At 30.7% G+C, this 72089-nt stretch overlaps 5 protein-coding genes and 2 long non-coding RNA genes across 9 annotated transcripts; 4 read left to right on the forward strand and 3 right to left on the reverse strand.

Moving 5' to 3' along the window:
• Positions 1-11078: 11078 nt before the first annotated feature.
• On the forward strand, positions 11079-13068 carry LOC100780943 (uncharacterized). The gene is made up of 3 exons (XM_003536152.5): positions 11079-11887; positions 11992-12184; positions 12274-13068. The coding sequence occupies exons 1-3, from the start codon at positions 11459-11461 to the stop codon at positions 12813-12815; spliced, it is 1164 nt and encodes a 387-aa protein (XP_003536200.1). The 5' UTR covers positions 11079-11458; the 3' UTR covers positions 12816-13068.
• An 8575-nt stretch (positions 13069-21643) lies between these two features.
• On the forward strand, positions 21644-30323 carry LOC121172890 (uncharacterized). Its single transcript, XR_005886666.1, has 3 exons — positions 21644-22629; positions 27103-27182; positions 29891-30323. It is a non-coding gene; the product is annotated as an uncharacterized lncRNA (long non-coding RNA).
• On the reverse strand, positions 22377-23487 carry LOC121172891 (uncharacterized). Its single transcript, XR_005886667.1, has 2 exons — positions 22982-23487; positions 22377-22683 (listed from the first exon to the last, which is right to left on the reverse strand). It is a non-coding gene; the product is annotated as an uncharacterized lncRNA (long non-coding RNA).
• On the forward strand, positions 28198-29490 carry LOC100782566 (protein EXORDIUM-like 5). Its single transcript, XM_003536155.4, has one exon. It carries the CDS (start codon positions 28213-28215, stop codon positions 29365-29367), a length of 1155 nt encoding a protein of 384 aa, XP_003536203.2. The 5' UTR covers positions 28198-28212; the 3' UTR covers positions 29368-29490.
• A 4067-nt stretch (positions 30324-34390) lies between the features above and the next one.
• On the reverse strand, positions 34391-37429 carry LOC100782027 (3-ketoacyl-CoA synthase 11). The gene is made up of 2 exons (XM_003536154.5): positions 36226-37429; positions 34391-35500 (listed from the first exon to the last, which is right to left on the reverse strand). Exons 1-2 carry the CDS (start codon positions 36994-36996, stop codon positions 34718-34720), a joined length of 1554 nt encoding a protein of 517 aa, XP_003536202.1. The 5' UTR covers positions 36997-37429; the 3' UTR covers positions 34391-34717.
• Positions 37430-47802: 10373 nt separating this feature from the next.
• On the reverse strand, positions 47803-53790 carry LOC100783638 (U-box domain-containing protein 44). 3 transcript variants are annotated; one of them, XM_003536157.5, is made up of 4 exons: positions 53616-53790; positions 51010-52348; positions 50315-50633; positions 47803-49662 (listed from the first exon to the last, which is right to left on the reverse strand). In XM_003536157.5, the coding sequence occupies exons 2-4, from the start codon at positions 52240-52242 to the stop codon at positions 48170-48172; spliced, it is 3045 nt and encodes a 1014-aa protein (XP_003536205.1). In that variant the 5' UTR covers positions 52243-52348; positions 53616-53790; the 3' UTR covers positions 47803-48169. The 3 variants fall into 3 exon arrangements, with proteins under 3 accessions (XP_003536205.1, XP_006589259.1, XP_006589258.1); XM_006589196.4 differs by having other exon boundaries at positions 53612-53790; XM_006589195.4 differs by lacking the exon at positions 53616-53790 and adding an exon at positions 53488-53588.
• Positions 53791-68071: 14281 nt separating this feature from the next.
• Positions 68072-69750, forward strand: LOC100784173 (CBL-interacting serine/threonine-protein kinase 4). Its single transcript, XM_003536158.5, has one exon. The coding sequence runs from the start codon at positions 68192-68194 to the stop codon at positions 69503-69505; it is 1314 nt and encodes a 437-aa protein (XP_003536206.1). The 5' UTR covers positions 68072-68191; the 3' UTR covers positions 69506-69750.
• The last annotated feature ends 2339 nt before the right edge of the window (positions 69751-72089 follow it).

The following is a 72089-nucleotide window of genomic DNA, read 5'->3' on the forward strand; positions in this document are numbered from 1 at the left end:
GGACTGTTTAAAAAAATTGGTCCGTTACCCACGCAGACCGCGGGCCCCATGAGCTAATTCACGGACCAGGACCCATTTACCTACCCCTATTAATAGCATCCACTGAAATTAAGCAACAAGATATCAGAGGCAATCCAAAATTAAATATTACAAAAATAAAACGAATCTTAAAACTATAGCTTTGTTTGTACTTTTCATATTTATCATCATGTAAATTATATTAGATGTGTGACAATCATATAATTTGGCACATAAATTACTTATCACGTGATTTTCATATGGCAAAATGTCATTTGTATTATTTTAAAAACATTAATAGTACTTTAATAAAAAAAAATGTTAACAGTACTGAAAAAATTTGTAACTCTCGATTCGAGTTATCATAAAATTCAAATTTTGATTTTTTTTCCTTCATTAATTTTGGTCTGGTTAGTTTTTCTTAATTTCTAATCTCTTCTTCATCAACTTCCATCTTTATCTTACAAACATTTTTTTTTGTTAAAACTACTATTAAGGATAAGGAGTGAAGATGAAAATAGAACCATGTATTTTATTATAATTATCTAAATTTGAATAAGGTATAAGAATCTCTAAGACATGTTTTCTAATATAGCTTAGTGTGTGTTTGAAAACCAGTTGAATTCAATGTCAACGACTTTTAGATGAAACTTATAAGTTGTTTTTAACTTTTTGCATTAGAACATTTAATTTTTTTGTTTAACGTGATTTTAATGTTAATTCAAATACATTCATTAAACAAATTTAATTTAATTGGTTAAATAGAGTGTGTAAGTATTGTAACTTTTTGATATTATCTTCTATCCTTAGGGATAAAACCATAACACATCCTTAGTAGTTAACATAGCTCTAACTTAACAACTTCTATAAACTCTACTAATATCAAGAACAAGGTTTCAAATTTCTTTAGTATCAACCTTTTGCCAAGCCTAAAGGGTAGCAATATCCAAGCTAAACTGGGATTTTTCACTATTGCACAATGTGTCAACTACAATGAAGCAAAGCAAATTATTTCAGGAATATTGCACTCTTTCATTCCTTTTGGGATACCTCATCCTTAATTGGGTAAAATCTACTCAATCTTTTGTTGTTGTAATTGACAAATTGACATTGTGTAATAGTAAAAACATATCATGCATGTCATACACCAACTCCAAAGAAATATGAGACATTGTCGTTAATATTAGTACAATATGCAAAGATTATTGAATAAAAATATCCATGTGTAGGAATTAATTGTTGTAAAATGTGTTTTAGAGGTTCTGATGCCTGGTTTGGATATGGGTCATCCATTTGTCGTCGTCAAAGTACGACACATATTTAGACTTTCATCTTTGCTTCTAATTGTTGATAGCAATTTTAAGGATATTTTACGATCATTTTGATAAGATGAATGTAAGAGTGAATGAACAAGATATTAATGGTTACAAAAACTAAAAACAAGACCCAAAACAATTATTAGGATGAAAAAAATGAAATATAAGTTTTGTAAATATTTAAACTGAAAGATTATAAATTTTTTGAGTCTAAAAACATTTTTAAAATAACACATAATATGTTTTCATATGACTACCAGTACCACATTATGCTAGTAATCCATTAGAAAAGTTACATAACTGTCATATTATTGCTTAGTGAAGTTCACTTGACCACAGAAACAAAAAAATATTGATGGGAAATTAAACAAAAACCAGTCAAGAAATTTTTAGAAGAGTAAAACTCGTGTATAATATGAATTTAAGAAATAAAATGATATTAAAAAAATAAATTTAAAATTAATCTACCAGTAACGTTATTCTTTATGTATTTTTAAACATTACAGTTTGAAACGTCAAACCCGAAGTCGGAGTTTGAATGAATCAATACTCAATAGCACATATTGCTTGCACCAAATGAAATCTTAAATAAAAGAAAAAATATTTCATTTTTTATAAATTTGAAATTCAGTCAAAGTAATGTAGAAGTCAATCGAGCTTTAAATAATTGAAACAAGTAAAGGAGAAGAAAAAAAAAAGAGTGAGATAGAAGGAAGACATTATTTTTTAATTTCAGTTTTAGGTTTAAAATTTTGAAAAGGGGATGAGAGGATGGAAATTTCTCTATTTTATATTTATGTCTCTTTTAATATTAGAAAGATATGTATTGAGAACCAATAAACCTAGCTAGTTAGTCAGTTGTTGTAAATTGTTAAGATGGATCTGAGAAGGTTCAAATATACTTTCAAATCCAAATGACTTAAAAATTATATAAGATGATTTTAAATATTTATTTTATAACTTATAATTTTATTTTATTTTTATATATTAAAAAATATGATGATGACACTTGGATAATTATTATCCATTATTGACATCACCTAGAATTATATAACTGTATTTATCTTTATTTATCATTATCAATAAAGAAATATGAAATTTATATTTTTTTAAAAAAATCTATGCTACACTACTCCTAATATTCTACCATTAAAACAATAAGAAAAATTTCAAAAAATATAAAATAAGACTTAATATTTCTTCATTCACTGATAATAGGTGAATATGAATACACTTAATTAAGTAATCTTATAATTGTCATTTATTTATATTTTAAAATTATATATTATACGCTAGATTGAATATATTTAATGATGTATTAAATTGGTTTGAAATTTTATAAAAAAAAAAAACTTGTAACCTTCTTGATTTATTTAATAAGAATTTTTAATTAGTTGTATTTTTTAATATACAGACAAAGCCATTAAAAAAGTAATTTTACCAAGAATTATTCTTAGAATAATTATATATATATATATATATATATATATATATATATATATATATATTATTTATTCTTATAACATGTGGTTAGTGTCCATCATTAAGATTATGTTTGAGAAAATTAATTAAAAAAAAACTAGTTAAAAACTAAATAATGAGCCGTGAATATCAATTATTAAGTGGTTTAGTGATTGTATTGAATTATAAGTATTAATTTAATAAATTATTAGTTAAAGTAATTGATAAATGTGGGCAAAATATATAAATATTTCATTAAATTTGAACATATTAGATGCACATCTCCTTTGTATTTAATGTCTACACGAACACCTATTATTTTGAAATTTCAGCTACACTAGTATCATTTTTTAAATAATGGTGTTAATTTGGTTTACCCAAAATAGTCATGTATTAGTAATATGATCCTTTAAGAGAATTTTTATGATAAAAAAATTCATGCCTTCTCCACATCAACAGTTTAAATCATACATTTTAGAGGTTATTCATGCTTTTTTTGGTTTTTGTTTGATTCTTGTTGTCCAAATCAATTTCTTCATATTCTTGTTTGATTTCTGCATGTGCTCATGAGTTATTGGTCATGGGTCGTGGGTTTAATTTGCTTTTATATTCAAGGTTTTACAGTTTGACACAACATGGTTGGTGCATTTTTTGGGTTAAAGGTTTCTATTGTAGGTTGTTGGGTGTTGTTGTTCATTGTTTCCCAAATTCAAAATGTTATATCATTTTGGTGTTTCAAAACATGTGCGAGAGTCGCAAAATGAGGGATTTCAGAATTATGAAGGATAACTATGATCTTTCACAAACATACTAACAATATTAATTAACGGATTTAGTCAGAGATGCAAAAAAAAATGTGTAATATATTCAAATTTGAAAGAGTATTTGTATAATTTGCTCTAATTTTTTTTTAGATATGATAAATATAAAATGATATAAATAAAAATATTTATATGGTATTTTTATATAAATTTTAATTAATAAATGATAAAACAAAATTTTGAATGTTAATAAATGAAAAAAAACTAAAAATATTTTTCAAACATACTCTACCATCTAAAGAAAAAATAATGTGTACATTAATAGTATAAAAGAATGTTATGCTATTATTTAATTTTAAATTATTATGTATAACAAATTATTAACTTTAAAAGTCACACCTTTTTAATTCATCGATTGTATAAAGTATAAACTTTTAGCACAATAGCTCATGGAAACTATACTCTAATCTAAACTGAAAAAAAAAACTCTAATATAAACTATAATACGTTCACGATAATTTATAGTAGCGCAACACTAAAAGGCTACGAATGAAAACTTTCAACTTGCTTAGTTAGATAACCGGAAAATTTACAACACTTTTTATTTTGGCACTAGCATTACTTTGGGGTCTAGTAAAAAAAAGCATTATTTTGGGGATTTGTATAAGGATTTGACACCTCATATGAAAAAATATACAAATTCAAGGCCCCACTATATCAAGAATTAATTTATAGGACTGCTTCAATTGTAATGTCTATATGGATAATGACACTCAGCTACAGCAATTTGTTTCCTCCACCCTTTCCTCTTCACTTATCTTTTTCTAGGCCAATACAAGGCTAGTCTTTTCCAATCAACAGTTTCATGTATGATGTTCAGCAAGGCCACTAAGAAATATTAGGTAAGATTTATTATATATAATGTGTTTTATTCCATAAGGTAACTAGCATAGAAGGTTGGGAAATAACAAAATGTGTGTTTTGAAAATTGAAATTGATGCAAGCCCAAAAATAATGTAAAAAGGTGAAGCATTTCAATCCATTTTTTTTACTGATATTTAATTATAGCAAAATAATTTGTCTGTTATAATAAGGACAATTATTTATGCTTTATCCCCGGAAGATTTATCTTTTAAAGTTGGACCTAAGGTAGTTTTACAACAATTTCTCACAATATAATGAACCAATGTGAATGATTGCTTTTCATGTTTAAAAAAAAATGAACCAATGTGATTTAATTTTCAATTATTTAGCCTAACGAAAGAGAATAATTTCTAAAATGCGGAAGCGTTTAGTACAGAAAACGTTTTTTCACATCAGAGAATCATTGAATTCTCGTAATCATGCCTCTTTGATAATCATGTTTTTTTGGAACGAATAAAACTTAATAAAAAATAATATGATATTTTTCTATAATAAAAAAAATTAAATTCCATCATATTCTCACATCTTTTATGAGAGAGTTTTTATGAAAAACTTGTTAAAAACATCTCTAGAAAATATTGTTGTCCAAAAATATTAGAATGTATTTGGTTTGCATTTTCATTTTCTGTTTTCATCTTTTGAAAATTGTTTTTATTTTTAAAAGATTAAAATTCTGAAAATATGTTTGGTTTGACTTCTTATTTTCTGCTTTCAAGAAATAAAAACACTGAAAATGCGTTTTCAAAAGGAAATATATTTTTAGATTTGTTTAAAATTATATTATTTGTCACCGCGTTTTCATTTTACCCAAAATAAGGTTCCTAGTTTCAATTGAAAACGATATTGTATTGTTTCCAGTTTTTGGTTCGTTTGAGAAAATATTTTCACTGCAAATATTTTCAAAAATTTAACCAAACACATTTTCATCACCATTTTCTATTTCGAGTGAAAATGAAAATAGAAAACAGTCAAACCAAACACTCCGTTATTTTCTATATAAAAAAATGGATAACAAACATGAGAAACTAAGGGTCCATTTGGGGTGTTTGCAAGTTTTTGGTTTTTGAGTTTCAAATGTAATTTTCAAAACAAAACGTGTTTGATGAAAATAGAGAAAATAAGTTTTATAACATTTTTATACTCATTTTCAGAACCAAGAAAAAATATTTTGTGAATTTGATTTTTAGTTTAAAAAAACATACATTTCCCCCAATTTGACAATAACACTTTTTTTGCCACCACCGCTACCACCATCACAATCATTGGCACTACTATCATCACCATTGTCACCACCACTTATACCACCTTCGTCATTGTCGCAATTACATCATTGTCACCATCGTTATCACAGCTATAACTGGTTGCCACCACCATCACCATCACCACCACTATTATTTGTCATCATCATCAACCTCATTGTCACCACTGAAATCATTAATATTGTTACCACCACCACTAATACCGCTTCCGTCACCACTACCACCACCGTCGCTAATGTAATATCTAAAAACTAATCCAATAATTATTTAGATAAAGATTATCTAAATATATCTTGTAGTAAGGGAAAAGATGGATTAAATTATTTTAATATATTAGATTGTTATATTTTTTTTTTTGAAAAGATGTTAATGTAATAATATATTAGATTGATTAAAGATAATAATAAGTAAAGATAATAAAAATATGAGATAAAGGAAAGTTGATTAAACAAATTTTAAAAGATATAATTTTAAATTACATACAATGATTATATAAAAATAAATAGTTCTTTTTCTTAGAATCACAAACATAAACAATAACCTGTCTTGGTACTAGTGATAAGGAAGACAATGAGACATTATTGTATGAAGTATGAGCTCGTATGTCTTTTAAAGAATATGAGATCCACACTAGTTTCAAGAACCAAAAATAATGAGTTTAGTGATTCTGGAAATCACTAAGTTGTATCTATTGTATTTATTTGAATGTATTGTTATCGTCTATTTAAATATTTTATTTATTCAGAACGTCATGAATTATTATTATTTTAATGTGATTTTTTTATTGGAGTTTATATATACCTATATAATCTTATTTTAAATTCATAGAAGATATCATGATTGATTTTTTTGGATTACCGCGCCGACTGAAAAGAATATTATTTACCAACACTCTAGGTTTGTTTTATTTACTAAAATTATCATCTCATTAGAAGTGTTGTTTTCAAGGTACCAGAGAGAAGCCGCTAGAATTGAGGAAGCTTGAAGACTTAGTTACCTTTAAATACGTTTTTAACTTTGTTAGTACTCAGAATAATATGTCAAATGTGACTGATTTGACTGATTACATTATACTTTTAATGTTAATTATTTTTAGATGTTCATATTTGAGAATAATATTTTTTTTTACTTATGTAAAGACTTATTTATTTGACTTTATTTTATTATACATAAGATACTTTCAAACTAATATAATTTTGAGATTTTATATTCTTTTTAGTATGAGTTGTTATTTTAATGAAAGACGTTACAACCAACTTCACCACCAACATCATTGCTATCACCACATTGTCACTGCCACCACCATTTGTATCACTACTACCATTGACGTCACCTCCACCGCCATCGTTACCGCCACTACCATTATGACCAACATTGATATCTTTATTGTTGTTGTTGCTAATATCACCATCATCATTATCATTGTGTCACCATCACACAAAAACACTCTTAAACTTATTTTAATACAATATCAAAATTTTAAAATGAGTTTATTTGAAACTAATATTTTAAAGACCGGTTTAGAAGTTTGTTTGAAACTAAAATTAAAAATTGATTATTATTTTTAAAATTTTTGAAATTAAAAATTAATAAACACCACAAACAAGTCCTAAGATCCCCCATCCAAAATTTTCTAGAAAACTAAAAATTTCTCCCCTAAATACCTCCATATTGTAATGAACCACTGTTAGAATTGTGATAGGGAGATGTACTCTCGTTTAATATCTAATTATACTTCGAACATTACTTTTTTTGTATTGAAGATACATGTAAAGAAAAAAAAAAGTATGTTTTAATTAAAATTTGACAAAATTGTATTTTTGGTCCGCCAGTTTATTTCCAGTTTCGGATTTGGTCCTCCAGTAATTTAATTCATGAGTTGGGTCCTCCTATTTTGTAAAATCGTGCAATGTTGGTCCCCCACGTCACAATTGGACGTTGACCGTTAGCAAGTGATATTGACTGTCACGTGTCATGTTCTTATTGGATGATAACTGTCATATATTATGCTCTGATTGGTTAATGAAAACAACAATGCATTTCATCTTTCATGGAGTTGACATCCAATCAGAACATGACACATAACAATTATTATCCAATAAGAACGTGGCACGTGACAGTCAACACACTTGTTAACGGTCAACGTCCAATTGTGACTTGAATGATTAACATTGTACGATTTTACAAAATAGGAAGACCCAATTCATGAATTAAATTACTGGGGGACCAAATCCGAAACTGGAGATAAATTGGCGGATCAAAAATATAATTTTGCCAAATTTTAAATAATGTTTTTGTGTGGTAGCTTACAACAAAAAAAGAGAAACAAATTTTAAAAAAAATCAACCTTCAAATATGAGCAACTTTTAGTAAGATATTTTTCTTGTCTATAAACTCCGGTAAATGCTAATTACTGTTCTAAAGATACTAATTAAGTGGCCAGAAGTGAATAATTTTTATTAAAAAATATTATTAGTACACTTTATCATAATTTCTAATGAAATATTTATTTTTCATTCTTTTAAGCCTTGCCAAACATGACCGAGATACACTTACACAGTTCCATTGTTCATATTTTTTAGATTGCTCATACCAAGCAAACTTATAAATCATGCCTACTTCTCCTTCTTAATTAGCTGGCTTCTTCCTTCTCTTTAACCCTTAAATTTGATTTGTTATTTTGGCAAGGTTAATGAAAAGTAAGGTGTACATGATGCTTAAGGATAGGCTTCTAGGGAATAAGAATCAAGTACCAAACAACAAAACTCATGTTGATCTTATAAATTATGAAGGTAGGACCTCCTTAATGAAATTCTTTAAACTTCTCACCTAACAAAAGGGAGCGACTTTTCCTCAAGTCACACAAAAGCAAACCCCTAGTATAATTAAAGCACTTGCATCTATAAAGCTAATAACAATCCCGTGTTCCCTAAAGATTTAGAGTGGCAATGATGGCCTTTTTTTCAAAAGAAATTTCAATAGACATCATCAAAAGAAGTTCACTAAAGCAGCATCAATAGTCTAGCTAAAATTAAAGTTCTAAGATGGAAATTAAACCCCCATAGTGTTTAATGACAAATACAGTAATCCATTGAACATGATTGTGTTTCCCTAATTGCAAACCTTTGCCTTTTTGGCATCTTAATCATACAAGAGCAAAAAAGATACTTTATTTTAATAATAAACAATCCAAATGAAAACACTTAACAAGTTTGATGTTTTGAGATTAAAAAAAAAAGACTTCGGGTGAAAACTCTATTGAGGTTGCTACTTTTTTTTGTTTTAAAAAATAGTGTCATTTCTCGGCCTAATAGTTCTTTATTTATTTCAACATTCATAGTAAATCGTCCATCAATTTTATGAATGTCATGAAAATATCTATGTTGAAAGAAAAAGAACATTTAGTTTTACAGATTCAGCGATATGTTAAACTTCGTGGGCCGGGATCACTTATTTTCTTCTAATTTGGAGAAAATATATTCCTTATAATTACACAAGTATATTTTATTTAAATAAAATTTGAAAAGTACAAATCAACAGAAAAATGTTTAAAACTATAAAATAATTATTTGAAGAAAGAAGGAGCAAAATTTGTAAAATTCTGAAAAAATGAATTAGGAGTAAATTGCATTCTACTACCTCTAATATTTACTTTTATATGACATCAAACTTTGACATGACCAAAATAAATATATCTATGAGTATTTACCTGAATTCATCCTAACTTTGATAATTAATATCCGTCTTGATCAAATACGAATATAGATATAGATATTATCCAACTCTTTAAAACATGGATGAAGATGAGTATGCAACTATTCGCTTAGCTGAACTGATTGCATAGATTTCTCATAGATTTATGTTAAGAAGAAATAATAAATAAACCCTTACATAAGGTGCTTGATGATCAATGATAGATAATCTGATAACTAATGCAGCTTCGGAATGTTGCCTGGTATGCTTTGTCTTTGGATTACATGAACACATCTTTCTGTGCAGTGTACGCTATGGCAACTGCTTCCAACTTACGGATGTGATTCCCAGCTACTCTAAAGTTTTCCCATTCATATCGGTTATCCGCTTTTGGGAAGAGCAAACCAAATTCTTTCGATAAATTATTGTAGGATTTAAGGATCTGTATTGTGTTTTGTTTATATTGTAGTTATTGCCAATCATGGAACTTAGGTTCTTTACCATATTCAAAATAATTTCATTTTGTATGCATAACTTATAAAGAAATTTTGTTTTAAAACAAACTTATAAAGAAATTATCATGAAAATTAAAGCATTAAAAAACTTATTTTATCATACATAATATGCCATGATTGGATGATATACGATTGATATATCACTTATTTTCTCTTATAATTTTTTTATTAGTTATTTTCTTTATAAGAGTCTTAAACCATGGTATAATTTTCAAAAAAGAAAAAATGGTGAGTAGTGAAACAAGTTTGTATTAATTTAGTTAATTAATAATTGAGTAAATTAATTTTAATCGTTTAACTTGGTCAGTATTATACTAGTTTAGTTAATTTTTATCCAAAATTAAAATTTACTTGTATGATTGAATCCTATTAAGCTAAGTAGCAAAAATAAAGAATCATATTATGTTAAATTTATTTTTGTGTGTGTAAATTACATGTATTTTTTTAAAGATAATATTGTATGCTAATCTTTACCCCTTTTGAAAAAGATTAGACTGAAAATAGCTATAGAAATTAAAAAAAAAAAAGCATAAAAATGAACAGAAATGTTTTTCTATTTTTGATCTATAAATTTAAGAAAATTTCCAAAGCACAAAATAAATACTCAGTCACATGTTTTTTGTTTTTTAAAAATTAGAATGCAAGAAAACCTTTGTCTTTCCACATGTTTCCAATTTCCAAACGCCTTGATCCACCATAATACCATGGTCTTCGTACACTCCTCACGAAAAAATTCCCATATCTGGTTTCACATCACAGGTTTCAAATTTCCTCCACCTTTTCAATTTAAAATTTCAAAAACAACAATAAAAATGGCACGTAATAGCGTAATGCATAATCGCCACGATCGCTCTGCACTGTGGGTGGTTTTCAATAACCCCAGAACACGAGGGGCATCTACCCGATATTCGACGTAGTGGCAAGGGCACTATCGTAAATTCCCCCCTTACAAAAACCCAATGCGTACAGCGCACGATAATCTTCTCCGACACGCGTCGCCAACCCAAGTGCTCCGTGACTGCCTTGGGTGCCCAAATCACCCACGCCACGTCGGATCCCACGTGGCAGAAACAGCCATGTCAGCAACTCTGCCTCTTCGCTATAAATACCAATCCCACCCACTCCTTACACCTAATCCAAAACGCTAAACAGCGAAAATTAAACAACAACAAAAAAAAAGCTCTTCCATCCGAAACCGTAACTCACTGCCGGCGACGAGGATCTCGCCGGGGAAATGAACATTCCGGCGAAACTCTTTTCTCTTTCTTTGAGCAATGCACGTCTCTCATACCATCGTCGCCATGTTTTTCACGAAAGCCTTGACCTCGAAACGTTTTTCACCTCCTCTTTCTCCTCTACTCGCGTAGTAGTCTAGAAGTTATTCGATCCTTCTTCCCTCAAAATGGAACTTACATGATAGAGTAGTTGTAGTTGAAGTCGTTAGAAAGAGACACAGGTTTTGAGCGGATTTTTTTTCTCTTGCGATTTCCCCCCCTCTTTTTTTGTCAGTCATGCCTCCGATGAAGATCCAACCAATCGACGTCGATTCACAGAAGCTCGCGGTGATCCGAAACGACGCCGTTAAGCCGGTGCTGAAGTCGCGCCTGAAGAGGCTCTTCGTGTTCGACCGTCAGTTCTCGAATGTGCTCAAGACTTCTTCGACTTCCTCGTCCGAGAAACCAGCCGCCGGCGAGGCTCCCCAGTCGAACACCAAAGACGGAGCGGCGGAGTTTGAACCGAGCTCCGTTTGCTTAGACAAAATGGTGCAGAGTTTCATCGAAGAGAGTAACGAGAAGCCCGCACCGGCCACCGCGAAATGCGGTCGCAACCGCTGCAACTGCTTCAACGGCAACAACAATGACAGCTCCGACGAGGAACTCGACATCTTCGGCGACTCAGTTTCCTCTGGCTCCTTCTGCGACGCCAGTGACGCACTCAAGGTAACTAACTAGCTCAAAAACCTAACTAGCTATAGTTCACGATGTTCTCAGCATCGAAAAAGCTTTAATAATTTCAATTCCGTACTTTTTTTTTGTTTTTGCAGAGCTTGATTCCTTGCGCGAGTGTTATGGAGAGAAACCTCTTAGCTGACACATCGAAGATCGTTGACAAGAACAGCAAGGTTTATAAGCGGAAAGACGATTTGAGAAAGATCGTCACCGAAAGCCTTTCCTCTCTCGGTTACGATTCCTCCATTTGCACTTCGAAATGGGACAAAACCCCAACCTGCCCTGCCGGTATTCCTTTTTCTTTTATTTTCCCCAAGTTTTCTGAATAAATATTTTGAGGATTTTTTTTTAATTATTTGTGGTTTTGATTAATTCAGGTGAATATGAATACATCGATGTGGTTGTGGAAGGTGAGAGGTTGATAATTGATATCGATTTCCGATCGGAGTTCGAGATAGCTCGATCGACGGGAACCTACAAGGCGATCCTTCAGTCTCTGCCGTTCATTTTCGTTGGAAAATCGGATCGACTCTGCCAGATCGTCGCCGCCGTGTCGGAGGCGGCGAAGCAGAGCTTGAAGAAGAAGGGGATGCACGTTCCGCCGTGGAGGAAGGCGGAGTACATTCTGGCCAAGTGGTTATCCAGCTCCTGCACCAGGGCGAATCCGCCATCGTCCTCCGCCGTCAATGACTCGACGGAGAACTTGATCGACGGCCGGGAGAGTGAGTGTGGTGAATTGGAACTGATCTTCGGCGAAAAAGCATCGTCGCCGAAGCCGGAGACTTTTCCCGGCGGTGAGAACAGCTTGCCATCGGTTGTGATGCCGACGTGGCAGCCACCGGCGGTGAGGGTGAGGAGTGTTGAGAGAGGTGCGAAGGTGGTCACCGGATTAGCCTCTCTTCTCAGGGACAAGCCATAGAAAAAAAATTTTGCACTTTTTTTTTCTTTTTCTTTTTAAAAAAAATGGTAATTAAAATATAACAAAAAATATTTGGATAAGAGCAAGACTTTTTTCTTTCTTTCAATTTTACTTCTTTTCTTTCTTTTAATTTTACTTTTTTTTTTCGGTCTCCCGGGGGACTATGATGTAAGAAGCAACAATAGATGAGGTACTTGTAATAAAATATCAGGAGATAAGAGTAAATATTTGCAGAATCAATTTAGAAGTAAAATACAATGTTTATTTGAAGTTAAAAAAAAAATGCTAAGTGCTTGAGCATACATTCATGCATTAGGGCATCATAAACATTTCTCTATCATTGTTATATTATGAGGAAAAATATTTGTTTAATTTTTGGTTGGAATTATTATGTGCATAGGTGACATACATAATTTTTTGTTATTTCTTAAGACAAAAATAGTTTCTTTGTGCTATAAAAGGAAAAGGATTTCTTAACACCCCAGTTTTTGCGTCTGTACAATACAGTAATACTGTACTGTCTTTGTATTGTGTAATATCAACTGTGGTTGGGTTGTTGATCTCTGAAAGGGAAAGCAGAGATAGATGAGTTGCAACATTTCGGTCCCTTGAAGGGAGACAACGGGGTGAAGCTTTTCTTTCTTAATTTTTTCGCATCCTTTCGTGAAATCAGTTTAATAGGAGTACTGTACTACTAGAATAGATTAATAGAATCTTTATTTATATTTATATATCTTATCCTTTAATTTTTTTAAGCAATTTTATCACTTAAATACGAACACAGTTCTGAGAATTTTATTTTACTTTCACTATTTTTTTGACAGAATTTTACTTTCATTATAGAAAGCAGGGAATGAGAAAACTGAGAATAGTTTAGCGGTATTGGTGACGCCAGCAAACGACGCAGAAGGAAGGTTCGTGCCATCTTGAAATAAACGAAAACAGGAAATCCGTGACCAACAACCGAGAACAAAATAATAATTAATATTTACCAGAAAACTCAATATTATTATGAAAATAAGGAAATATTATTTAAAATATTTATTCTGCTAATGTTTATTCAATCTGTGCACCCCATTTTCATCATAGTAGTTTTTCTCTAACCCAGAATTGCCTAATGTCCTATTTTTTATTGATTTTTTTATGGTACAAAATTACAAATATAATATGGTTTGTGAATTTATAACCCAGCTGGTAAAACATAACACGCGGCAATGGATCATGAATTGCGACCCCACAGTAAAAAAAAAAAAGGACGTGAAAGTGTGAGGAGCAAATTTGACTGTGACTGAAGGCTGTAACTTGTAAGTTGGCATTGGCAATAATGGCATATTATTCCACTTTCTCAGTCTGAGCCTGAGGGAACTCAGGGAAGGTACCTTACTACCTTGGAATGCATGACACGTGTGAGCCATCACATTTGGTTTTGGGAAGGTCGAAAATTGTGAATTTAAATATTTGATTATCATATATAAAAAAACATAAATATTTTGCAATACTGAAAAACTAATATATTTTTTTATAAAATTACTTTTAATACTTTTATAAGTCATTTTCAAAATATTATTTTATAACTTTATAGCATAAATAAACCCTCCTACATCGGCTTCTTAACAGAACCCTGCTTGATTCGTACCAAATTTGGTGCCTTTGTAAATTTTCTATGCCTCAGACTGACTGATACTCTCACAAGTCACCACAACCTTCTGAGTTAGTATTAGTTCTGACCACCGACCAGTGTTTTGATTTTCCCCTCAAACTTTTCTCTATTTTGGGTCAAAATCACGAAGAATTTATCTATGAAAATACCTGTTCAAGCACTTTGGTGAAGATGGAAAAGTGTGACAAGTGAATGTAAAAAAATTACATTAGACTATAGAGATGTTTTGCGATGCGTAAATCATTTAAATATTGTGAATTTCAGAACAAGGATAAGTTTTTTTTACACTTGCATAAAAGTTCACTTGTGAATAAAAATAATATTAACTTTAGATTATTTATTTTTCTTGTGTCTGGATTATTTTCTTGACAATTTTATATATTTCAAACATTTTTATTATAGGCCAGTTGAAATATCGTAGTTTCTTATTTTTACTCACCCGTTTTTTGTCCTTTGTTCTTGATCTCATAGTTGTTAATTATCAACTATGACTTTGATTGTTGATCATAATTAATGTGATGGTCTAATTTCCTCATAGACTTTTACAAAGTGAGAGTAGACGAAAACTTGTACTTGATCCACTTCAAATTTTTATACTTAATCCCAATTTGAGAGACTTCTACTATATTTATCAATTTATTTAAGATTGTTTGTCTATCTTTTTTTTTTATTGTTTTCTTAACATCCATTCCAAACATGTACTTAACTCGATCTGGAAAGGTTCAGTTATATTTGTTAGTTGATATTATTTGTATTATATTATTTACATATCCTTTCTTGCTTTGTTTGTATTGTTTTCTTAGCACCTTCATTTGTTTCAAACATGATTTATAACATTAGCATTCAAACCAAGTCCAACTTTAAATTATCAAGTATGGGATTTTTTTTGATTAAATATCGAGTATGGAATTTAAAGGTAGGCTCTATTCATTTAATTTTTTTTTATTTCTCTTAATTAATTAATTTTGTTGTTTTTATAAATGAGATATAATTAATTTGAAGAGGGGTATAACGATATAGATCAAGTGAATATGAATAATGTTTTCTATTTGTACTCATATGCTCCTTGTCCTTTGTTTTGAATCTCCTAATCGTTATCAACTATGATACTAATAGAAGATCACATTTTATAAGGATTGTTTGGAGAAAATCTTCTCGTTAACTTTTTCATATTAGAGTAAGCAATTTATGTCCAGTCGAATATGAGAATTATATTTATTAATTAATTTTGTTTTTATTAATTATTTGTTGTTTATTTATTGAACGGATTACGAAAGTAAAACTTTTTTTTTAAAAAAAATAACATTAAAAATAGATAACGAACTATATATAATTTTTGTCCTCAACAAATTCTCATCACTTGCTTTTTCTTTTTTATACTTTTTATAAAAGCAAAATAAATCTTTAAACGTTTTTTTTTGTGTTTGTGTGTGACTGGTTGATATATTTATCTGGATTTTATGTTAATTAATGTAACCTTTTCTCGAATTATTATAAAATTTTGGCATTGTGTAACTTAAAAAGAAAAAGCTTCCCATAAATAACATAATCCAACTAACGTTTTCCTCTGTGCATGTATACATACATACACATAAAAATGATAAAATTACTCTCAATCATTGCGGTGGGGCTATGTAATCCGTTGTGCTATACATACCCTACAAAGCAATATTCTAGAATTTGAAAAGAATTTAATGATCATAAAAAATAGTTTTATATTATTATTCAATTATAAATTATCATTGATATAATTTTTAAAATAATTATTATAAAAGTAAATAATTTTATCAAACGTGATAAATTATGATTGGATGATGGTGTAAAAAATTTTACACTGTCAGGGTATAATTTTTTTCCCATTTGAAAAAGTTACTAACTTATTATTTTTTTCGTATGGTGTAAAATAATTTTACAATCATCTAAACACAAATCATTATTTGAATTACTTTAAAAGATAATTATTTTAAGAGAAAAAGGGTTATACATTGATACTGTAAAATGTTTTACACAGACATCCAATCACAATCCATCATGTATGGTAAGTCTGTTGACTTTTAAAATAATTATCTTAAAGTAATGCAAATAGTTATTTATAATTGGATGACAGTGTAAAATTATTTTACACGGTTAGTGCATAGACATTAATCTCAGAAAGAGTCAACAAACTTATCATATATGTATGTTTTGATTGGATGATTGTGTAAAACTTTTACATTATTACTATCATTGTATAATGTGACACCCTCTACCTAATATATATATTTATATAATAAAATACATAAACATGAGGAATTACATAAAATAGATTTTAATGTTTAAACATAAAAGAGTTTACATGGGTAAAAGGTTCATATCCACGTTAACCATCAAATTAAAAGTTTATCAAATAAAGGTATGAAAACATCTTTGATCCAAAACAAGGTCGTCTAATTTTTTTTACAAAAGAAAAACAAGTTAAGCAACGAAACAACATAAAATAATATGTTCAGAACATTATGCAAATAATATAGAAACTCATGCCCCAATGTCACATTTTATTCTAGCATTGTATCTCAACATCCTCTAGCACGAGGTTCTTTAAAGTCATCCACATAACTATTTGTTCCTACAAACACAAGGTTCGAGATCATCACATGATCCAAACATAAACAACACACAAGCAGTGAATTATCACATTCCTAAACAGGTAGAGATAAACAAAATAACAAGCTCAACTTAGCACAATTTGCATCATTTTACAACTCATCGGGTAACATCACTTATCCCAAAGATTTAATCACAAAATTATTTCACACCTTCACATTAATCACGTGTTCAGAACAACACATCTCAAGTACAACACAACATCTCACACTCACACAGTTCATTACTCACCATCATGTAATAAGTTACAATGATCATTACTCAATCCTATATGCAATGTGATACCATCTCAGTGAAAAACCTCATCGGCCACCTAAGAGTACATGACAAGAGACCACACACTGGTAAGTCAGATTAGGTAAAATCTTAGAGAGATCAATCAGGGTCACACTATTTTGCGAGAATGTTCAAATCATGTGAGATCGATACACACTTAAAGGAGCACTCAAACTGAATGTATTTATCCTCAAGGCCTAGACTTCGAAAAGTTTGTTAGGATCTCTCCCTCCTGATTCAGGTCCAATCCAAAAAATATTTTAATATGCAGACTCTATCTATGACATATACAAAACACACGACTCCTCAATTGTTCTCAAAATAATTTTAACACGTCGCGTCTCAAAGTGATTCAATTTTTCGGGTTCCCACAGTGGATCTCGTTGTGTATTAACTCGTCGCTCTTAAAGGGTTTTACAGTTATGTGATTGTACGATTCATAACTCATAATTCAATGCACACAACATCTCAATACATGTGTGATCTCATAATTTAACACATACTCAACTTGTCACTTACACATAATTCATCTCACTTTCATAATCCCACTACATCATGTTATCATGCCTCATGCATCATATGCATATCACATAATAATAATATTAACATGACACGAAAACGTATGTATTAAATTGAACTATATTATTTTCAATTAAAAAGAGTTAATAAATAATTAAACTAAAAATGCATTGAAAGTATTTATCGTTGAATCTTAATATATTAATTTGCTTCGATTTAATTTTATTATTTGAATTATTAATTCCTAATTTATTTTAACAATTCATATACATATATATGTTTTATATTCATCAACACATAATAAGCTTGTGAGACTAAAACATGATAAAAAACGTTTCCAACAATCTAATTCTTACACTAATATAGTAAATATTGTCCAAATCACAAACAAATTATATAGAAATGCTTCTCACGACATGAGGAGTAAAACCCCTCAACTATTTCACATAATCATATCAAAATCAAAAGAATCAAAATCATAGGTTCAAAAATACGAAAACACTAAGAACACTCAATTTTATCAACCAATTCGCATCGGGACATCAATTGGCTCGTCAAACACAACAATCTCGTGATTATAATCGTAAAGGGAAAATTAAAATACAATAAATATCCTAAAATAAACCCTAATTTAATCATTTAAGGATCCGTACACATGTTCATTCTAACCTCAATTGCAATAAACTCATCTCTTACCTCTAAGCGGGCTCACATGTGAAGTCTGAAAGTGATAGCGGCATCTCTAGTGGTTCCCTAAGATTCCTCAGGCTTTTCCCCTAGTTGCTCTGTTAGGGTTTTCAAGCGTTAGAAAGAAAGAGAAGGGATTGAAGTCTCAATTTCACTGTCTTTGTGCGAGAGAAATTTCTCTCTAGAAAAATTATTTCACAAATCCCAACGGTAAAAAGGTGCAAAAATGAGTTATGAAGGCGGCAAACAAATTTGAGGATGAGCTAACGATTAATGAATCCGGGATCGTAGTTTTACTGGAACAGATTTGAATGTATACGAGAAAAAAATAGGATTTTAAAAGAGGAAGAACAGAGAATGAATTTAGGAGAAAAAAAGAGTTTATAAACATATCATAAATGTAAAAATTGATATAAGATATCTCTATTTGTAGTTAGGATAGTCGGAGTCTATTATTTATTCTATTTTTCTTTATTTTATAAAAATGAGCGTTATTTTACTCCCTATCAAATGAATAAATAAAAATATATTTTTTTATTCTCTAAAAATAAATATTTATTTTATTTACCTTAAAATCATTATTTTAAATAATAAAACTATTTCTCCTTATTTATTTAATTAAAAAATCTTATTATTTTTCTAAAAACTGAAGGTTACATATAACCTTTTTCTCTGGAAAAAAATATGCAGGGTCCCCTCTACTCTCATTTGTTTTGGACTTTTGCTGATAACAATTTCTTTTGTATATATAATTTAGGATAATTAAAGCTAATTTGACGAACAACTAATATATTTAGGCCAAAACTTGTACGTTGTATATATATATATATATATATATATATATATATATATATATATATATATATATATATATATAAATTGAATTGATGACCTTTGATATTTGTTAAATCAAGCTCACCACGTTAAATTCTATAACTCATGACGAGAGATTAGTTTCTAACTTTATCCTTTTTTATTTTTAAATTTTAATAGTAGTTTAACTGAATTTTCTTAATAGAATATCCAATTTTGCATTATAAATTAGAATATATAACTTGGAAAATGAATATGTCACTTTCCATCTTATTTGGAGATATATTTCGTACACTATCACCGCAACTATTTTATTTTTAATTTTCTATTAGTATTTGGAGTATTTTGTTATCAATTTTTAATCATTGCCTTAATATCAATGGTTAACAAAATCGCTATTAATGCCTGTGTGATGTGGAGGTCATCAATAACCATTTATTGGTCCACTTTGGTGCTACTTGGGCCACAGCCCATTCGGTATGCAAGACTTTGACTAATTAATGTTATTGGAGAATGGGAATCAACGACTGACTCATTTAATCATATATGTGACAAAATTGATGACAAATTGGAGAAAGAGAATGCAGCTTCTTTGAAGAACATGGACAATGAAATTAATGTTACTCCTTCCAATTTCTAACATATGTTTTGCTCTATTTCTTTAATCTTTATATTTGTTTTTTTCTTTAAGGATGGTAGTTCTTTAACTTTAAACATTTGTCAAGCTATAAGTCACCATTTGAAATGGCAAAAGAGAAAAGTGTATGTGTCAAACCTCTCATTGAGAAGCTCTAACCAATTAGTTGCATGCAATGAGTGAGAGCAAGATAGTAGAATCTTTTTTGCATATAGTATTTTGTGAGAAGAAAATGGTTCTTTCACTTCTGAGTTTTCAGATATTGCTTATTGTTGTTCTTAGAGGAAATTAAATGCTTACTAGTATTTGTTAGTATTATCTTTCTGCCACTGAATCATATATTTATTATATACTTTTATTTCCTTTACTTTTTCTCCTTGGATCTGCCTAAGCAAAGTTGAAATTGAAGCACCCATTCTTATGTGTTGTTAGTGTGGTGAAGCAGTAATTATGAACATCAAGAAGGAAATAGCAAAACATTCATTAACTTGTTGAGTAGAAGACAGCTTGCATCAGTGCTTTAGGAAAGGATATATCACAGGAATCAGAGAAAACCAGAAAAAGTAATGATATTAGCCTTGGCTTACTTGGATCATGAGCTTCAGCATATAATGCTTGCCTTTTAAGTTTTGCTTCCCAAGCTGAAGGAATCCTAGAAACTAGTTGTGTGATCTCAATACAATAAATGATATTTGCAGATAGCAAGTAAAAAATTCAAAAGGGTCTTAACAAACTTAAAGACACCACAGAGATTTTACTCTTTGATTTATTATTTTATAGGCCTTTTATTTCTTTTTATTTGTTATTTAAAGTTATACTACATAAATTAAAAAAATGTAATTAATAATTTTATTTATATTATCAAAATTATTTACATTTTCATGGCATGCCTTTTATCTCTTATTTTCAAAATTTACTTCTCTAGCGTGTGTATGTGGCATAGTAAGATAGTACTAGTGCTTACATTGTGGTCGTTTGTTTGCATTGTGCCAGTGACATGTTTGTCCTAATGAAATGACCATTATCTCATTAATAATTTCCTAATTTAGGCCTTTCGCTTTTTTATTTCCCAATTTCTCAAGGCTTATGATGGATCTATTTATTTCAGTTAGTGGGAACATGCCAAAGAAGCAGTCATGTCACATTGACACAGACCAGAATTGTTTTAGCAGCTGCAACTATGTTATACTGTGTGATTGCCTTTTCGGGTACTCGTAGTGCCACCAAGATTTGATAAGATAACAAAATTTGGAGTATTCAACACTCTGAATTAAACCAATTACCTACAATACAACTGGCTAAGCTTCTAATTTGTCATAATGTGGACATCATCGTCTAGTTACTAGTGGGTATTTTATTTATTTAGGAAACTATTCTTTTGAGGCACTGCTTAGCTGGTACTACAATGTAATTGGTTAATTTATCTCCAACTGATTAGTATAATTGTACTCAATGTTAATATGTGAGGTGTTTAAGCCAATTATTCAACATTAAACTTACCTCGAACGAAGTTTCTAGGTGGGTTGAAATTCCTTACAAATACTCCATTATTTTACTATTTATTTATTTGAAAGCAATTTAACAAAGTGCATTTTGAACCAAGAGACAAACTAATTCATCCATAATATACTTTGAGGGAAAAAGTATGAAATTCTGAAATTGAGGAATATTGAGAAGCAATTAGTGTCTTAGCCAACAGCCAACCCAACTAAATTCAAGAGTTTTGGTGAATACAAATTCAGATCTCAGTGTTGCTATTTGTAAGGAAAGTATTTGCACCAATGAGGACGTGCTTTTTAGCAGAAATCATGATGATTAATCATAGAAAATGAAATTTAACGTTTCACAGAAATCACAGTATCTTTCTGTTTGTACCTGATTCCATGCATGAGAATTCTTTCGCTCCAAAGAGTATTTTGGTTTAGATTTAACCCGTGCATGGCACAGACTGAAACACTAGCTAGTAATAGTACAAAGTAAATATTTTGTGTTGTCCAGAGCATCTTAAATTGCCCATCGGTGAGTTTGGAATCTCCCCAATAAAATATGTGATCCTATATATAAAGGACTAAAATAATTCTTCTCCCAACTAATGCCTCTGATGATTTGAAAACCACTTTAACTTAAAAGTTCTATTATTAAAGCTAATTACTATGCTACCCCACCCATCATACAAAAACAGATATAGATAAGGACAACAAAGATGTATGATTGTGGTTTCATGTTAAAGTGTATAATTGTGGTTTACTGAATGTAAAAATACACATATTTGATCCAGTAATAGAAAAATCACAAACTACATGTAAGACTAATGTAAAAAATCAAGAACATCAAGAAACAGTTTTATTGAAATGTTATTTAACAACTTCTATAAAAATATGTAATGAGTGTGCAAATGTAAATTTATACAAATAGCATTGCTCTTATGACATTAGCGTGATGGAACAGCTAATACTATAAAATTTTGCAGGGTCAAGGAAAGTACCTATTGTAGAAGCATTAATCTGCAATAGATGGTGTGAAAAGCCCAAGTTATAATGCACTATCGACCCATCAACCAGCGGATAGACGAAAACAAGGTTCGAATAATTAATATTGCAGAAGATAGGAATAAAGCATGACAATACATTTTCCTGTTTCATGATTAACAAACAGATAAGTGGTCCAGATAAGATAATCCTTCTTTTGTTTCCCCTCATTTACTCCCATAGTTAGTAGCTGGCTGGGTCCTGCTCTCAAGAAAGTGATGTGAAAAAACTGAAAACTCTATTACTATTAACTATGTGTATACATAATACAGTTTTATAATCCTTTTAGACAATTAAACAGTGTTAAAGAATGCTCAGAAAACAAGCTTACAAGTTAGTACAACCCATGTAGAGACTGAGCTAATTTATTAAACTCTACAGGAATCATAAAAGCATAACTTACACCCTGCAACCTAGCTGACATTAATACTGTGCACCAACTTTGTCACTTCTGAGTAAATATAAGAAGTGCCATAAACTTGGTACATCTGTATCTGCTTTAAGCTCATGCACACCTGAGAATATCAAACACCAAAACCTATTGATATCAAATTGCCTAGCCCTTAACCAAGGCACTAAAGTAAATAACCCCACTAAACAAGATTTGTCAGAATAAAATAATAAAAGAGCCCACTAGTGACAAAGCCAAAGAATGTATAAGACAGTAAATTTATTATTTTTAGTATTTTGCTTCTACTATATTCAACAAGTTATAAAAAAGGTTCAGCAGCTTTAATTTTTTTATAGCAATATCCATTATACTGCTCAATATCAATTAACCCAACCCAAATAACAAATCCCAAGATTCCCATGTTACGGATGGGTTCTTTTGTAATGTTTTATAGGTCTTAACTCCTAACAAAACAGCTAATGATGAAATTTTAGCCGTTTCTGAAGTCCTTAACTGGTTTAACCATAACCTGCAGTTGAGATCTTGGCATTTTTTGGTTCCTTCTATCTAATGCAAACCAAATTGCTTACTAGAGCTAATTACTGTCTTAAATTGTATTAGTATTTAAGTACTATATATATATATAATTATATATAGTGCATTCTTCCTAATATTTTAACTTTTCAACTCAGTACTGATTTAAAAATTAAAATTCTATACTAGGAAATAATAGCCACGTACGTTATCTAACTTTCAAACCAAACTATTGTAAACCAAACTAGTGTATGAATAAATTTATTAACCTAAAAATCCAGCATCTTCACATAATAAATTAAACTACCAAATCACCAATAGTCTTGAAACACTAGTTAACAGGATTTTTCTTAACAAAAGTGAGTCATGTGAGAAGCTTACACGAAGCTGTAAAAGGAAGGAGAGAAAGAGAAGAGACAGAATACAATAATACATTGCTTGTTTAAATGGCACGACCTCTTTCCGTAGTACACACTTCATTCATTGTTAGTACTTAGTACGTTGAATTCATGTTATAGATTTCATTTTGGGCTTAATATTTGGATCCTAGAAAAACCCAGATAGAGACCCCAAAGGTCAATTAACGTATACCTTTCATTGGGTTGGCAATGCAATAATACCCAAGGCCCATGGGTATTGATGCATTTGAACCCTACATTATATATAATGACTTTGTAACCATTAACTTTTAAGGAAGATTTTAAACAACTAAAAGTAAAGGATTTTTGTTAAGAAAAAATATTCATTGTGTATTTTTTTAAAAGTGTAAAACATACATACTCTCTTTATCAATAAAATTCTATACTTTTTTACACATACAAAGCCTATTAGAGAAACATAATTCTGATAAACACAAGTCATTAGAAGGCTAAAATTAGGCAGATCACCAAATGTAAAATAAAATTGTGTGGCCCACATGTGTTGGCTAGAAGGAGAAAATATCTACTTTGGTAAAAATCAACCCCTAAGATCACTCACTATGAGCCAAGAACGATGTCCTTGCTTCACCTTTGTGTCTTTATTGGAAAACAAGGTAGTCCCACATCAATTAAAAGAAAGTAACGCTTACATATAATTTGGAGTGCACTAGTCCATGGAGCTCTAGATTTTTTTTAACAGAGGTGCAACTCTCAAGCAAAAACTAAAAATACCAACTCACAATCCTATTCTAGAAGACTGAGATTGGACATTGGACCCACTCTCTAATTGTCAATATGGTATCAGAATTTATATAGCATCACAAACGAAGAGGTTAAATGTAAGTCACAATTAAAAAAATTAACCTAATTAGACTTTGAGGTGTTAAAGTGAGTCGTTTAGTTCGACCCAACGGATCAAGTGGCAAAAGTGGGCTGGCTGAATTCATTATGGGAGCATTTTTTGTCATTCGGCCTCACTCAATGGATAATCAAACTAGACCAAGTTGGTTCTTAAAAATATCAAGAAAGCAAAAGAAAATTTAAAATAAGTGGGATGTGAAGAGAAAATAAAGGGTTATAAATAAAAGGAAACTAGCAAGGGGTCTAGCTCACTCAAATAATACCATTAACTAATGATGTAACAATTATAATTCATTGACTAACCATAAGAAAAAATTGACTGGACATAATCACGTGTTTTGTTTTTGGTAACCTGTTTTTTAAATCCCATCATGCAAGCATAAATAATGAGGATTGCAAAATGACAAAGTATTTAAAAACATCAATGGAAGAGATTTGTTGTTTCAAAAATAAAAAAACAGTGAAACAATGACTAAAAGTAGCCTTAAGTCCCAGGAAAACAAAATCCAATAATCCAAGTCATATAATCCTCCCAGATCTCAAACCTATCACTGGAACTTGGAAGTAATGGCTTCCACATTTCTGCAGAACTCATCAAGGCATCAAGGGCATTCTCTTTGTCTACTGTATTAGACAAAAATAGTGATCCAACAATCCCAAATTCTGTGGCATATGCTATAGAATCTACAACTGACCCACCCTTCATATTTCCAGTAGGACCATATATATGTTGTGGAACCACCCAATATAAAACAAAGCGAAATTATTATGTTATTTGAATAACTCCTCATTGATTATATTCTCTAGACCATAAACATCTTGAGGCTAATGCATAAGCAACCAAATGCAACATTAAATTAAAACAAGACTTCAGGATACTAAGATGAAAAATTGATAGCAGTTATGAAGCCTCATCAAGCAAAGCATAAGATTATTTCAAGCTTAATTTATTCTAATTCCCTTTTAAGAAATTCTCCTCAACACACAAAAGAAATAGAAAAAACACGTAAGTTATGAATGATAAGTGCAGCAGAAAAAAAAAAAACACGTAAGCAATTAACTTAATGTGAAACGCCAGAATTATTAGCATCTACATCCAAAAGGTCCAAAGACATAATATTAGCGTGGACTTTAGGCTTTCCATCTTATAGTCATTAGTGACTTACATCTTTTATTTTTTTTGTATATTTTTTTTTCACTAATCGCATTCAGAAATCAGAACCTTTGTTTGAATAAGAAACCAGGTTATGCAACAGTTCTCACCAAACATGCTAATAAATTCCTTACAAAAGCTGGTAGTGAGAAATTGAGATATCTGATATGTAAGTTTGATATATCAGAATTGAAGAATTGTAAAATAACACCTAAGGTAGGTACTGAATATAATAAGTTTTGCCCAATAAATAATCCTAATCTTTATCCATGAATAGTATGGGGCACTGTGTTTGGTGTTTACATTACCACTTATCAGTGATAATTTAACATAAATAGGTTTATGATAAGAAATTTCTATGTCTGAATTCATTACAAACTTTTAGGAAATAGTGCGTCAACACACTAAGTAAGTTTAGATACATGCACCGTAAAGGCTTCATAATTTTCAAGTTTATACAAAGACCCATAGCATATATATATATATATATATATATATATATATATATATATATATATATATTGTCCTCTGCAAATTAGCATGCTCACCTCATAGACATCAAAATATGACCTACAAACTAATATTGCATTATCTCTTCCTTCTAAGTTTTGTTTTTCTTTAAAAAAAAACTACTATTAGCACAGATACTATATAACACAACGACCTGTAAATATAGCTAGGGAGATACCAAAAGTAGCTTGAACTATTGAAGTGATTGAGAAAGATCGATCAATAATTTCACACCTGATTTGATATAAATAAAGACTTTTTCTGTGGTTTTACCTCCACAGCCAGCAAGGCAACTAAAATTTATTAGCTACCCCTGAAAACGCCAAAATAAATTAGTGTAAACCTCCATTTCAGGTCCCCAAAATACAAAACGTCACTATTTTAGTTATTCATTAAAGTTTACGTCAATTCAATCTCTGTAGCATGTAATGTTAATATCAATTTATTTTCTTGATCATTATAAACACATCAATTTAGTCTCTTAATCTTGCGGTATATATGTAGACTGAAGAACAACTTTAATGTCACTTTCCATATTAAAGAACATAATTAATGTCAAAATTATTTATAGAAACAAAGTGATGACACTTGTATCTTGAGTTTAGAGGATTAAAGTAGGATTTAGTTCATTAATTATGATCTCCGTGTCAAAACAGGAAAATGGGCCAGAACAGTGAAGTTTATTAATTGAAGTGGAACCACCTTGGTGGGTACGGGCAGCACTAACTGATTTCAGGTAAGTTCATGATTCCTTTTAGACAGGCTGCACGCCGTGACTGAAGGACAAGGTGAAATTACAGATCATATTATCGTGCGTGGATGCATCACTTCAATTTGTCAGGGAATGGCCATAAAAACTTGAACTTTTGGTTTCTCTTTAGCTATCATCATCTTTCCGTATAAACTTCACAATCTTCTTGCATAACTAGAAGAAAAAGAGGCGTAAACAACATTTGTGAGTTGAAACAAGTGAATGAGTCATTTTGTTGAAGCAAGTCGTGCATATCACTTTTATGTGGAAACAATCACCAATGCTGATGAATATGAAGTTGACAAGAGTAACATTATCATAAGGAAATGCTTCTCAGCTCTTTACCAAAGATGGATCCCCAAAAAGCTTTCCCAGATAAAGGTAATTGTGCAGAAGAGTTCTTCAATTCGGCATTAAACATTCCCCAAAAAGCTTTCCCAGTTGAAGGAAAATTTTGGAATCTCAGACACGGGAAAAGGAAAATATCAAAACACATGCTAAAATGGTAAAAGGGAGCGGAAAACTTGAAATGAGAAACAAAGCTTGTAAGTTGTAATGTAACCCCACTTGAGCCATTTCATGGCGACTCACTGCTTTGTCTCCCTTTGTACCATGCAAGTCTGCAATCCCAACATGCCCAACACCACTTTCATTATTTTCCACACCCACCAACCAATTCTAAATCTTTTTCCATCGATCACGGCCAGAGTTTCAAGTTTCAATCAACTTCAAGGACGTACTTTCAGCAGCAGAGGGACCCCATCCTCCATCCACCCCCAACTCCAAGCCTAGATTTTTATTTATTTGGTGAAAACTCTCCAAGCCTAGATAGTAGTAAATAAAAGTAACCAACCACAAGTCAGGCTAAAGTAAACAGAACAAAAGTGCCACTGGTAAAGTAAATAAGTAAAGAAAGCCTAAAAGGGTTAGTTAGTGAAGAGAATTTAAAAAAGTAAAAAAAGAAAAGAAGAAGAGATATTTATGATTGATTTTTGTGAGTAAAGTGCGCCCACACATGGCAGCTGTCTCCAGCCCATGTTCCCTGAAGCACTTTATATATCCATCCTTCTTACCATATTCACTTACAGTCCCATCCCTAGCTGAAATTGTCACGACCATGTTGTCATTATTCACCAACTTGCTCCTCTTCCTATCCCTGCTAATCGGTCTATGCAATTGCAGGGTAACAACAACAAATGAAGAGGTGCAAACCCTAAACACAAACACTCACTTCAACCCACAGGTCCCACCCCTCCGAACCCTCTCTTCCTCGAAGCGGTTCGAGGGTTCCTCGGAGTTCGTGAAGCTCAAATACCACATGGGACCTGTGCTATCGTCTCCGATCAACATCTACCTCATCTGGTACGGCAAGTGGCCCCAATCCCAGAAGCTCCTCATCAAGGACTTCCTCAACTCAATCTCCGACGACCACCACCGCGCCTCCCCCTCTCCCTCCGTCTCCGACTGGTGGCGCACTGTCTCCCTCTACACCGACCAGACCGGCGCCAACATCTCCCGCTCCGTCTCCATCGCCGGCGAGTACTCCGACCTCCGCTACTCCCACGGCACACACCTCACCCGCCTCTCCGTGCAGGACGTCATCGCCACCGCCGTCCAGGCCAAGCCCTTCCCCGTCGACCACCGCAACGGGATCTACCTAATCCTCACCGCCGAAGACGTCACCATGGAAGACTTCTGCCGCGCCGTCTGCGGTTTCCACTACTTCACCTTCCCATCCAAGGTGGGTTACACGCTCCCTTACGCCTGGGTGGGGAACTCAGGAAAACAGTGTCCCGAGGTTTGCGCTTATCCCTTCGCTGTTCCCGGCTACATGGGCGGCGGCGGCCCCGGCCACCTCACGCCGCCGAACGGCGACGTCGGAGTGGACGGCATGGTGAGCGTGATCGGGCACGAGCTGGCGGAGCTCTCGTCGAACCCGCTGGTGAACGCGTGGTACGCCGGCGAGGACCCCACCGCGCCAACCGAGATCGGAGATTTGTGCGAGGGGTTGTACGGAACGGGTGGTGGCGGCGGTTATATTGGTTCCGTTATGAAAGATGGTGAAGGGAGAACCTTTAATCTTAACGGTAGGAATGGACGGAAGTTTCTAGTGCAGTGGATTTGGAGCCCCGTTTTGAAGGCTTGTGCTGGGCCCAATGCTTTGGATTGAATTCCTTCATACATTACAAGCTCTGCCTGCTACTCTTTTTTTGCTTACTTACCCTATCTATGTATCATACACCTAATGATGCTTTTTTTTATTATTAATGACGATATTCATTTTTATCTTCTCCATCCTTTTTGCGCTCTTTGATTCCAGTCCCTGAATTTGAGTCTTATGATCTGCCAATATCATTGTCTCAGATAAAATATGATGATTACTAAATTCGTTAAATGTATCGTTAACCTAATATATTCTGCAGCATTATGAGTTTAAATTAAACTTACTAAAAGCAGGCGATGATTACGCTAGGCAAGAATCTTGAATACTCTAATCGTGACTCGTGAGTACATTGTATGAGATAATCTTGTCTTATTCTATACAGTAAAATTATGTTTACCGTGTTCTTATGAAACTAATTTTTTCTCTCACTTCTTTATTATGTTTGGTTATAGTTAACTAATTTCATTATACGATGATCTGTAGTTTTAATTGCATTCGTGTTCGTGTTGTCTTCCTTTAATGTGCACAGTTATTCTTGTCGAGGGGCGGAGCTACTTGGGGAAGTTACTTGTAGACGGGGGAGCCATGAAATTGCAAAAAGTAAAGCAAACTTTTTAAAAAATATTTATATATAGGTACGTTTTGTTGAATTAGGAGAAATATTTGAGGGAAAAAAATAGGATGGAAGATTTTATATCGTGGTATAAGGCATGGGTGTGTGTGATTGATTTATTAGTGTTTGTGAGTGGAGGGAATGCTTATTAAGACGAGTTTAGTATTTTTATCACTTATGATGTGTGAGATCATGGATGAAAGACTCTTCAACTTTTACGAACATGCACGTATAGGTATGTGAACTTCCTTATGTAATGTCAAAATGCTTATATATAATGTGTATGTATTATATAAGTATAAATATATTTAGTGAAATAAATATTTTATGAGTGAAAAATAAAAATTAAACGAGTCATACATTCAATAATGATAGAGATTTATTACTTTAGTTCTTATATCAATATATCTTCTTATCGTTTATGAATTACAATGAAAGATTTTTTAATACTTAAAGGACTTTTTAGTATGATTTTTAATACTGAAGGATTTACCTGAAGGACTATTTAGGAGAGAGAGTAATACTTTAGATAAAAAATTGATGATTTTTTTTTTCTTTTTTTTCCCTTCTTGGTTCTTAGTTTATCGCACTTAACTTTTTCTTACAAAAATATCTTTATTTGATTTTGGTATGATGATTGAGCAACTTAATTAATAGAAAATTATTAAATCATAAGTTATTTTAAGATTTTTTTTACATAAGAATGAAAAAATGTCAGAAAATTTAGATAAAATTATAAAATAGAAAATCTATGAATATTTTTTTTTCAACCTTATTTTTGGCCCTCCAATTTTTTGGTTCAAGCTCCGCGACTGCTCTTGTCTATACTAGTAGTAATAGAACTTGAATGTAAACTCTTTAGCTTTTTAAAATGTTTCTTACTATCAACTTTTTAAAAGTAAAGCAACCCTCTAGTTTTATTATAATACTAGTACACTTATTTATTATTTTTAAAAATAATTCAACACGGTGCTTTGTTAGTTGAATGAATAATTTAATATTTTTAAATTCAGCTTTTAATAAATAGTTTATCTTTTTCCAAGAGAAAATTGGAAGGGAGAAGGGAACTTCCCATTCCAATACATAAGCAGTGCGTGAATATTATAATTACTAACATCATCCTCTAACTTCAAACTCAGTTTATGTGATCCATAAAAATAAAGAAGCCAATTAGAAAAAGCCATTTCCCATTAGCTAAATAAATTATAATCTATACTTAAGCTTATTTGATTATTTTATTCTATAAACCAAATGTGCACTATATTTTTCCAACAGTATCTTGTTAGTCATTAGATATAGATTTTCCTAGTCTCTACTTTCTACCTACCAAAATCAAGTATGTTGAGGAAGTATTGAAAGTAGCACATGCAAACGTGAAGTCTAGTAATGCAAAAAGACTACCAAAAACAACAATCCCCCCCCACCACCACTTAGGCACATGGTAATCATGAAATTAATTATGTGTGTTTCTATTCCTTGATCGTAGATTTTTGGCATGTTTACTTTTTGCTTTTGACATTATTCGATTGGATGGAATGGGTGGAAAGATCAAAGATGAATAGCAAAAATTTTGTGGCTTTTTAATTTTGTTGATGATGGGAGAGAGAGATGCCGATGCTAAAGGGCAAGGAAATACTAAGAAGAAAGAGAGACTTCGAGTCGAAAAGTGTTAACCAATTCAGGCCCACTTCAATTGCAAAATTTGTTGTTCACAGCTAATCACATGTCCCACTCAGCGCACAATTACAAATAACACGACCCATCTTGTGAAGTGTATTCATTGACATTTATGTCTATTATTGATCTTCACTTTCAAAAAATTTAGGAAGTTTCGGAGTGTATTAGCTTACAGTTAGTAGCTGATAAAAATATCAGACATTATTTTCCCGGCCTTTTAGTCTTTTGTTTTCTCTTGTTCTCACCAAACACAAAAAGATTTGGAAGGATAGCTCCACATGATTTTTTTTTTCTTTAAGAGAAAATTATTTTATGTCTGTATGGTATTCAAATAATTTTTTCTACTCTATGGCAAAACTGCAAATTAAATTTGATTACTATTGAAAAAATACAATTCTACTTTTCTTTTTGCAACACTTAATCATTTCAACGACAGACCAAAAAAATGTATCAAGATGTTATATAGTTTACAAAACATCATATTCTCGTGTTCCCCTTATCTTTGAAGAGATACAAACAATTTTATCTCTTTAAACAGGAAATATATACTTTATATTCAATCATAATTTATTTCTTACATAAAATTGTATCGTATGAAAAGTTGGCAAAATATAAATATATCATGTAAACACTCTGAGTCCAGAATTTTTTCCTGTTTGAACTTAGGACAACATTCTCTCCTCTTAAATTTTTCGACACCAAAAACAAAAACGAAAAGTCGATTTAAAAAAAATACAGATAAAAATACTTTTTTTTTACTTTTAAATTGTAGTTATTTTGTTAACTATGTTACTTACAAAGATTTATTAATAGGGTTAAAAATATGTTACCAATATGAAAACTGATTTTTGTATTAGTAAATCTTCTTAATGTCCTATAATTTGAGTTCTATCATGTTTATTTAACCTACATATTTAAAAAATGTCTTAAATAAAAATGTTCGAAAAATGATTAAAACAACTAAGCTTGCAGGTTGGTCCATTTACCAATCATCCTTAGTTTTTAATAATTTCTTATATGTTTTTGGTTTATCCTATATACAAGATCACACGAGGAGTTTAATTGGTAGCTTATTTGATTGAGTGGTATGTAATAATATTTCACCTTTAAATGTAGGAGAATTTCATTTAAATTAATTATTTGATAAGCCATCAGCATTCTTAAGCCTGCATTATTAATCGCTAAACCCTTGTCCTAGACCAATAGATCGATTTGAAGTTCTTTTTATTCTTTTTTTAAATGCATATCAAGTTTGAAGAATTGTGTACAGTGTACTCATACAAGTCCAGTTTTAACTAATCACATCGCACGCATGCTATTCAAATGCAGTTAACCCAAAAGACTTATCAGCCCAAATTCAAATGAGAATCACTCAATTTATTTATCTGTTTCTTGCGTATTATCACAATAGCTACTTATAACCAAAATGATTGAGACTGCTAATTAATGTACTGAGATTAAAATTACATTATTTGGATACTACTTAAATTTAATTTTTAGCGAAAATATTTTGTTATCATATTTTATTTATTTCTTAATTGAACTCTGAACTAATTATAGTTTCTTTTAAAATATCTATAAAAAAATTAAGATAAAATGTCAATAAGCAATGCATACATCTAGAAAAGAATTTGATTTTTATTATAATTTAATAATCTTATTATAGATAGCAACTATATAGATATAGTCAGTAAGCAATGCATACATCTAGAAAAGAATTTGATTTTTATTATAATTTAATAATCTTATTATAGATAGCAACTATTTGTTCACTCACTTTTTCTACTACTTGTTTTTATCTTTTTATGTTCTTATTTTTTTTATTAACAGAAAAAGAAAGAAAACTTTCCACTTGTTAATTTTTTTATTAGCGAGCCTTGGGTGTGGTGAAGGGATGATGCCTGAAGAATAACCAAATGATGTATCCCTTGAGTATCATCATTAGCAAGAGAATCAGCAACCTAGTTCCCCTCTCAAGATATTCCTAATAAGAAGAATCCATCGGGTAGTAAGGGTGAGTGGAATGCACAAAGAGAATATGATTCACACACCAAGTTAGAAAATGACTTGGAGTTCTGCAAGAGTATTAGAAGCTACTCCACATGAGCCAAAGAAACTGACAATCCATACATCACTCCATTCACGAACACCACCACCAAAACCCGCTTCTCTTGGGTTACCAAACGCACACCCATCAATGTTGAACTTGGACACACCAATCTCTTTTTATATTATGTTTCAGAAGTTATTTCAATTAATTTTTTATTTTACTATTTAGTTAATAATTTTTATTTTCTTGAAGAAATTAAATTGCCACAACTTTCTTTAATTTGAATTTTTATTTTTCTAGAGCCCGAACCAAATATGTTTTGATAAATTTATAACAATAAAAAAGAAAGATTTTATGAGAAAAATATGATAAATATACATTCATTATCATATTTTTTAATGCATCCCGATGTAATTTTTAGTAGAAAAGTTAATAGTATTTATTAATTTCTTAACAGATATCTTAATAAGAACATTAAAAAAAATCCTATCTAGCAATTTTTTATTTTCTTCTAAAGTTGTGTGTACTAATTGTCATATCTTAGATGTTTAACATTAATTATCCATCTAATCTTGTTTAATCCTTAAGCATGGAACAAATCTTGTTGAAAGAGACGTTTTCGATAAAGATGAATCACCCCTTTCAGTAAGACTAGTTTGTACCCAACAATGTCACTGTACGAAATAATTTTAGTCAAACCTTAATTAACAACTATCAATACATTTTTCTTTCTCCAATACAGCCCCTAAGCTTGATGAGCAACTTAAAAAATCAAATTTCATGAACCTTTGAAAGGTCAAGTAGTAAACGTAATACATTTTTATGAAAAATCGTGTAATAAATTTCATTGGACAATAATTGTATGCACACTCTTACGACTTGAACACACTAGCACAAGATCAAATCAGCTGGGAGTAATCTTCTCTTCTAAATTTTGCACACCTCCTAAGATTAACAATGAAAACCTCAAGTAAATTAATTTCCTCCTCCCAAAAAAATGCAAGAGGTTGTTTAACTTAGGAACTAATGGTTGCCACTTTAGGCACATGAACAGGAAACTCGTGAATCTCATCCATCCAAGGATTTTTCTCCTTTGCTGGATTAATGGTCCTCAATGCACGCCACACAGCACTGTTGCACTTGAACCCTGAACCAAATGCAATCTGCCAAGTCCTGTCACCCTTTCTGATCCTCCCTTTAGCTTCAGTGTAGGCCAATTCATACCACAAGGAACTGCTAGAAGTGTTGCCAAACCTGTTCAGTGTCATTCTTGAAGGCTCCATGTGCCAATCAGAGAGCTCAAGATTCTTCTCCAACTCATCCAACACTGCTCTTCCTCCAGCATGGATGCAAAAGTGCTCAAAAGCTAGCTTGAAGTCTGGTATGTATGGCTTTATTTTCATCTTGAACACTTTTCTAGCCACCAAAGTTGCAAAAAACAAGAGCTGTTCTGACATGGGAAGGACTAATGGGCCAAGTGTTGTGATATTGGTCTTGAGGGCTTCTCCTGCAACAGCCATTAAGTCCTTTGAGAGTGCCACACCAATTGTTTTCTTCTCATCTTCTTCTTGGAAGACACAACCATATGATCTGTCATCTGCACCCTTGTGAGTACGCACTGTATGGATCAGTTGGTATTTGGCTCTTCTGCGATCAGAAGACTTGTTGGAGAGTAGAACTGCAGCTCCACCCATTCTGAAGAGACAATTTGAGACTAGCATTGACCTGTTGTTGCCAAAATACCAGTTGAGAGTGATGTTCTCCATGCTCACCACTAAGGCATAAGAGTTTGGATGAACCTGTATATATAAATTATCATAAAAAAGTTAATAGCTAGCCCTTAAAATTTTGCAATAGAGCAATCCTGAGATAATCATGAGTGTATATTTAAGGAAAAAGGACTCATGTGCAAAACTATCAATAAAATTTCTTTTGATCCAGTCACTATTATTTTATATAAATGTCATAGACAACAAGAACCGTTGGTATATATAGTAAGATCATATATAACTTTCAATTAAATGAATACTCTGATTTAATTTGAAAGCTTCATTTCCCCCAATTGTGCAAGTGAACAACTGTTTGTTAAGGAATATGTAAACACATCCACAAAAGGTCCATTTCTTTTAGATACTGTCGCTCGGGTACCGTATTAAACAGGGTGGCAAAATCGCTAACCTAACAAAACTGCCACCAATATTGACAAAGATCACATGACCAATTGGACATGTGAACAGCTGGGGCAGAAATTGCCACAAGAAACATTAATTTATGCATGTGGCCCCACCTGATGTTTATATTGAACATCCTATTACATGAATAATGAAATCCTTTTGATTTTTAATTTTTTGGCCAGATGAAGATATAGACCATAGGGTCATGCATTCTAGACAGTTACAACTTAAAATAGATATGAAGTGATAGCTAAATGACCATGAGCAATAGAGCATAACCGGTAGTACTATGACTTAAGAGAAATGACTAATTTTTTTAAAAGAATATTAAAGATCAGTGCAAAACAAACCTGGAGGAGCTGTTTGGCAAGGTCTATAGAGATAAGTCCAGCACTGCAACCCATGCCACCAAGATTATAACTTTGGATATTCCCTCTCAGCTTGTAGTGGTTCACAATCATTGCAGAGAGAGAAGGTGTGGGATTGAACAAGCTGCAATTCACCACCAAAATCCCAATATCCTTAGCCTTCACACCAGTTTTCTCCAGAAGCTGGTCAATGGCTCCAAACATCACTTGCTCAGCTTCTTTCCTTGCTTCAGCCATACAAGGGTTTGGAGGGATACTCAAGATTGCTGGGGGCAAGTAAGTCTTTTGTCCCAAACCAGACCTCTCAAGTATCTTCTTCTGAAAGGCCAAGTTCTCCTCCGAAAACACACCAGTTTCCACAGACCTGTGCATGAAAATCTCCCTTGTGCAAGTGCAATCTGGCTCTGGCTTGTAGCACGCAAAATCCACCAAGTAAACACCCCTTGGACGGCTCATGAAGTAAAAGGTGACAAGGAACACTATAAGGCTAGAACATAGAGTCACTGAGACAAGATTGAACTTGAGATTTTCCCATAGTTGGACAACATCTTGGTAAGAGATTGTTGAAAGATGAGCAGAAGCTACACCAAGAAGGGGTATGAGTAAAAGGTACATAGCATTGGAGATCAAGTAGTGGTAACCAAGCTTCACATACTTAAGTCTCACGGATAGGAGAAAGTTTGGAAGTTTCCTTCTTTCTTGTGAAGAAGCTTCAACAGAAACGGTTCCTGAACCCGGGGTATGATCTGCCATGATATCTGTGGAGGAAGAGGAACCCTTTTGAAACTACTTTTGAGGGGACCCAAAATGGAAGAAAACAAGGAATGCAACTGCTCAAAATGATCAAAAGACTGTCTTTGGGTTTTCTTTCTCAAAGGGAAAACTTTTTTTTTTTTTTGGCAAAGTACTCAACTTTGGAAGAGAGTGTATGTTAATTAGCCTATAAGAATGTGAATGAGAGTACAAAAGGAGAAGAAGAAGATCCAATGGGTTGCAAAATAATGAAAGATGGCAGGGTTTTAAAGGGTGAGAGGAGGAGGGGGAGGATAGTCGATACAACTACCCCAACGAACTTTTAATTGTTACATGCGGGAGCATTGAATAAGCCAAGCCAACTGGGTTTATTCATGTGGTTTTTTGACCTTGTTCTTTCCCTGTTATTGCTACTTTGCCACTTTATGTTTTGAAATGTGTTCTCACTTCTCATATTTCTCATTCATTTATAGACACGAGTGCACCATTGCCATGCGTGTTAATTAGATTGGTAAACAGTCCACGGTTTGGGTCAAAATCACACGTTATTGATTGGTGAACTGAAAATAAATGATGTTTACACGTCTGCTTTCTGTTTAGTAGTAAATTCATTTTTCTCCTCCTTTTCACTTGGTTTCCTTCTGAAAAGGAAAGCCTACATCCCACACGACACAATAAAAAAAAATGTTTCACACGTATAAACAATCAACCACCCTCCCTCCATAGACCATAGTCCATATATACAAAAGTGTTTTATAACTTTGCTGTCAAGATTGCCACTTTAAAATGATAGAAAAAAACTCTCACAAGAAATGAATTTAAATCATTTTAAATTGAAGTGAATTAATATAAACTACTTATTATAATGTATGAATAATTTTGATATTTCATTAATATTTTAAAAAACTAAAAATAATTAAGTAAAGAAGCTTATGTGCGTTAAACTTTAAATAAAAGTATTCAAAAGATAAGGATAATTTTTTAATTTTTTAATTATTTGCTTATTATAATTTTAATTTGCCTCAAATAAATTATATCAATTTAACGTTTTTTTAGTATTATGTCTATCAATTTTTCAACCACCATTATTAATCATCCCATGTTTATAAGTAATGCATTTATGATGAGAAATAATATTTTAGTAAAATTGTTATTCTTAATTTGTTTGAAAACAAATCTTAAATATTAGTCATTTTAGAATAGAGAGACTAATTAAAAGGTTGGGAAAGTGTAAGAGTCTTACGTTCCTAGTTGTTTACTTTAATTTATATAGAAATAATAAAATTATATGTGGTTAATTGTAACTAATATTTTAGTTGTGCTTTGTATAAAATAGTTATAGAATTAAATTTTATATTAAAAATATATATTTTATTTAAATAATTATATTATAATTAAAATTCAAAAAACATAAATATATTTAAATATATAAATTATATTTTATATTTATAAATAAGATTTTGAATTATGATGTAACATTATTTTTTATTATTGACAATTTAATTTTAAAAGTTGTTGAAATTCAATTTACTGATAAAGATAAAGCAGAATAGATTAAAAGAGATAAATGATTGAAAAGATCAAATAAATTTAAAGATAAAAGCAAAGTATTTTAGGGTGATTGAGAGGGAATTTTATGGAAAAATGCAGGAATAGTGTGTGAAATGCAAAAAGAGATCCTCTCTAGTGGAAAAAAAGGTCGATATGATCAAGTGTCGTGATGTCATCATTTATTCTCTAAAACTCCAATTTGTAATGGAAAAATGTTATATTAATAAAGTTTATTAAAAAAAAAAAGCTAATTGAGAGAGTGAGTGTCAACTCTCAAAATTGTATATTATTTTTTTGGTAGAAATTATAGTTATCTTTCACTAAAGACAAATTATATTTGTTGGATAGAATTATCCTAGTGCTAAAACTTTTTTTAAATATTTAATATAATTATATATTTTTAAGACTTAAATTTGAGACTAATGATTAAAATAGAATAATCTTGTGTTAGTTTTCTATGTCCAATAGTAAAATTTATATTCTAATTTATAATATATGAATATATTGTTAAAAGGTGTTTTGCAATTGAAATAACTTAAAAAAAAAAAAAAGTAAATGTGGATAAAATTTCATTACAAAGATTACTCAATGACAGGATTCCAAATAGTCGGTTGTTGAACGTTCTATCTGATTGTGCAAACCTTAAACTGTGGAAGTAAATTTGATTATTTAAAGAGAAAGCTTGAGATTATGTAAGAGTGCCACGTTTCTGTTTTTTTTTTTTTTTTTAATTTTTAGGGAACGTTTCTGTTTTATTGATTTACATTTAAAGCCAACTAAATTTGGAATTGCACATTTTGGGGACAAGAAGCAAGCTCAATATATATATCGTCCTGGATGTTTGATAGAGTTTGGCCTAAGCACTGTACTTAATTCATTCAACTCGATTATTGCCATTTACTATATCCATTAGTAGGCTTCCTGTTTGTCTTTAAAATTAATTAGTAGAAGCTAACATCATTAAAGTGCCAAAATGATAATAACATCTGTTATCTAAGCACTGTACTTAATTCATTCAACTCGATTATTGCCATTTACTATATCCATTAGTAGGCTTCCTGTTTGTCTTTAAAATTAATTAGTAGAAGCTAACATCATTAAAGTGCCAAAATGATAATAACATCTGTTATCTATACTATTTAATTATCTCAAAAGTCAGCTTCCTGATTGTAGTAGTACTCTTAAAGATCTAATCAATGAACGTAATTACTGCTTTGTTGAGTTAGCATAAACTTAATACAATATCATATTATCATGCATTGTTATTTTCAACATTTCATTAGCCAACTACCGCTTTAATATGCTGTTAATCCCCCCCCAAATGCCCTTTTATTACTGTTATTTGTTAATGTTTTATGTGCATTTTCCCGTGCAAGATCATGGTTTGCTTCTGTAGTTCAAAACCACCACCCTCATATGCGTGTCCGATAAGCCAATATTGCTAAATATCATGTCAACGAAAATCGTTAGTCTATGATAAATGGAAGATAATATTAAGTGACATCATATACTAATAATTTTGTTATTGACACATATTAATTAATTGTTACTATTATTAGTTTTTTTAATTAAAAAATTTAAATTTATATTTTTTTTCTTTATCACTAGATCAATTTTATATATTTTCTTTTGATCATTTTTTTAAAGACAGAAAAATCAAATAAATTGCTATATATTTTTTTAAAATAAATAATACAAATTAAATATTTTTTGTATCTATATCATGTAAAATGACGAAAAATATATGTAAATCTTAACAGTCAAGCATGGAGAATGAAATTCTCTTGTATATATCATGTAAAATAACAGAAAAATATATGTAAATCCTAAGAATCAATGGAAAAGTATGGTTTTTGTTATATTTCCGACAAAAAAGGAGTACTGTCAAGTTTAAAGAAAAAATTAGAAAAAAAATATTTTTTTCCTTTGTACTTCCTGTCAAACTTATAGTTTCATATAGATAAATTTGGTCCCCAAACTTTTCAAAAAATATAGATTTAGTCTATCATTTCTAAGAATTTATCATATTTTTTTTAAGTTAAGAGAGATTATATTTTTTAAAGTTTTGAGATAAATTTATGAATTTAAAAATATAAGAACTTCATCCTATTTGATCAAAAGTACAGAGACTAAATTCACATTTCTCTCAAAATGTATTATACAATAATAAGGCGTGCATGTTGTATGGAAGTGGGTGATGAGTAGTAAAAAGTGAATAAACTATAAACTTAATACAGCATAAATGAGATTTTGCATTCTTTTTTAGTAAACATATTAGACAAAACAGGATTAAGAATAAATGTATTAAAGAGAAAGTTGAGATAACATTTATTGTAGAAAAAAAAAAGAAGATAAAATCTTGCTTTAGGTGATTTAGACATATATGAAGAAGACCAAGTAGATGTATTTTAAGATAATTATAATTAAGGATAGGCATAACATTAATTAGAAGTAGATATAACATCATTGAGAAGGATATTTAGAGTTTTCAGACAATTTATCATCCATGCACAGTTGCAGACATTCGTTTTCTATGGCAAGTAATACTATAATAGTAATAGTATTGTGTTTTTAGGTTGGTTTACTACTTTCATGATATGATTGAGAACTCGTCTCGGCGCATAAAATGGGTGTAGTATATTGGAAAGCTCATGTAATTCTGATCCACGTATTAGTTGTTTTTAATATCGGTTTTGATTTGCGATGAGGCACTTAATTAGTAAATCTTAGAACCGCATAACTTGAGAGCGTTTAAGCCAAGTTCAAATTATGAGAGTGATTAATAAGCTAATGCATCGACTAAAATAAATACTGAAAATATTTACATAGAATAAAGACATATGTATGTATCCTTTCCTTAAAATAAAATGTTTGATATATGTCTATCTATGAAGATTGTGAATGCGTCAGCGGAAGCGGAACTTAAGGTTGAAAAAATTGTAACAATAATAGCAACAAGCGTGTCTCAACGAGTTGACTCTTTCAGAGTCACCGCTTACGCGCGCTATTGTGATGTGTTTTGTTTGGATGATTTTGTAGAATGCGTGTCAAAGTTAATGGCGGCACTTTCCGGTTTTGGGACAGCTTCATCCAACAAACCCATAACTATTTCATCTCTTAAATGCTCAAACTTCCCACCAAACACCTCCCAATTGCCATGTTGCGCTATGTGAACCACACTTTCCACTCCTTTCTACCCGCTGGCAAACATTTAAAATTCGCACAAGTAAATATGCAATTTTGTGCATAAGATTATTCGGTGCTTCCATTGGGAGTTAGCAATGGTAGACGGGAATTATGCCTCACACGAAACAACCTACCATCTTTATCTATGTTTAGTGCTAGTAGTAATCTAATTGCATCCTGGTTTGGTCGATTTTTAAAGCTCTGAGGAGCAATTTAAAACAATTTAATATGCTTGTGTAGCTAAATCGGTTGATTGACATTTTCCAAGCATCTTTGTTTGTTGTTTTTTTTTCCGGTGAAAGTGAGTGAAGCCCTTTCATTTCTTCGTCATATGGTCTTGCTTTCCTTCTTGATATATTCAATCCTTTTTATTAAGCTTGAAGCAATCACTGAAAACATTTTATTTTTTTTAGGTTTTGGGCCGACTTCTTTAGCATCAACTTCTATGGGTCGAAATCTTTGAAACTTATCTCTTTAGACTAATTAGTGTAATCTAGTACTAAATACTCCTATAAATGGCATGTATTTTTTCAACAGTTAAAAACTAAAATTTCAAGTGTCAACCAACAATGCCATAAAAGGGATGTTCCTCCCACGATATGGGGTTAGTTTTCATCTCTCCTTCTACAATACACAGAAGTAATTCCAAATAATAAGAAATCATTCACCCACTTAAGTTGAGTATTAATATATCTTTAGAAACCCTAGAAGGGCACAACATACTTTTGAATGTTTTGATTATAGGTCATCTTTAGGCTTATCCTCTAGTGAGGGTGACATATGATAGGAACAAAAATATTTTAATTAAAAGTTAATATATTTTAATTTAATCACTTAAAGATAATTTCATATAGGATCGGAGGTAGTATTTAGTAAAAAGAGAGAAAAAATGTGAGTTAAGTAGGAATTTTTTAAATATGTGTTTTAGACTCGTTACATGGTGTGAACCTCATCAAGAATGAAGTGCACAGTCTTGACTCTTGTCATTAGTATGCAACGATAATTGAGAAACCAGAGACTTTGAATTTTATCCACTCCTCGCAGGAGGGAAACCGGTGTGCAGACTTTCTCGCCAAGTTTGAACCTAATTCGGAGTCTTGGTTTATGAAGTTGGAGTTTTCTCCAAATGATTTAAAGGGGTTGTTGTTGTTAGATGATGATTTTGTGCTTCACCCAGTCCCTAGAGTGTAGTCTTTTACTTTCTTTCTTTTTTCCTTCATTTACCAAAAACAAAAAAAGTCTAATAGAAAGTTTAAAAATGCACCTGCTAATCAAAAGAATTTCAATCACGTGAAGTTATATAAGCGTTTCTTCTTTCTTTTTTTCAGTAAATTGTTTCAAACAGGGAAAAAAAGTTCACCAATATTAATGCAGTACTTTCTATCACTCATATCGAAGTTGATTAATTTGAAAGAAAACTTTTTCTTTTAATCTTGTTCATTTATTGATACTGTAAATAAAATTTTCTTCTAAACTCATAAAATAAATTATAATTCAATATATATTAAACAGATGCCTTGAGGTGAATTGTATTTATTGGTATCAAGACTATCTAGTTCGATCACTATCTAGTTCAATCAGTTCAATAAAATGTGTATTATAAATTCTTTAATATTTTATTGATTAATTCCTATAGATAAAAATACTGTATTTATTTGATAAAAATAGGAAAAAAGATAGAATAACTCACTCATCAGAAGTTTATGACCATGCTGACATTAATATTAAGTTTACATGTACACGATCGATCAAAATTATGTAAAAATAATTTAAGGTTTTTTAAAAGTCTATTTGATTTAAACCACCAAATTAAAACTTTTCTTTTACTGAATAACTAAATTTAAACTTAAACGAGGTAATCCATATATTAAATTGGATTAATTATGTTTTTATTTTAATTTTTTTGAAAAAATTATTTTTACTCTCTTAACAACTTTTTTTAGTATTTTTGGTTCCTACCCTTTTTCTTTATTAATAGTTTTAATCCTTTAGTGTAAACTAAATACATTAATTAATAATGTAATAATTATATTGACAATCTAGTAATTTATCGGATCATCAAAAAGTTTCACAAGATAATCACGTGTAATTTTTTAAAAATATATATTTTTAGTCTTTCATCAAAATGCTGGAAAAAAAATTTAGGGAACTAAAAGTGAAATTTATAAAAAGTTAAAAAAACAAAAACATACTAATTTACCCAAGTAAATATAAATAAAAATAATATTATTATTACATAAGCTTTTTATAATAATGAGATCATTATTAATTATTATGTTTAAATGATAATATAATATTTTGAAATTATATATTTATCCATCTATTTATTTAAAGCTCTAAGCTCGCAAACTAAAGATAAAATTTATCTATTTAAATAGTTTTAATGCATATTAAGTTTTTAATTAAACTCTTAGGTTACGAAAGACTTTTAAAAAAGTTGGCATGCTTTAATAAAAAGACTTAGAAAAATATTTAAAAAATATTTTTCAACACACTCTTTTAAACATATTGAAAATAACAAAATTTAGTGAATCTCACGTCTTAAAATATTTCTATCTTCTAATTTTACTCTTTTCAATAAATTTTAATGAATACAAAAGTATGTTAGGAAGATTATATCAAGCACATGCAGGTCAGGAATCATGAATTATTTAGACCTTATAAACTATAAAGTGTAATTTAGTCTAACCTATTTTTACTTAATTCTACTTTCAATTCTTATACTTTAGTTTATATGTGATTTTGATTATCCTTCTTTTAATGGTGTTTCATTTAATTTTCTTAAATTCTCAATTGTTAAAAGCAAATCTTTCACCTAAAATTTTATTCAATAATTAATAGAAATATAAAGTAAGTGTGATATAGCATTGATTTATACGAATTAATAAATATATATAATATTTAAATAGAAAATAATAAAAGCAAAAAAGTGACTTATAGTTTGTACTTATTTTCATGTAAATATTGTATATACAAAAATAGTGACACGCTGCAGTTTGATTACATTTTAGTTAATTATTAAATAAAATTTAAAGTAACTTTTTTTATAAAAAGCAATATTAAATTAAGCACACATAAAGTTAAGGTTATGACTTATAAATGTAATTAAATTATTTTGTTACTTTGAAAATGTAAGCTCATAGAATATTGATTTTGGATTTTTAAATATAATCGTCATATAGAATCTAGATTCTGAGTCACGTGCCCTAACGGACTTTTGGATTTGATGCTTGTGTCGTGACAACCCTCAAAGGCGCAAGCTATGTTACATCCATACGGAAATTAAGTATGATAGATGTGAGTTATAATTTTAAAATTGTTGATTCTTTCTAAAACTATCATTATTTTTTAGTAAATCATAAATTATATTCAAAATGTCATTTTAACCATAAATTATATTTTAGTATACTTATATTTTTTTAATATGAATACATTAACAATATTACAATGATTTGCTATTCAGCTGAGAAAAATGATGATTCCTCTCTCATTTTTTATCAGTATTAGATTTTTATATTATCTCTCATTTATTTTTTTATCTGACATTTTTTTTATTTCTCTCATCTCTCACCATAATAAAAATGTATTATGAAAATTTGTATATTATAAAAATAAATATATATTTCAATTTATAGTGTTTTTAATTTCAATTATAAAATGTACTCTTTAATCTTAATAATCTTAGTATGAAAAATGCTAGTGATGATCTTAATTTATATTTTTTTCGTACAATTTATAGTGTTAGAGAAATACTTGCATCCTTACCAAAAAAAAAATATCCTTATAAAAAAAAAATACTTGCATAGACACTCACCTAACAAGTAAGGCTTTGACACAACCAATCACATTAGTTCAAGTGACCAATTAATACATAATATAGAAAATAAAACATTATACACATGTTAAACTACACATCCTTTTAACTTTAATACATAAATATTTATTGCTTAGCATGTGTAATATTTTATTTCTATATTATGCATTAATTAGACACTTGGACTAATGTAATTGGTTGTGTTTAAGGTTTAACAATAGGTGAGTGTTTAAGTAAGTATTTTTTTTATAGGATTATGCATTTTTCGATACTAAAACTATTTTTTTCCATGCATAATCTTAGATCTAAAGTTATGTACAGAAAAATTAGTCTAAGTACCTGGTTTTTTAATGTGCTGGAAGTGAGAAGAGTATACCAACCAAAACAAAAATCGCAAGTTTCTTATATTTACGTATTGAAGTTTTATTTAGAAAAAAAAAATCAGAAAAGAAGGATGTGTAGTTTAACCTATGTAATATTTTATTTTCTATATTATGCATTAACTAAACATTTGGACTAACATGATTGGTTGTATCTTGGTTTGAAACCACCTCATTAGCTATAATCTTGTCAGTGACACATGGACAATTAGTTGATACTCACTAACAAATCCTTGATTAATGCTATTATCTTTAATTGAATGATATGAAATTCAAATTTTTGCTTAATCAAAATAACTGTAATTCTAATTTGATGAGTGATATCAAATTTCCCAACCCACATTATTTCCATGTTTTCAAAATAATTGTTTTATGATAATATATATGATATCAAAGTCTATTCTAACAAGTATAGTTAGGTTTATAAAGATATCCAATACTGAAATCTTAATAGTGTACATGTTTGTCATTGTGATTTATTATGTTTGGTAAAAGACTTAATTTTTATAATAATTACTTTAAAAATCTTAAGTGATTTATAATTGATTCACAAAATAATATTTTTTTAAATAGTGTATCAAAATTAATCTTAAATAAAAAATATTTCTGGTAATGAAATTACATAAATCTAGGAGCTTTATTTATGTATGTTAATGATTTCATCTCCGTTTAAACAAGTAATATTGACAAGTTAAATCCAGATCCCTTAATAGGCTGCATATAAATTACGGTTCTTACAAGAACAAAGAGGACAAAAGGCTCCAAAAATGACTTCTCTATCAATGAATTGCAAGGTGAATAAGCCAATAAGGGCCAGAAGTTGATTTTTGTCTTGACCAATTCTTTAAGTGCATTAAATGTCCAAGCACAACGCGTTGGCGTTAGTAGTGGCACGGCCACCCCATTATCATTATCAATGTGAAATATACAAAGGATCTTGACATGATATTTAACTTGCAATCTATAAAGTACTAGCTGTCTTGCTGACAATATTAAATTTTGGTGTGTCGCAGAGATCTTTCATACATATTGTATCGAGGGAAGTGTTCGTGTTGTATACGAATGATTGGAACTTTGTAACGTATATCTTAGTGTTCCATGTTGGCTTTGGGCCACTATCCTCCCTTTGCAAGTCCAAGTGGGTTCTTAAGCCGTATAACTTGGTTGATCCAGAAATTGTTGCACTTGACCATCAACTACGGCTTCGACCAATTGGTAAGAGAGTTACATCTTCCACCTTTCACTACCTTTGGTCAATTTGTCCCCCACCCACTACACAAATCTAATATTGAAAATAAAAAAGTAACGGCAATTTGTACTAAGAAAATGATGGAACACACTCAAACACAATTTTTCTAATATACTCACTATAATTGGTTAAAACTTATTGACAATTTGAGACTCATTAAATATAACCCACAAAATTTTGGAATTTTTAATAAATTTCGGTTAATAATAAAAATATGTTAAAAAAATGTATTATAGAATGTGTAGCTAGTATATATTTCACTTATATGAATGTCTCTTGCTTCTACCTTTAGTGAGTTTTGGCTTATCAAGTAGTAATAGCATCCTCCCATTTCTTACGGGTGGTAGTTGGGGCATGGTCCCATGTTAAACAAATAATGATAGTAACAGGATAAACAAGCTAGTTGGCAGACACGTATTGATATAACTGGCATCTAGCATAACTCTGAAGATTGACAGTTAGAAATTTGAACATATGGGAGCAACGGATGTGGCTATTAATGAGTTACACTTTTCAAGGTTTGGAGATTTAATTACACAGCACAAGTTGCGCAAAACCTTTCCTTTTTTACATTGATTAATAGTACTACATTGGATTTTTATGCAACAAAAAAAAAATAGAAAAGGTGAGGATACAAAGAGAGAATTTATTGAAGAATTGGCCATTTGGTCGAAGCCATAATAGCCAAGGAAAACTGCGTGGCATGTATCTAAGTAGGGTAATTTACAAGTAAGAAAGTTATTTGTTTGAATAAACTTCTCCATATGCATTTATTAGAGAACAAAATAGAAAGAAAAAATGAAATAAGTTTTTCTCATAAACTAAAATTAGCTTATTAAACTTGTATAAAATACTTATTTTAATTTATGCATAAACTAATTTTATTGTGCAGCAAAAACTAATTTCTCTTATAATTATTTATACAGAAACTTTTCCTATGAGAACTTGTAATAGAGTTGAAACAAACAGTTACAACTTAAAAGGACTAGAATTTCACTCCGGAACTCCTGAGATTGCAGATGATGATGACTTTGAGTAGCGTTCAAGCAATGATAGTACCTTGGCAGCTTTTCTCCTAAGGTGTCCATCCCCATATATATTCATGCCAGTGAGACCAATTAAACGTGATCTAGCTGTTGTTCCATAGTATTCTACCATTTCCTTTGACACAAACACCTTCTCCAACAGTCCTAGAGCTTCTGCCTTTAGAGAATCAGTTCCCCAGTTCAAAATGTCCATTATGGACCTTATTGCATTATATTCATGCAAGACACGAGCTCCCCTTTGAGGAAAATCTTCCAAAACCAATGTGGAGAGTGTTTGTATTGCTTCACAAGCAGTTGCATGAACCTCCCCATGTAACAGCTTTATCAAGCCAGGTAAAGCCTTTGCTTCTAAAAGACAAAATGTGGTGTTCACACTGCATACACTCCCATGTGCTGAACATAACGGAACACGCGATGATCTGAAAAGCCAGCAACCAGTTGGTTTGGGAACAACTGTGAGTTTTGGAGTGCTCATAGAAAGATCACCAATGAATGCTGCTGCTCTTGCTTTTGCTGTGACTGAACCAGTGTTGAGAAAATCTACAAGCAAAGGGTATATTCCGCGCTTAACCAGATCTCGTTGTGACTCGATATTTGTAGGGTCTGTGAACCTGAAGAGTGCAGTGAGAGCATTTTCTTTTGCTTCCATTTTCCCAGTTTTCAAAATGCTTATGATTGCATCGAGTCCACCCAACTCAATCAACTTCATAGTGAGTTCTCTTTCGGATTTTGGCAGGTTAGCCAGTAAACCAGCAGCAGCTATCTGCACATTGGCATTTTCTTCATTCTCAAGAAATCCAATCAAGGCTTCAAGCCTTCTAGGCCTGAAGAGGTATTCAACTACTCCTTCCGGCTCATGTTGAGAGAAAAGAAAGAGCAGAATTATGGAAGTCTCCCTGATTTCTGAGTCAGAATCATCAAGGAGTGGGAGAATTAGAGATACACCATTGGCTGCAAGAATTGCTTTCTTAACCAAACCAGTCTCAAACTTGCAAATTCCAAGAAGTGCACTCAGTGCAGGCTTACGGATGTTGTGACCTGAGTTGGAAGTCTGCTGCAAAGCTAGCAAATTGGCGATGATGGAATCCAACTCAAGTTGTTTCCCTTCTCCATCAACAAAGAAATCAATTCCATCACCATCAGAAGAAAGCTTCTCAATGATTTCAGAACATTTAATGATAATTAGTGTCCGTGACTGAGGAGAGAACATTAAATCTATAATAAGAGGGACTCCTCCAGATGCAGCAATAATTCCCTTATTGGCATGAGATCCTGCTAATTTAACCAGGGCTGATAACGACAAGTCTTTTGATTCAATATTGCCTGACAGCATTTCTAGCAAAGGAGGTATAGCTCCTTCCTTGCCAAGGAGTTTTAAGTTTGGATCCTTCAACTCCAAATTAACTATGGCTTTTGTCATTGATATTCTTGAATCTGGTCCTGTGAAAATAAAGAACAAATAACTCGTTATGATCAACTTACTAGTTACTAGAGTGTCTAGAGGATTGTAATAAGTCAGGACCAACTGCTTTATTTGGTACCGGTGCAACAAATATCTATAGGATACAAACTAAAGGAAAAAGATTGTCCTAATTTGACTATGTCCACAACAAAATAGATGAATTATTGTGCACCATAAATATAAGAAAGTATATGAACATTTACCATGTGATATTGAGCAAGTCAATTTTTTCATGGAGGATATATGCATTACTTGAAATTTTTCATAGGCATTACAAGGACCAGGAGGTATTTTTTACTGAGAGTTCTTATCCAAAGTTGGGAAGTGTCATTAAGAAAGAACATGGAATAGGAAGAGATTCTAAAACCGTTTCTTAAGAAGCGATGATATTTACAAACTATTTTATTGAAGTTCTAATAAGCATCCATTTCATGTTTCCAACAAAGGAACTTAGAGTGTACTAGTTAACAACATAGGATAATTCTGTATTTCTTTGGCTATCTAGATGACATGGCATCCTTGCCTTCTGTGTAGTGACAATTATATATACAATATAATGAGAAATGTTCATCTTTTGATTCTTATATCACAATAAACATGTTACAAGTTGAAAATAATCCATCTTCTTACCTTGAATCATGCGATCAACAAGTGGTTTATACCAGCCAAAATTAGCAGCAATAGTAATGGTTTCATCATTTAGTTCAAAAAGATTCATCAAAATGTTTTCTGCAACCTCAGCAGAATGATTGACATGATTCTTCAGAAGGGCAACAAGGAACTGAACTGCAGTGCGATTTTCAGAAAGCTTTCTGCAGAGACATTCATTCCACCCGGATTGTTCTTGAAGCAACTCATGTAGCAAATCAATAGCTGCCTTTGAAGTGCTAGAGTCACTCCCTAAGCAGGAAATAATGTTATCCCATCCTTGAGATTCAGCCACTTTCTCCTATAAAATTTTATGCAAATGTTGAGTTTCAATTAATATATAGATTAAATTTTGATGTGTGTGTAGCAATAAAAAGGAACCCAGCCTATCTCAAAGGTAAAACTGGTACACTTCCCATTCAGGAAAGAAGTGAGAGAAACTTCAACATAGAAAATGTTGACATGAAATCAGCGAGCCATAATGAGCAACATATGACCTTTTAAAAAACATCATGTCCAAAAACATATAAGCAACAGCATAATCAAGAAAAAATATTTTTTTTTTTCACTTTCGTTATGCCTACGCTTCTCCCATTCATCCCTCTAAATCATAAATTGGAAATCCTGAAGGAAGTGTGTGGTTTGACTAAAGCAAGAAAAAGAAACAGCTTGCCTACCTTGTTTCTTGTATTCCCCTCTACAGCATCCTTCAAAGTTATCAAAATCTTCATCTTCACTTCTCTGTCATCAGAGCTCCCAAGGATAGAGATCACAATGTCAGTAAGCTCTGCTATAGAAATCCAATCCTTGTTAATCGAATTCTCTCTTACTAGAGTCTGCATTTGGCTCAGGGATTCTTGCAGGTCAGAATATGATAACAAGTTTTCCCTAATAGACCTTATGACCAGACAGTAATTAAGTTCTCTCCACTCTTCAATGGATTGTCTTAGTGGAATGTTAGACCTCAAGGTAGTATCTTCAAGAACCTCTTTAGTTTCTGGGTCTGTCCTGTTGCCATCACAAAACCAAGCTTCAATAGCAGATCGTTCACATGTAGTACCGGTACAAAGGCTAACAGGATCTACCATAACATTCCTGGTTATAGAACAATGGAAAGGATTGAGTGGAGGGATATGTTTTTCCCTTGAATCATATCTCTCTATCACCTTAACCCTTTCAAAGTACCGCCTCTCCACTTCTTCATAATCCCTTGCTGCATCAGCCCGAGAGAGTAACTGAATGATCTGGTCCAAAAGAACACATTCAGCTCTTTCTTTCCGGATGGAAGCTTCTTCTTTTTCCTTCCTAATGCTGGCCAACTCTTTGCTTATCTCTGAGGGTTCCACTGGCACCCCAACTGCCCTTGCTATCTCCTTTAGCATGTCGTTCGCAAAAGCCTGATCATGTTTCTGTTCTTTAAGTGCCTGGTTCAACTTGTCAACAATTTGAATCTGAGATTGTGAAGCCTCAAACTTCTCCCTTTGCATCTCATTTTGTAGTCTATTGACCTGATCAGAAATTCTTGATAGGACTTCAGTATTTGCAATAGACAATGCAGCCAGAGACTTTCCAATATCCCTTGTGACTTGTTCAACCTCCTCAACTATGGATCGACACTTAATCAGTAAGTAAAAACGGCCACGGTTCCTATACTTGTCAACCAAATTGTTTGCCTTCTTAACATCTGCTTCAAGAGACTCCAGAGCAACCCTTGCGGCTTGAGAGTCATTCAATTCTTGAAGCTGTAATTCCTTTAGCACTGGCTCAATATCAAATAGATGTGTCGAAAGGGCCTTGAAGCTTTCTTTACCAATAAGAACATCAGATGCTGCATGAGCCGTCTTCAAGACTTGGTTAGTTACCACTGTCAAAATTGTACCTATGGGTATGAGTTCCAATCCTGCTGCCATAGCGGAAAGTCTATACTGGATTCTCAACTCAAACCGTGTAAAAAGAACTCTTTCTATTGCCTGAAAGTTGAAACTATTGAACCTGCAAACTGCATCTCTTTTTCCCCTGGAATAAAATTCCTCAAAATCAATCCTCTCACAAAGCATAAAAATATTATGCATTAATTCTAGAACAGTCCATTTAACAGAGAGAAGAAAAGGATATTGACTAAATGAATAATTCAACTATCTAATTCTAGATTACTGTGCATGCAATATACATCATGCTCAATATATCAAAGAATATATGAAATTATAACTTGTAATATTGAGGTCTTGGATACTTGTTGCTGCTGTTGGCTTGGAAAATCCTAAATGAACTATTATATTCAATTCAAACTTTTACCGGTGAAGTTGATTGAAAGTAGTAATTCGTGCTTACAACAACAGTTGTAACGAATTCTATCCCATCGGATGGAGGATACAAAATATAAATTACAATTGTCCATAAACGTTTTTTTTCTTTTTGGCAAGGGAAACAAGACTATAGAATCAAATAAGCAAGCTGTCAAAGAGAGTTCAAATGCTAAGAGGATTGATTGATGGAGATGATATCGAGATAAACAAACAATCTGACAAAAATTACAAGACCATGGCAATATCTGCAGCAATCAGGGAGTTAATTTATCAAGATACAAGCCGTCAACATATGCTACAAGAATTAAGGAGTATAGCAGACTTTCAGAAATTCTTCTAACTGGGAGAAAATCAATTTCATCATAATTGTCATGATTTTATCGATATTTCTTAAACATAAAAACTGAGGCATTCCTGATGTAAAAATAAAATTCTGAAATGAAGAGGTTCCATTGCTCTCAAAATTCATCGTTTATTTTAGGTTTAAATACATGTTTGGTCCTGTAATTCAGTATTTTTAATCCTTTATTTCATCACATTATTATTCTCTACTTTCACTTTTGAGTTTTTGGGTACTCAACCACAGACAATTTAAGAAGAGCAAAAGAAACCCTGATATAGACAAACTAAGAAATTGTACTGAAGCTGCAGCAACCATAATTCTAACATGCCAAGTACAATGGCATCTATATTTCAAGATGTGTAAATAAAACGGAAAGGAAAAAAGGGCTAAAAACTAAAACTTTAGACTCATAAATCTCCAAGTGAAGACATAATTCATTACTGTTTTGGTAGAATCGAGACATGATCCAATGACTAACTAAAAAGGAGAAGTTATATATATGCAACCTTTCAACTAAAAGACACATGTTTTAAAGGAAGGAACTGCAAGTCACTTATAGCCATAGTTCAAACATCATATTAGTAGCAGCAAGTCAGCAATAGGAAGGAAAAAAGAGAGTGTTGTACATACATACCTCACAGAAGCTTCAAACACAGAAGTGAGAAGCAAAGTTGATTGCTACTGGTGCTTTATTTTTATTGGCACGGAAGATACATGGGGTCATGGGGATAGAGAGGACTTGAGCGAGTCAATGGTTTCAGGAAAATACCAAGAAAGTTGCATTTTCCAATAATTCTATATATGGTTTCAGTTCAGGATTATCTTCTAATAAATTGTACTATTATATAGTTTGAAAAGTTTAGACCAATGAGTGACAGTGACAGAGACATTTTCTCTTGCATTGCAGTAGATTTTTCCTGGAAAGAAAGTTATATAGCTCGGTTGTTACGTTAAATGCGGTCCAGACAACACGGACAGAGACATTTTCTCTTGCATTGCAGTAGATTTGGTCGTGTCGTGTGACTGTGAGATTATAAACGTTTAGTTGGTTTTGTGAAAGAAATTATAAAAAATAGAGGAGAGAAGAGAGACAATATCTATGATTGAGAAATTGAATTATTTTATTCTAATTTAAATTTTTTTCAGAAGCGATATAATAAATAGTAAAAGATAAATTAATTAGATAACAAAACATTACCAATACATAATATTAAAACTAACTTGCTCCTTAAAGATACCAGGAACCACTTATTGACTAGATTAATCTATTAGAACTGACTCTTAGGAAACCAACTTATTTACTAAATCCTACTTTAAAAACTAAAAAATAAAATATTATATTTAACACACTGTCTTTGGACTGAAAATTTCGTATGAAACAGATATTTGATAACCTGGAGTTGGCCTACAATGAAGTGAGAAACTGCATTCTAGATATAAAGTGCATCATTAATCATTTTATATATATATATATATATATATATATATATATATATATATATATATATATATATATATATATATATATATATATATATATATATATATATATATATATATATATATATATATATATATATATATATATATATATATATATATATATAAATTTAAAATTAAATATAATTTTAAAAAATAATATATTAATAAACAATTATTATTATACTTTATATTCTAAAGTGTATTTTTATTTTAGAGGAGTCAAATCCTTTCTTTGGAGATGTTTGTTCAAACTCGAGGATTTTTATCATATTTTTTGGATTTTTAACCTCCAAAAATTATATTTTAAAATTTGGTTAACCCTAACATTTCTTATTTGGTTAACCCTATTGTGAGGGATTAAAAAAACATTTCTCTGAGATTAAAAAAAAATAATTTAAAAAACTAAAAACATATTTAAGTTGAACCTAATAATTGAGGTGATTTAAATTGATATGTGATTTTATGTTTTGATCCAAGATATGTTTGATACTCGATATTAAGTCCGCTTGAATCCAGCATACCTGTCTTATCACTTTTCTTTAGCAAGAGTAAGCAGCATTTTTAGAAAGAGTAATTAAATTAAAAATAAATTATGAAGATCAAAACTCGTCACAAATTAAAAACTAACATTTCTTATTTGGTTAACCCTATTGTGAGGGATTAAAAAAACATTTCTCTGAGATTAAAAAAAAATAATTTAAAAAACTAAAAACATATTTAAGTTGAACCTAATAATTGAGGTGATTTAAATTGATATGTGATTTTATGTTTTGATCCAAGATATGTTTGATACTCGATATTAAGTCCGCTTGAATCCAGCATACCTGTCTTATCACTTTTCTTTAGCAAGAGTAAGCAGCATTTTTAGAAAGAGTAATTAAATTAAAAATAAATTATGAAGATCAAAACTCGTCACAAATTAAAAACTAACATTTCTTATTTGGTTAACCCTATTGTGAGGGATTAAAAAAACATTTCTCTAAGATTAAAAAAAATAATTTAAAAAACTAAAAACATATTTAAGTTGAACCTAATAATTGAGGTGATTTAAATTGATATGTGATTTTATGTTTTGATCCAAGATATGTTTGATACTCGATATTAAGTCCGCTTGAATCCAGCATACCTGTCTTATCACTTTTCTTTAGCAAGAGTAAGCAGCATTTTTAGAAAGAGTAACCCTAAGGGTGATCTATCTGTCAATTTTTATACACTTTTCTATTATTACATCCAAAAAACCAAACTTAGTGTTGAAATAATTTATGACAGTAATTAATTCCTACAAAACAAAACACCAATAAATATAATAAAATTAATATCACACATCAGCACCGTAATGTTTGATGATTTAAAAAAAAATTAGAGGCTAAAAAAATAATTAACTCTTTCTTAAAAATAATAGCCCAGTGCAAATTGTACGCTAGGCAACACTTTCCAAACACAGGCTTTCATGGCCCATTTTATTTGAAAAGTTCATTTAGGCTTCACTAGCCCAACCAGTCTCTGCCCAATAATATATCATAGGCATACACCAAAGCTCTCGAATATTTATTTAATTTTTATAGGTATAGAAATTACTAATACACTCTCCCTCCTTTTCCGATTTTATAATTTTTCATCCCAAAATACCCTGATTTCCAGAAATTAATCAAAAGAGAAATAGGGTTCATTCATTTGCGTCCTAGTTGCTTTGCAATGCATAGATCACAAAGCAAAAACAACAAAGACTCACTGTCTTACTCCACTTTTTTCAATCATTGTGCTTCTAGAACAAGATCATGATTTTGATTATTATGGGAATAGTAGTAAGAAGGAGAGCAGAGACAGCCAAGGTAGGCATTATTTCTTTATTTGGGGCTTTTTTGTTTATATAAGAGATAAGATGTTTCATTATTTGGATTTCAATTGTAAGCTAGTGAGTGATTGGGTGAGCTTAGAATTAACTATAAGTGTACTGAGGATGCTTTCATGAATAGGTAGGGGAATTGCAAATTACAGCAATGGGAATGTGCATAAAAGGGAGGTAAAGGTAAATTTATTGAAGAAGAGGAGTTGGTCTCAAAACAATTACAAAGAGAAGAAGAGCAATTTTAATGGGACATACATGGGGAGGATCCATAGGAGAGCATATTCAAAGTACAATGAGTCAAAGAGGCGAAAAGGGGAGTGTAATTTTTTTGGAACCAGGGTATTTTAGGGGGGAAATTATAAATAAAAATAAAGAGGGAGTGTATTAGTAAATAGCATCTGCCAATTTGTTTTTTCTTTTTATCCTACTTTGGTGCTTTTTCTAATTTCGTTGGGCCAACTTAGAGCCCAAAAATCTTATAATGGCATAAAAAGTTCGATGTCTATTTGAACCAAAAAGAAAAAAATAAATTGAAAAGTAGGTACAAATGTTTCAACAAAAATCAAGAGCTAAAAACCAAAATAATAAAGAATCATTAGTCTTGACAGAAAAGCAAAAATGGTAGTCTTAACATATTCCACTTCAAAATAAGAATAACAAGGAAGAATAAAAGTTGTCAATTCAATTCAATCTCCAGAAATTGAAGGCAAAGTTTCATCGAGCCTTAACAATTAACTACAAGATAATGGAGACAATTTGAATGAGATAATATTTGATTGATCAAAACCAACTAACACTAAAGTTAATATTTCAAGTAAAAAAGAAAACATCAGATAAAGAAATATTATATTTTAATTCAAACTAAACTTTTATCATATGACATAACTATAAAGGGGATTTCGGCAAAAAAAAAAAAAAAAAACTATAAAGGAGACAAAAATTTCAATTTAATAAGAGTCTATAAAGGATATCACAAGAAGAAATTTCATAATTAACTGCTAGCATTAATCAAACTATGAAAGCATATATTCATTCGATTCCTTTTTAAGTGTCTATTTTGTGGATAATGTTTGTTCTTAATTATTTGTCATTTTTAAAGTTCAAGATACCATTAATTTATTTTATTTAATTATATCCTTATTTTTCATCCAATTTTTAATTAATTTGCACATTTATTATGAAAGTGGAAATAAAAAATAGCTAATATGTATTTATTGTGGGGATAAAGATGAAAGAATAAAACAAAAAACTTCATAACTATTTAAAAAAATACATTTTTTAATTTTTATGCAAAACCTTAAAAAGACTAAAAAAGAATAGAAAGGTACCACTTGATTACTCAAATGTTCCTTCTGTAATGTATTGCTCGTCTTATCCTCCAACGTCCATAGTTAAGCAAAATAATTGTATTAGTGTGAGCAGTGAGAAATGACATTAGACATGACGATGACATAATATCCATTACTCTCATTCTAGTGGACATTGCCATCAAATAACATCTTCTTAGTGGTCGAACTTTACGAGAATGTCAAATAATTCCAACCATTAAAGCGACACGAAGTTGATCACCCTTCACATTTACGTTCTTTTTTTAATCTAGTATAGCAAAAAGAAATCACTTTCTTTAATCAAGATATTTTCGCCTTGATGACGTGATCATTGCTTGAAAAATCATCACTTCCGATGAAAGAAAATGTTTCACCATGTTAAAAAAAGTTAATTAGAAGCTGTAGCCTGTAGGTCAATTTTCCTCTTTAATTAGTACGTGTTTCTATGGGTGTTTATATCATTTGATGAATTCCATTTTAACTAAAATTTTAAATATATTGAGTGAATTATTTTTAACGCAAATTTTTTAATATAATTTGATGATGAAAATTAATATGAATGTTTTATTTAAGCGTAAAATTGTTCTTCTTTTTACTTTATGTGTGTTTTAAAAATCATAATAATAATAATAATAATAATAATAATAATAATAATTATAAATATAATTTAAACTTTGTTGCAAACATAGTTAACTTTATTATTATATTCAGTTGTTAGTTTTACAAATAATGATTTAAAATGCACTTTATCCTTTTTTTAAGTAAAATTTAATGCATGTTTTATTATTGTACATGTATCTATATCCTCATATATATATATATATATATATATATATATATATATATATATTATATATTTTGTCAGAGATCATGAGTATTTTTTAACTCAGAATCAAAAACTAATTTCATTTGTAAGATATGATTGTCATTAATATAAGAGAATCTTTTAAACGATAAAAATTAAACACATAACTTTTTATAAAATAAATAATTCTCAATCATGTGACGCAATAGAATCTTATATTATTGTGTTAACCCTTTGAGGTATCTACATATCACTTTAAATGTATTTTTTCTTAGCTCATGCTGTCATCATAAACTTAAGCAACTTAGTAAACAAACTTTTTAAATCTAACCCTAAAATGCAAATTTGAACTATTTATCAGTTAATTTGCCGCCTTTTTATAAGTAAAGGAAATTTATTAAAAATAAGTACAAAGGCTACTCAAACCCATGTTCATCAACCTGAAAGCGTTGAGTACATGTAGATACATGATAATGGATTCATACACCATGGTAAAAATAAAAAATCAACCTTAGAGTTGAACCAATATCAAGACCCCACCTTAATCAAGTCTAAGAGTACCTTACATTTACCATTTAAATTCTTTCAACTTATGTAATTTGACCAATAAACTTAGTTTGATGAATATTTCGTTTCCCTTAAAAAGTACCTTACACACTTACAATTTGACCTAAAATCAAGTTTCACAATTAAAAGCAAATCGAAGTTTGCTATTGTAATATCACTTTACAGAATAAAATCCATTCAAATTTAAGTTTATAAACTTTAATCCAACTTTATCTTCTTTATTATTAATTCCTTTTTGATATATCCATGTGCTAATATTAAATTTATACATGCACATTAAACAACTAAAAATTGCAAATAATCTTGAATTAAAGAAATAAAAAGTGGAACATTAGGTAGATATCTTTGAATTAGAATCTGGTGAAATAAGTGGAGCATTATTAACTTAAGCACAAATAGGACGACAGTGGTAGAGCATACAGAAATATTTAATAAGAAAACTTCATTAGTGATGTAAACGAAATGGATGTTTTGGTAGAGGAAGTACTTAATTAGGGCTTCACTGTAGCCGCAACTCAAACACATATATAGGTGGAAATGTGAGTATGTTTGTGTGTGGAGAAAATGAAGCTGCTACTCAGAAAGAAAGAAAGAAAAACCGACAACAGACCTGCCTGCGGCATGTTTTATCTCATTCAGATTAGCTTCGTATATATGATCAAGTGTGTGTGGAAAACTATGTGCAAACGGAAACATACACCAGGTGGCTCGCTGCCGTATCACGTAATAATGACACGTGAAAATGCAATTTAGATTTATTTTTTTATCAACAAAACAAATGTTAATTTATTAGTTTTTGATAGAAATGTCAATTAGAAAAATTCAATCCCATAATCTCTTTCATCTTTAATTTTCTTTTACCTTTATCCTTCTTCAAGCACTTGTTCCATCAATCTTATATTTCCTTCAGCACAGCCTAGATTGATTAAGACTTCGTGCATTTAACTTCTTTTGGCGTATTACTTTTGCTAACTATGAGGTTTTGGGTTGGTCTGCAATGGACATATCGTTGTCTGTTGGGTAGCTGAGGTGGAGTACTCATACTCAATTACTCATATACTCTTTTTGTAACTTTCGTGCTAGCTAGTTTTTCTGAATTAGGCACAGCTTGTGCTTACTTCAATATTTTATAACATCTTGCTTAAAAAATAGTGATGTAAATTAAATGAGCCTTCATGAATTAATTGATCAAATATATTTAATCAATTAATAAGCACATTAAGTTTTAATTTTGTTTCGGTAGCTATAAAATCTCACATCATTTAGAAGTTGAGATCACAAATTATTTATAAACATCATTTCTTTTCAATCTATCGAGACATCTTTTACAATGATAAAACTCTAACAATTATCAGATACCTAAGCAGATAATACTTTGAGGACTTTAAAATTACATGTGAATTTGAGATCAAAATAAATTAATTTAAACTTAATTAATTACCTAAATAAGTTAAGCTTTAGGCATGTAAAATTAAAAATTCTTCAAAACCTTTTGTGCATATTCAATTACAATAAAATTATATAAGAAAATATAATACTTTTTTAACTGATAAGTGTCACATTTTAAAAAAATTGTCTCAAAATAAGTGTCATATTTAACTTTTCAACGTAATATTAATTATTTTTCTCCACTAATACTCTTAATATATATCACTTTAACTTTTCAATGTAATATTAATACTAATGTTAGTTTTATAATATTATCACTCTCATACATATTATATTGAGAGAAAAAACTATGCATTAACCATGTGAAATAATTTTATATTATCTAATTACAACTCATCATGATATCATGTAGGTTAATCTTTATAATAATTATCTTTAAAATTATATCAACAATAATTTATAATTAAATAATGGTCTAAAATCATATTTTATTCTCATGATTATTATACTCTATTAGATTCATTATTATATATATTATATGTTTTGTATATATATATATATATATGTTATTTATATAATAAATATTGAGGGATCTTATCATCTCACGTTGCTTTTTAATTCAATTCTTTCTTAGAATAAGAAATATATTGAACCAATAATAGAATAGAATAAGAGGTATGTTAAGTATTAGCACCATAAATAACTTGTTACAATATGCATATGATAGGATAGGACCTATATATATCAAGCATATCTTGGTTACCAAACTAATAATTAATTGCTAGCATTTTTCGGTGTATACTTTTTAGTGTATATATAATAGCAGTAACAAAGTTAAAATCTAACATTTTGTGCAAACTATTTTAACTCCCATCATTAAATTGACCTAGTGAGATAATCTTTCTGTGTGTATATATATTTCTATAGAAAAATATCTTACCGTTACAGCCTTAAACAATTTAAGTTTTTCTTGAGTTTAGTCTCTGTAGATAGTGTAGAACATATCCATGGTGAATCCTTTCGACCTTTCCTATATATTATCAAACTATAGTATAATTGAAGACTTATATAATATACAAACATTATTTTTTTATCCCAAAAATCTATCTCCGCACAATTAGAACTATCATCTGTATACTTCATTCCAATTAGACCTTCAGACGTTTACTCACTTTCTAGTATAACTTATAAAAATAATAAAGTAAATAAACAAGTATGCAAGTAGCATTTTTTTAAAATAAACAACACATATTATAACATATACTTATTAATTAATTATTCCGAAAGCTAATGGTGAGAATTGAAATAGGGGGAAGGTCTTAATCATCAAATACTAATAATGTTTTCCGGCTCTTTCCTGACAATTTATCAATCATAAACTGTGTGCATCTTATAATTCCAATTTACTATATCAAGCTAGCTAATTTTAAAAAACGTACCAAACAAACAAAACTTATTTTATACGAAAGATAGACAGAGATGTGTTGAATTGAATAAATAAATAATTAAATAAGTTCGTAATTGTCATGAGTCTTCTCGTTAGTGGTTGATTGGGAGCCACTAATATATATGAAGCCAATAAATGATAGTTTAGGAAGAGAACAAAAGGGGCGAGGAGCAAAACAGACTAAGATACCTGTGGAATAATTTAGAAATTAATAGACCATTGTTTTAGTACCACTGTGTATAAGATAATGACATGCATGCTATAAAATGGGTCGTTTCTTTAAAAAAAATATGCTGCTCATGCTACAGTCACAAAGGCTAATAATTCATCAGGAGACACATGTTTATTCAAAAAATGGCAAACAATCTCAACTCTTTTTTTTTAGGTGATCGAATGCGAAGAAATCTGGCATTTTGACCAACAATTAAAAGAAAGTGAAAACATCTGATATTTGTTCACTAAAGACATGTGTGATCTATGCATGTCTTGTCAATACTAATGTTCCGAGTCAGCTATACTTTTATAAAATCCAATGAAAAAATAGTGTGATTACATTTATAACCAAATGTTTCTTTGTTAATTTATTTGATCATGATCGATCGAGTCTATTAATAATTAGTAATAAATTACACTTTTATTTTCACTAATATTCTTATCTAGACTCAACTATTGGTTTTGCATTTTGAATGAATTATGAACAGTGTTTGAATAAAATTTTCGTAAGTATTTATCGCAAGGTAATAAAAAGGTAAAATAAATTACATTTGTTCTATATATAATTAAGTTAAATTAACTTATATATACACCCCACTTATCAATTAAAAAAATTTGAATGAGTATATATATATATGTAAATGTTCAAATTATATGATATAACTTTAATAACTATTATATTATTTGTAATGTTATATATATATATATATATATATATATATATATATATTAATTCTAATAAAAAGCTTAATTTGTTTTATTTTATTGTTTTTTTGTAAGTATTTATGAGAAAAATTATCCAAACTATTAAAAAAAATAGTACAAAGAACATAACTCAAACAATCTAAACACCACCGTGGCCATTAATTAATACACGCTATCCTATTGGAATGCATGACGGAGAAAGTAACACTATATTGAACTGGTGCTGCATAAAACCCAAACATAAAGTTTTACATTCCATGACAAAACAGAGATGAAAACTCTACCCGTCAACGCTTCCGGTAATTCGACCGGGCACATATAATGGTTCCAAAGACCAAACCATTAGGTTATTCTTCAATAATCACACATCCTACGTACCCTTGGAATTTTCTAATTTTCCACAATTTAATTAACTCGGGGATTACATGCAATTAACTTACATAAAACCATGTAGGTATGGTAATTAATTTTAACCATTGCTTTTCTTTTTTTTTATCATACCAAACAGCAGAAAAGATCTCATTCACTACTTACCAGCTAATTGACTTTAGACGCCACCTTAATTTGGTGATAAAATATATTTGCACTGAAACTGTATACTTGTGTATGACTAAAAGGTGACTAAATTTCTTACAGACGTGTCGATTCCAGAATTCATACATATAAACTAAACATTAGAATACATTTAATGAGAAAATATTCTAAAACACAAAAAAAAAAGCCAATTATTAGTTTCTTACGGACGTGATAAATAATTTCGATTCCCGAATTCAAACACATGTTTAGTAACTACATTTTAAAATAAATAGTTTTTAAAAATTCTCTCGAAAATGTATACTATTTTCCCCTTCTAAATAAATTATCTTTCTTTAGCGTATGTATATGTGGAGTGGACATGCATGAGAAAAATATTTTTTAACGAAAAAGAGAGGAAATGCATGAGAAAAACCCTAATCCCTAAACAGCTATATATCAATTGTAAAAAATTTAAAAATAAATTAAAGTCACATAAAATTTAAAACTAACACTACTTTTGCAAAACTCGCTATTTTAATGTTGACTATTTATAATAAGATTTTTTTTTCTCTTGTATAAAAAAATCAATTATCAATGATTTTTACAAGAAAATTCAAGGAAATGGTACTTAATTATTGACACTGCGAGAATTCATTAATGGACTCAACAAATTGAATAACCTTTTTTTTTTTTACATTCATAACTCAAGATAATTGACTTCAACAAATTGAATTATTTAATTATAAAATTCAATAATAAAAAAAAAGATTATAGTGATAGTGTTGAGTCATCATGTAAACCAACCTAGCTGAGCTTAATTCTGTTGAAAACCCAACATATTTATTTGCAGGGTTTAAAGTTTAAACAACTTATAGGCAATGACGTAGTGAATTAAAGAATAAAATAGTCAAATACTCCATGCTTGAATATAAAATTTAATGTTTGAGTTTATGTAATGCATGGTGTAAAATATATTTTTAATTTAATATATAATTATAATTATTATATTTATAGCTACCAGATATACGATGGGTCAGCATGAGAACCAGTGAACCACCTAAACTTTAGAACGAATGAAAAATATTTGGTTTCATATAACGACTATTATCGTGCAACATTTTATTATACTAGCAAGTAGCAAATGTAATTTTATTCCACCAAATAGTAATGTACTAACTCACAGTGGTACTAATATGACGTAAGTAAATAAAGATAGACCTGTAAGGATGATGCAACGCTTGATAACTTTGGTATAAAATCATTTGTTCGAGTAATATTCAACTAACATTACTCACCATTCACGAGAACCTTGATCTACCACTTCCAATTAATTTTTCTTCAATCATTTCATCAATTTATTGTATTTTTATGTACGCGCGTGCTATTATGCCTCGTTTGCCTCTGACTTCTCTTGATTATTGTTTTTTTTTTAAAATTTAGATCATTATTCATACTCTTCGCAACAACTAGCTAAGGTCATTCTCATTATTTCTAACGTGAACAATTCCTCACATGCGTATAATATTCATATATTTATATATAAGTACGACTGATTAAAATTTTGAAATAACATTAAAATAGTTTTAAAATAAATTTTGTTTTTTTGACAGATAAAATAAATGTTAATTAGTTGTATTAAATATATATCTGATCAGAATTCCTTCATAAGCACATGATTTTTTCTTATAAATACAAAAAATAAAAATAAAGCAGCCGCCTTAGTACTTTGTACTTACGTACTATATATTTGTCGTTATTCTATCGCGGAATACAAATAAACCTCCCCTAACCCTATCCCAGTGACACATCGAGAGTTTGGAATATCTTGTTAGACCGAAAAGCTTCTCATCAAATTCAATTACCAATAAAGCCAACCATCTTTATTTGATTTAGGTAATTTTATAGTAAAAATATTTATTACTTATTTTTTTGGTGAAATAAAAAATACTTTTCTAATTAGTTTTTGGAGAGAAAAAACATAATTTTTAGATTTATACAAGAATTGAATTTAAACTTTAGGTATAAAATAATTATTTAAAAGAAATATTTTTTACCAAATTATGAATTTTAATTTATTTAAATTCACTTTTCACTGAAAATATTTATGATCATAAATAAAATAAAGACTTCTAATAATTATTGGATCTATCATGTTCATCTAATCCAATGGACATATTAAAAAAATTCTAATCCAACGAACACTTCTAATAAATACTAACAAAAAAAAGAAGATTTCAATTTCACTATTTTTAAAGTAAAAGTAAAATAGTTTATATGGGATTTTTTTACTAACCCAATTAAAAATAAGGTTAAACAATCTTATTTTATGTGGTCCAATGAAATTACACTTATTTGTTTATATTTTTATGTATAAAATATTATGTAATTTTATTGAACCACCTAGAATGAAATTGTTTAATGTCATTTTTAGTTAGGGGGCACTTATATCACTCATTATATGAAAAAAAAATTAATATTATTTGGTACAAATAGTAATAACTTATACTTCTTAATCAAGTAATTTAGAGTTTAAATTTTGATTAGTTTTTAGATATGAAATAAATTATATTAAGAAAAATATTTATTTTAGGTATTTTAGGTATTCATGATTCTTGATAAAGATTAATTAATACTTATGGTAAAAACAATTTTGTATCAATAATATCATCCGAAAAAAAAATTATGATAAAAAACATATATGGTTAGTTTTGTAGATAAAAAATATGGAAACGATTGGTATGAAAAAATAAGACGACATAAGAGAAGGCTCACACACCGTTGGTCATTTGGAATCCGTGAATGTTGTTGGAAATTAAAGTGAAGCCAAAATTGGCTAGGTGGTCTTCAATGACTGCTTCTTCAATTTACAGCAAGCAGGTGTGATTGGATAGTGCGTTGAGAGAAAGAGAAGTAAAATATTAATGATTGCCAATTAATTAACTAATATATGCCTTTGCATATTCTGTTTCCAGATTCTACCCAACTTCAGAAAAAGATAATCAGCAAAACGCGAAAAAGATCCAATTCCTGTAGTGTGCAAGACTCAGTGAATGGTACCAATAGCTTTGCCTTAATAATTCTTTCTTGAAAAAGATCGCGCATTACATGATATTTTTGTTTACGGGTTACATTGTCGGTACTTGTATAGTTGTATAAAATTAAAATAAATAATTATTTTCGTTTTTAAATGTATATAATACTTATAAATTTATTTTTAAAAGATGAGAATTTTAATTTTAATCTCTAAAAATAAAAAAATATGATAAATTTATTTATTCGTTAATTTTTGTCCATAAGCGTTAATAAAAGAACATACCTGATAGATTTAGAGATGAAAATAATTATTTACTTAAAATATAATTTAATTTTTATTTATTTTATTTTTTAATAGTTACAAGTATAACATTATAATAAATATTTAATTACCATATATGATAATTAGTATATTGCTTTGAAATTCGAATTTTCATGACGAATTTATTCGTGGACGAAAATAATTATTTACCATATATAATAATTAGTCTTTACATATTTTTTAGTGTTTACTAATTTATGTTAGTGGCTTTGCTTTTAGAATGCATCTTATTCCCACTTTCCAGCACAGCGATTTATATCTATATTAATATTTTTTATTTAAAAGTATTGATTTTATTTATAAAATATTTCAGCTCCACAAAAGAAAAGTACTCGAATTTAAGTTCATGTTTACTGTTTTAATAAGAATTGAATGATCTCTCTATCACTATCTCTCTTTTTATCAAAGCTCTTTTAAGATGTTGAAGAGAAAACGATTTCGTTTGACAAATTCCATTTAAATTTTTGCAAACATATATGTTGGTTTGAAGTTGAAACTACTAACTTCGCTTGATGATAATCATGAAGTCCCTGTATTAACATGTTTTCGTTCCTGTTTTGGATTGGAACAATTTGTTCAAAATTATGGCTCTCATGTAATATTGGAGATGAAGATTCATGTATTGGATGAGGAGAGAATGCGTAAAATTAGGAGAAAAAGAGGAACAAATATTGTAATAATTAATGTCTAAAATATCTTCAACGAAAAAAGAAAATATTGTGAACAAAAATAAACTTTTAACAAAAAAAAAATCTAAAAAAGTTTCAAGAATATTGTTAGATGAGTGTAATATTTATACACTTCACTAAAAATATACTGAAAATCTAAATTATAAAAGATAACTTTTTTACTATAGAAGAATCTTTTAAAATCCTACTACATCTCCTTATCCTTAATCTTTCCAAACCAATTTGTACAAGTTCACACTTGACAATCCCCTATATATAAAGATAATTAATTATTTATTTAGATGAATTAAATATATTTAACTTTTGACATTCATAGTATATGTAGCATATTCCAATACTCCATTGTCCAGTCCCCCTTCATATGTTCATCTTCAGAAGAGTTGTTGTGAGCAACTTGAAGTTAATTACTATGTTTTGCTTAACAGCTTTTATGCAATCCAATCACGTCCTCCACTTGATTCAAATGTCCGAAGAAGCAGTCTAGTCAACTATCGCTCTTTGTGTTGTATGGTTACATATTATAATCAATAGTCATCTTTGGTAACAGTTGGTAAATAGTCTAATTATAACCACCAAGGACCAACTAATAACATACTATTAAAACGCTGATTCCAACTTTAGATTCTCATTTATAATTGTAAAATGTATTTTTCTTTCCTTCATTTTCATTTTCTGCACATTTCTATTTTTTTTAAAATGGAATTTTAAGGTGGAAGCCAACCCGGTGCACTCTCTCTCAGTCTTTCTCTCGCGGTGACAGCGATAGATCCAACCCACTCCAAAATTTTCTATATAAATCCAATTTCTCGCGCACACACTCTCTGGCTTATAACTTAACACTCTTTCAGCTATTCCACGTTAAATCATGGAACCGCCATTGCAGCAAAAATCGCCGCAACCGCCACCACGAACCGCCACCATCCTCGGGAAGTACCAGCTGACGCGCTTCCTCGGCCGCGGAAGCTTCGCCAAGGTCTACCAGGGGAGATCCCTCGTCGACGGCTCCGCCGTCGCCGTGAAAATAATCGACAAATCGAAAACCGTGGACGCCGGCATGGAGCCACGTATAATCCGCGAGATCGACGCCATGCGCCGCCTCCACCACCACCCTAACATCCTCAAAATCCACGAGGTGCTCGCAACCAAGACCAAGATCCACCTCGTCGTGGAGCTCGCCGCTGGCGGCGAGCTCTTCGCCAAAATCTCCCGCCGCGGAAAGCTACCGGAGTCCACCGCGCGCCGCTACTTCCAGCAGCTCGTTTCGGCGTTGCGGTTCTGCCACCGCAACGGCGTGGCCCACCGCGACCTGAAGCCGCAGAACCTCCTCCTCGACGGCGACGGAAACCTCAAGGTCTCCGACTTCGGGCTCTCCGCACTGCCGGAGCAGCTCAAGAACGGCCTCCTCCACACCGCCTGCGGCACGCCGGCGTACACCGCGCCGGAGATACTCCGCCGGAGCGGCGGCTACGACGGGTCCAAGGCCGACGCCTGGTCCTGCGGCCTCATCCTCTTCGTCTTCCTTGCCGGACACCTCCCGTTCGACGACACCAACATTCCGGCGATGTGCAAAAAAATTTCCCGACGAGATTACCAGTTCCCGGAGTGGATTTCAAAACCAGCCCGTTTTGTTATCCACAAATTACTCGACCCGAATCCGGAAACCCGAATTAGCCTGGAGTCCCTGTTTGGGAACGCGTGGTTTAAGAAATCACTAAACCCGGAAACGGCGGAAGAAAACGCGTTGGGGCTGAGTTATGTGAAGAGTAGTTATAATTACGAAGGGAGTAAAAAAAGTTCGGGAGTGACAGCGTTTGACATAATATCGATGTCTTCGGGTTTGGATTTGACGAGGTTGTTCGAAACGACGTCGGATTTGGGGAGTAAAAGAGAGAAGAGGTTTAGTTCGAGTGCGAGAGTTGAGGTGGTGGAAGAGAAAGTTAAGGAAGTGGGTGGGGTATTGGGGTTTAAGATTGAGGTTGGGAAGAGTAACGGTGCAATTGCTTTGGTGAAAGGGAAGGTGGCTTTGGTGTTTGAGGTGCTTGAGATTGTGCCTCATGAACTTCTTTTTGTGGCGGTTAAGGTGGTGGAGGGTGCGTTGGAGTTTGAGGAACATCATTGGGGGGATTGGAAAGATGCGTTGCAAGATCTCGTGCTCTCTTGGCACAACCAAGAATCGTGATCATCAGTTAATGATAGGTATAGTTAGTTCTTCTCAAGTGAAGGATCTACATGAGGTTTGATGTTGAAGGACTAATTGCAGAACATGACATGCACACTCACATCGTGCTCGTCCTGATGAGAAGAAACAAACAAGGTTGATGATGCTTGTTTTGTGATTTGATTTTGATTTTGTGTTGAAGCTTAGTTATAGGTGTATTAATTTATATATGATGGTTTGAAAAATAAAAGTTGTTGTTATGTATACATGAGAATGGTGGCTAAATGTATTCAATTCTCCGTTTTTGAGTTCATAGAAAAAAATTGTGTTTCTATCGTTGTTAATTGGTTAATATGATTATTTTATTAGATCCCAGTCCTACGTACTGTACACACTTTCCTAGTGCCTACTACTTACGAAAATTACTCGTCAACTTTATTTTGTCAGTACATGTATGATGAAAGCTTATGCATGCACAAAGAAATCATTCCATATATACCAATAAATATCTATTGGTTGATGAATTTTACATGTTTATTATAAAAATGAAGTTTGAACAAAATTAACAATTGTTAAAGTATTGATAATTTTTTTGTAGTAAAAAAAGTATTGATATTTCTTATAAGATTTAACTACTTGATTCTTATATACAATTTTTACATTTTAACAATCTTTATATTTTTAAAAATTAGTCAGTTTAGTTCCTATATATGCATACACAATTTTTAATTGTAAGAAGTTAAAACACACACACACACACATATATATATATATATATATATATATATATATATATATATATATATATATATATATATATATATATATATAAGGATTAAGATAAGTTTAAAGGTGTAAATATAATTTTAGGTATAAAAATAAAAAAGTAAAAGTTATGCCGTACATAGAGCAAATAATTAAGTAACTAAATTTAATAGAATATGTACAGTTATTCTGGCAAGCATGCAGTCTCATGCATGCAATAATAATTCAAGACAAAATTAATGTTTTAAGAAAATAAACAGTTCTCTAAATATTGGAGAAAGGAGAGTGGATCCTAACTATAGAATCTAATTTTTTTACAACATACTTCCTTCATCTCAAAATATGTATCATTCTAGGTTATTTATACAGATAAAAATAATAATAAATAAATAAATAAGAATAGCAATTTTATAAATATAACATTATTAAATAAATGAAAGAAAGTAGAATTAGATTGTTAGTATTATATTAAAAAACTAAAATGAAATCTATTGGAAGTATTAATGAAAAATAATAATACCCCCATCTCATCTTCGTTAAGCACCTCAAGAATTTTTTGTTTGCACTAAGTGAAAATTTCAGTGTTTTTTAATTCAATCAAAACAATCAACTAAAAATTATACAAACATATACAACAAAATCAATAATTAATCCCAGATCTGAATATTCGACAAAGAGCAGAGAGATCCGACTTCCCTCTAATCGGTATCGCCACCGTTCTCCTCTGTGTTTTCTCCTCCCGCTTTGACGGACAGTGGTGGCGCCGTCAAACCCCGCGACGTCTATGGCCACCACTCTCCTCTGTGTATGGTTGTTGGAAACAGAGGGGAGGGCATTTTTGGATTTGAAAAAAAAATGAAAGCGTTAGTTAACGACGTTACAAGAAGTCAGAAAAAAAATATTTTAGTTTGCTAAAAAACAAAATATTCATTGAACACCTGATTTTATTTCAATACGTTGATTAAGATGTGTTTGGCGGAGATGAAATACAGTGGAAAGGAAATGAAAATTTCAAAAAATATTATAAATTTGAAATTTTTTATATTATTTTAATTTAAATATATATTTTAGTCTATCAAATAGACCATAACAGAAGCTTCTTCTTGCAGGAAAGGGACATGTGGCTTGGTATATAGTCGGTTGAATCTAAGGGAGTTATTGGGAGCTGCAAAGTGGCAAGGTCCTAAAGGCCAAGTCTTGCAACTTTCAACGGCTAGGCATGAATGTATATACTAATATTTTTTATTTATTAATCAAATTATTGTTCATAATCATATAATATTTGAAAGGAATTATCATCATGATCTCTCTCCTGGATGCCATAAAACAACAACCTCAAAGAACTGCGGTTTGATTTTTGTGGGGTGGAGACTTGTTGAGAAAGATGCATGTACCCCACTACATCAATTATATAGAATATAGCAAAACTAGAATATTGTCAATTTGTATATTCAACCATACTCATGATAACCTATATGAATGGTGTAACCACCAAGTTTACGAATTTCAATACAAATTCATCAAGATAAAAAATAAAGATTATATTCATTGACAAAATTATTTTTGTCTTAAACATAATTTTGCCAAAAGTCATTTTGTAACGAATTTTCAAACATGTTTTAAGTACATTTTTGTATGTATAAAATTTACTCGTATCATGATATCACTACACGTGATGAAGTGGAGAGCTAGTACTTTAAATAAATGTTATTTTTTTATTTTCAATTTTTTTGTAAAGCCAGGTTTTTTTTTTATAACAAGTGACGTTTTATTTTCTATTTATTGGAAAATAGAAATTAAAAAAATAGATTAGAAATTTAAGTTTTGAGACTAAAAATTC

This window comes from Glycine max, chromosome 10 (assembly GCF_000004515.6).
Source record: "Glycine max cultivar Williams 82 chromosome 10, Glycine_max_v4.0, whole genome shotgun sequence".
In the NCBI taxonomy this organism is placed as follows: Eukaryota; Viridiplantae; Streptophyta; class Magnoliopsida; order Fabales; family Fabaceae; genus Glycine; species Glycine max.

Excerpts from the sequence above, each read along its gene's own strand:
- LOC100782566 (XM_003536155.4), top strand. The coding sequence starts at position 28,213 with ATGGCAGCTGTCTCCAGCCCATGTTCCCTGAAGCACTTTATATATCCA.
- LOC100782027 (XM_003536154.5), bottom strand. The coding sequence starts at position 36,996 with ATGGCAGATCATACCCCGGGTTCAGGAACCGTTTCTGTTGAAGCTTCT. Across the intron at positions 35,501-36,225 it reads TTGCCAAACAGCTCCTCCAG|GTTCATCCAAACTCTTATGC; the intron begins GTTTGTTTTGCA and ends TTATATATACAG.
- LOC100784173 (XM_003536158.5), top strand. The coding sequence starts at position 68,192 with ATGGAACCGCCATTGCAGCAAAAATCGCCGCAACCGCCACCACGAACC.
- LOC100783638 (XM_006589195.4), bottom strand. The coding sequence starts at position 53,507 with ATGTGTCTTTTAGTTGAAAG. Across the intron at positions 52,349-53,487 it reads ATGTGTCTTTTAGTTGAAAG|GGGAAAAAGAGATGCAGTTT; the intron begins GTTGCATATATA and ends ATTTTATTCCAG. Across the intron at positions 50,634-51,009 it reads AGGGGAATACAAGAAACAAG|GAGAAAGTGGCTGAATCTCA; the intron begins GTAGGCAAGCTG and ends AAAATTTTATAG.
- LOC100780943 (XM_003536152.5), top strand. The coding sequence starts at position 11,459 with ATGCCTCCGATGAAGATCCAACCAATCGACGTCGATTCACAGAAGCTC. Across the intron at positions 11,888-11,991 it reads ACGCCAGTGACGCACTCAAG|AGCTTGATTCCTTGCGCGAG; the intron begins GTAACTAACTAG and ends TTGTTTTTGCAG. Across the intron at positions 12,185-12,273 it reads AACCCCAACCTGCCCTGCCG|GTGAATATGAATACATCGAT; the intron begins GTATTCCTTTTT and ends TGATTAATTCAG.